We start from the raw sequence: 72089 nt of genomic DNA, 5'->3' as shown, positions 1-72089 counted from the left end.
GATGGGATGGGATGCAGGTGTTACCTAACGCTAGGGTGGTCATCATCTTACAGCCTGTCAGTGTATCAGATCAACACCTTGTACATCAAAGACTTACACCACGTTACATGTCAATTATATCTCAGTAAAGCTGAGGGAAAAAATGTCGATGTTATAAAAGACAAATAAAGACTAGGGAAATGTTCCAGATTGAAGAAAGTTAAAGGGACATGACGACCACATGTAATCCCTGCCACGACACTGGATCCTATACTAGAGGGGAATGTGCTCCAGGGGGCATCATTACATCAACTAATAAAACTGGAATATGAACGGTACATTAGGTCAAACATTGTATCGGAAACTTTGTGAGGTCGATAACTTCTCTGTGAGGTAAGAGACTACCCCTACTGCAGTATTTAGTAGACCTAGTATTGTAGTTTAGTATTGAGTATAATGCAGTGGTTAGGGCTCAAGGCCATGATGCATGTAACTTACCATAAATTATTGAGAAAAAATGCACATATGCATGCATATGTAATAGATATACATATATGTATATGCATATATAAATGTATGCACGTGCATACACATGTGTCCATACAAATTTCCACATATTTACAGAAAGAGGAAGAAAGATCCAGGAAAGAAATGATAGGGGCGCCTGGGTGGCACAGCGGTTAAGCGTCTGCCTTCGGCTCAGGGCGTGATCCCAGCGTCATGGGATCAAGCCCCACGTCAGGCTCCTCCGCTATGAGCCTGCTTCTTCCTCTCCCACTCCCCCTGCTTGTGTTCCCTCTCTCACTGGCTGTCTCTATCTCTGTCAAATGAATAAATATAGTCTTTTTAAAAAAAATGATAAACAGGAGCAAATGTCCTGATAGGTGAATCTGAGTAAAGGGTATATAGGTGCTACTTGTACTATTTTATATTGGCAACATTTTGTAAGTTTGAAATTATTTCCAAATAAAAATTAGGAGGAAGAGAAAGAAAGGAAGAGTAGCCCTGGCCCCCATTGCTGGATTCTGGAGGAGTTAATAGGGAAAATTCAAGTCTATCTTTGGCCCCCTAAGTCTCTCTTCTATACACATTCAAATAGATGATGCTTTAAGATTTTATTTATTTATTTATTTATTTGAGAGAGAGAGCACAGAGGGAGAGTGAGAGGGAGAAGCAGGGTCCCCACTGAGCGGGGAGCCCGATGCGGGGCTCGATCCCAAGACCCTGAGATCATGACCTGGGCCAAAGGCAGACACTTACCTGACTGAGCCACCCAGGCGCTCCGATAGCTGATGCTTTAACAGCACTCTGGTGCTTCTCAGACACTGCTTTACATGCCTTGTGTATATTAACTCACTTAATAATGGTTCACACGCTGTTATCCCATTTGATATCATAAGCCCAAGTTTATAAATGAGAAAAGAGTACGCATGAGTAAGCCAGTACCTCTTTATGAAGGGAGGTCACCTTGGGCAAGCGGTGGAGCCAGGACTCACGTCTGCCTCTTTCTGCTCCACGTTCGATCCTCTTTCCACCCTAACATGATTCCCAAGCCTGGCCGAGCACCTAACTCACCTCAAGAGGTTTTTAAGGTACGGACTCCCACGTCCTTCCTCAGATTCATTGGTCAGAACCACCAGAGAGGGGACGTAGAGACCTATTTCTGGGTTTTGTTTGGTTGTCTGCCACCCTCTTCTGCCCCCATTAAGCTCTTCCACTGCCCCTGCTCCTACATACCTAGTGTCCCACTGAACACACCCTCCCAGACCTGTACTCCTACTCATTTGGCCTCCCGCCTATGGCCTTCTCCATGGAAACATAAGCATCCAGAGTCCCTGGGTGCCTTAGAGGCCCTATCTCAATGTCAAAGCTGACATCTGGGGCCAGCGGATTCCAGCTGAGAGGTAAAAGGCACCAGAGGCCGTTCCAACCTTCTATTTGGCTCCTACGCGATACAGCATACAGTGGGCCCAGATGATTCTATGCTCAAATGCTCGTTATCACACCTCCTTCACTGTAAAAAGAGGCTTCTGGTATGAAAAGCTGTTACATGGGACCCCTCATCCCACAGTACACTCTGTGAACCCTTGATGATACTATCAGAAGCACAGAAAGGAAAACAGATATCTGAGAGGGTCAGTTCCATAAAGGATGGACCACTGTCCCCTGTAGGGTGATAAAGGCCTGATGGGGGGCACCTGGGTGGCTCAGTCGTTAAGTAGCTGCCTTCGGCTCAGGGAGTGATCCCGGCATTCTGGGATCGAGCCCCACGTCAGGCTCCTCCGCTGGAAGCCTGCTTCTTCCTCTCCCACTCCCCCTGCTTGTGTTCTCTCTCTCGCTGGCTATCTCTGTCTCTGTCAAATGAATAAATAAAATATTTTTAAAAAATAAAAAATAAAGGCCTGGTGGCATCAACTTGCCAGCAAATCTAGCTAGACTCCTTAAGAAGTGGTGCCATGTTGAGAGCTCATTTTCGGTCTCTGCCACCAACAGACTGGATATTCAGCAGTGACAGTAACTGGACCAGCTTCGGTCAGGGGCAATCCCTGCAGAGCCTCTATCCCTGCTATTATAGCCCCACCATCCAAGGACCCGTTGTGTGAGCACTGGGGTGACCAAGGGCAGAAGCTGACAGACATCTACCAGATGAGTCATCTTGTCTACCTGGTTGTAGAGTGACTCTTCCGCTGGGTATTGATGGTCAACATAAAGATTTACGTGCTTTGTGCCCACTCCTGTGGTTCAATCATATGCTTCTCCAGAATCCTGGTCGCGGATCTTCCACACCTGTTCCTTCCAGACTCCTAACCAAATTATTCACTGCTGCCTAGGAGTCCATGTAAACTACCTCAGGCCACCTCTCCCTCCACAGGGAAGGGACAAACAAGCGTACTGCTCACAGATCTGCCCACTGGAAGGATTTCCTTCACCACAGTCCCTAAGGCCACTCCTGAGTGGAGCGGCAGTGTGAGAGTAATCCATTTTCAACCCCTACCAACAGACTCAAGCTCTTCTCCCAGTGTCATAGAGAACTCCTCACCCCACCCCACCTCATGAAGCCATGATACGAGCTGGGGGAGGCATCAGTATGGCAGGGGCAGACGCCACGGGGATGGGGGCCACCTCTTCATGTAACACAGATTGCCAGGCTTCAACCCAAACTGATCTAAGCATAATCCCCAAGCAAAGGCTTTTAAAAAGAGAAAAAGAAAGAAAAAGTTGTTTGTGATGTACCACAAGGGTTGGGAACCATAGATATGCAGGTACCTAGCATCGAGACCCAACACAGCTACATGGTAAGGCTTCAGTGCATAAATAGGGTTTTGCCCTCCAGAAGCCTAAAGTCTGGTGGAGGGGGGTGGGGATCAGTGGATACAAACTTCTTTAATGAAGGTTTTAAAACTATCACTTTAAATCAATTGATAATTAGAAACTAGATTACAGTACTTATAAACAGAAATGGCCTATTGAAATGAGGCAATCAGAAATGGCTTCTCCCAATACTAATACGAGAGAATAAGTGGAATTTCACAAAAACAAACTCAAGATGGACTAAAGACCTAACTGTGAGACCTGAAACCATAAAACTCCTAGAAGGAAACATAGGTAGTAATTTCTTTACATCAGCCTCCACAACATTTTCCTAGATAGGTCTCCTCGGTCAAGAAAAACAAAAGCAAAAATAAACTATCGGGGCTCTTGCACAGCAAAGGAAACCATTGATAAAATGAAAAGGCAACCCACTGGATGAGAGAAGATATTTACAAATCACATACATGATGAAGGAATTAGTATCCAAAATACATACAGAACTTCACAACTCAATATAAAAAAAAAAAAAGAATCCAATTTAAAAATGGATAGAACATGTGAATAGCCATTTTCCAAAGACATCCAGATGGCCAACAGACACCTGAAAAGATGCTCAACATCACTAGGCATCAGGAAAATGCAAATCAAAACCACAATGAGATATCACCTCATAGCTGTCAGAATGACTAGTATCAAAAAGACAAGAAATAACAAGTGTTGGTGAGGATGTGGAGAAAAATGAACCGTTGTGCATTGTTGGTGGGGATGTAAATTGGTGCAGGCATTTTGGAAAATAGTATGGAGGTTCCTCAAAAAATTAAAAATGGAAATACCACACAATCTAGTAATTCTACTACTGGGTATTTAACCAAAAAAATCAAAAACACTATTTCAAAAAATATGCTCCCTTATGCTTTTGCAACATTATTTACAGTACCCCAGATATGGAAACAACCCGAGTGTCCATCAAGAGATGAATGGGTAAAGAAGATGTGGTGTATATACAATGGAATATCACTCAGCCATAAGGAAGCGCAAGATCTTGCCATTTGCAACAACATGGATGGACCTAGAGGGTATTATGCTAAGTGAAATAAGTCCAACAGAGAAAGAAAAATAGCATATGATTCCACTTGTATGTGGAATCTACAAAACAAAACAAATGAACAAACAAAGCAGAAATAGACCCATAAATTCAGAGAACAAACTGGTAGTTGCCAGAGAAGAGAGTGCTGGGGTGGATGGGCAAAGTGGGTAAAAGGGGGGGTGCGAGGTACAAGTTTCCAGTTATCTAATGACTAAGTCACAGGAATAAAAGGTACAGCATAAAGAATATAGTCGATGGTATTTTGATAATGTTTAATAATTTTAATAACGGTACTTTAATGAAACAGATGGTAGATACACTTGCATAAGTGTATAGAGTTGTCAAATCACTATGTTGTACACCTAAAACTAATGTAACATTGTGTGTCAACTATACTTCAATAAAAAAACTAATTACAAAGTATTCTTAAGGGCAGATTGTATATGTCTATATATTCCTTTGTGTTATTGATAAAAGCAGGGGGTGTGCAAAATAAATATTTACACTCAAAAAAATTTTTTTAAAGAGTAAGTACCACTTAGACATGCAGAACCCTCAGTCAGACCAACACTTGAGAGCAAGGGGAAATTGCACGCGGGGGGGGGGGGGGTAGTGCCAGAGGAAGGCTGGTGCCTTTACATTACCTTAGGCAGAGGAAAGCAGCTGCTCCAGACTTTAATCCTAAATGTTACCAATGCAAGGGAGAACCCAGGACTAACCTGACGGGAAGATCTAGAAAAGTGTGCAAGCTTGCATGCATACACACATGATGTGGCTTGCCAGCCATAACTCACAAAGGCCTCTGGTAGCTTTACAGTTTCACCCCATATGCTACTGATGACCAACTTCCCAAATCCTACACGACGCCTAATTTAAAAATTCTGCCTCCTGTCACAACAGATGTAGCATAATTTCCAGTTCCAGAAATGTGCTCGTAATACCTGCAGCCCGTTTCCCAATGCTGCCCAGTCCCTCCAGTACATACATACATACATATACATACAGACAGACAGACATACAGTGTTTATGTGGGTTTTTACAGCAGTCAAAACACAATGTGGGTTTCCGCCAGGAAAAGCAAGACCCGTAGAACATAGAAAAATGAGGAGCGCCCTCTTGTGGCTCTGACCTGACCTTGGCGCTTCCTAACCCTGAGAGCGGAGGCCAGTTGCTTCTCTTTAAGCCTCAGTCGTCGGTAAAACTCGGGTAAAACGCTCTCCCGTAGGGTGATTGTGAAGATTAAACGAGAAATTGGATGCAAAACGCCTAGCCGGTGTCTACGTCGAAGTACTCGAAACTGTAGCAGTTGGTATTATTTCGGTGAGGACTGGGCTAGGATTGCGACTGAGCAAACTCACCCGAGCAGGACATGGCGAGGCGAGCGCTCGCGGCGCCGACCCTGAGCCGTGTGGGGTGGTGGGCCAGGCGGCTGGAGACACGCGCAGGGGCGCCCCGTGACGCGCTTGGGCTCCTTTACTCTGCGCTTACGAGGCGGCCAGCTAACCAGGCGCAGGTGGTAAACATACACAGCTTGGCATCGCTTCAAACCCGGCGTTCCTAGGCCCAGTTTATTACCGGATCGGGAAGGAAAGACGCCTGCGGAGCCCAGCAGGGGTCCGCGGGGCGCAGGTGCTCCGGTCCTCCTGCAGGGGGCGCCACAGCCCGGGCGGAAGGAGAGCTACGTGCTCTCCCCTTTCCCGCTCCTCTCCACCGGCTATTACTTCTTGGTTCTGTCACAGAACCCACTGAGAAGCCCCATGAGGCTGAAAGAGCGATTGTTGGCAGGTGCGGGCGGGAACCCCTGCTCTCAGCGACTTCCTGGAAGAGCTGCAGTCCCCCCTTCCTAGTCAGGAGAATGCTTTGCAAATGACCCAGAGGGCCCATCCTGAGAACTCACACTCCCTTGGGCTCAAGCTCCTCCGAGGCCGAACCCATTCCACTCACCGGAGGACCCCGCAGCTGGCCAGGCCTCGCACATATGTATTTGCAGAATGAATGAATAAATAGATTAACATTGATGATGGGGTAAAAAACAGAGTGTATCCACCTTGTTATCCTTGTAATAAAGCTAGGTTTTTAACTCTAGCATCTCATGGGAGAATCACTCCCCTTCCACACTCATTCTCAGTCGGTGTGGCTCACACAGAGCGGACACAATCCTCTTTCCCAAGAGTGGGCACGTGATTGGTTCAAGAAAAGTCATAAACCCAGCTTGGACCATCAAATCTCTTCCCAGATTTTTCCCATTTCCACAGTCAGAAAAGAGAGACTGTTGCTTTAAGGACCAGGTAAGCCTGCTTGGACCATCAAATCTCTTCCCAGATTTTTCCCATTTCCACAGAAAAGAGAGACTGTTGCTTTAAGGACCAGGTAAGCCTGCCCAGTATACCTGAGGAAGAAACCAGCACAGAGAAAAGCAAACAAGAACGAGAAAGAGAGAGAGAGAGAGAGAGAGGAGGACTTTGAGCCTTGAGCCTCTGGATCTGGCCTTGCCTGATCTCCTTCTCAGACTTCTAGATACATAAACCAATAAATTGCTTTTTTGCTACTTGGAAAATGAGAGGATTTGTACTAATACATGTCTCCTTTTTCTTTTACTCCTGAGCAGAAATGTGATAAGGCTGAACCATAAGACGCCTTCCAGTGTAATCCCAATATCAACAATTTTTCCAAGACACTGAAAACAGACTGAAGTTCAGATCCCTGTTCTGCTTCTTATTTGTTATGTGATCTTGAAAATCTTTCAGGCCTTTGGACAATGAACACATAGTTCCTAGTCATAGATGACAGCCCATTTGTAGATTTAAAAATTGGATTCAAAACTTTCATCTTAAACATAACCATTCAAATTACTATGTTTTTATAGTTATTAATGTTTAAGCAGTAAACCTACAGTCTTGTATTTGCACATAAAAACCATTAGAAGGCATTCCTCGTTTAGAAGACAGCCACTAATTAGTCAGATCTAAGATGAATTAGTAGAATGTAAGGATATATTTACAAGTTGGACTGGTACCAATTTGGAGAAAGTAAGTTAATAAAATCAGCTTTGCTGAAGCAAAATGGCACACAATGAGGTCCTTGAGTCTCATTGCTTCCATTTGCTCAGATAAGGAAGGAGTAGGGTAAGGAGAGTTTTCTACCACAATCTTGTTAAATTTCAGAGTATGGTCCCCAGTCAACAATAGGGCATCCACTCTGGGAGGAAGGGCCCCGGCTGACCACTGAGATTGTAAACAAGGTGGGGACAGAGGTGTAAGCCTGGTCAGCAGTTACCCCAACACCCTCTCCTCACATCCTCCCATCATCCCATACAGGGATTGATGACCTCTCACCTTTTTAAAGAGACCCATGCCCAGGTGCACCACTTTCTCTCGTCTCCATCCTTGGCCTCAGGACTTCTTCATCCAGTCTGTTCTTCTCACTTCTTCGCTTTGCTTCAGGCCTCCCTCTGCCATTCGCAATACTCTGAAGGCCAGCAGGGCCCTTGGGCCAAAGAGATTGCCAACATTTTCCAAGTCCTAGAAGGTATCCCATAAATCTACCAAAAGGAAGATTTATAACTGCCTTTGCCTGAAAGCTGGATATTCATCAGCTGTGGAAAGATCCGCTAATCCCAGGTTTGGAATACCAATTTTTTTATGTCAAAAGTACTTTATGGTTTTATTCCATGAAAATCCCTGACTGAAGCGGTCTGAATAAAATCCCACTAGGGCAGATGGCTGCAACTCCACGGTTGGCAGGGGTTTGGAATCTAACCTGCTGACAGTGCCTCCCTTTCTGTCCAGAATCTTCTCTTCAGCTCTTCTCCCTCGCCATGATTGGCATTATCATCCATCACAGTCACCCAAGCCTGGGAGTCACCCCAGCCTCCATATCCCTCGTCCCTTGGGAGTCATGCCAAAGCTCTGGGCTATGTACCCTCTCCCTTTTATACTCACCCCTTTATTAAAAAGGAAACCTGGGAAAAGACAACCAGTTTCATTTAGAGTCGGCCAGTGAGGGAGGGGCACTTGCACCAGATCGAAAAGCAGAAAAGCAGAACCGTCCCCCCTCCGGCAGTAGCGGGCCTGTGTGTCTGTAGACATGAGGCTTGCAGAGATCTACAGGCAACCGCCTACTTCGATGGGTCAGACAGCTGAGAGCCACGGGGCAGTATTCCGTGCCATTTCTCAGCCTCCTGATCTCCCGAAATCCAACAGCAGTTTTCCATGATGTTCGTTTCCCCCATCTCTTCCTGCAGTTCTGTACATACCTACTTCCCAATGTTCCAGGAGTCAGCAAACTTTCTGTGAAGAGCCAAATAGTAAATATTTTAGGCTTTGAGGGCCACGTGCAGTCTCTGTCACAACTGCTCAGCTCTGCCATTGTACTGCAAAAGCAGCCCTAAGCAATACATGAACAGAGGCGGCTGACTGTGTTCCAATAAAACTTTATTTATAAAAACAAGCAGTGGCCTGAATTTGGCTCACAGATCCTACTTTGTGACCTCTGTAATCTTCAGTTTCTTTCTGCCTGAACTATTTATACAGTGGCTTCTATTTGCCTAATACAATTTCCTAAATATTCCTGAATTTTCCCTACCCTCCATCGTTAGTGCCTTAATTCAAGCCATCATCATCTCTTACTGAAGCTAGTTGGCCCTGGCTTTGGTCACTCCATCTGGAGCCTTCTCAATCCACACATCACTCACGCTGCTACAATTCCCTGTCATTCTTGTGTAAACTTCAATGTCTCTGCCTCCCATTGAGTTATCTTATGTCGGGGCGCCTGAGTGGCTCAGTCAGTTAACCGTCTGCCTTCGGCTCAGGTCATGATCCTGGGGTCCTGGGATTGAGCCCCGTGTCTGACTTCCTGCTCAGCAGGGAGTCTGCTTCTCCCTCTCCCTCTGCCCCTTTCCCCACTCATGTGCTCTCTCTCTTTCTCTCTCAAATAAGTAAAATCTTGAAAAAAAAAAAGTTACCTTGTGTCAGTCAGGGTCATAATAGGGAGCACATGATAAGGTCAAGTTAGGATCATTCAGGATAGGCTTATTTACACGGGCGGCCTGGATTGCGGGAGCCACAGGCACAGTACAGTCATTTGGGGTTTGTATGGTGGGGCTGTTTCCACCTTTAGGCCCATAGGGATGATGCAGGACTGGTCATCGGAACCCAAAAAGAGTCGTGCAGAAAGACCAGGTTTGGAGTTTTTGTTTTCATGTTGTTTGATTTTTTTTTAATCTAACTCTTCTCAGACTAGTACTTTGGTAAAATACAATCAAAATTTATTAGAAGAAAAAATGATATTTGAAAACATATAAAACACAAGTTCAATTTTTTATTATTAGATTCAACAGATATAAAGTATATCTGTCAAATTGCTATAAAAGTTTATAAACTCTTACTCTCAATTTCTGTTATTATCTCATCATGAGGCCAAGACATCCCTGCAGAGAGGGAGCCAGCTGCACCTGGAGCTCTCATCCCTCTGTTTCATCCCTACCAACAACCTCCCCTGGCCAAACCCAAGCAGAAACTAGACAGCAGGAGACGCTCCCCACACCGCCCATGCCGGTCAGTCTCCCAGGGCAGAGGACAGGGTGCAAAAGGTAAGGATGGAATGGGAGGAACCAAAAGCAACATAAATCCCAGCCCTTTCACAGAACTAGAACAAACATGCCTAAAATTTGTATGGAAACGCAAAAAGAACCCTGAATAACAAAAGCAATCTTGAGAAAAAAGAACAAAGCTGGAGGCATCACGCTCACTGATTTCAAACTGTGTTACAAAAAAGCGATAGTAATCCAGACAGGATGCCATTGGCATAAAATGAGACACAATGGAACAAAATAGCCCAGAAGTAAACCCATACATAGATGGTCAGTTAAATTACAACAAAGGAGCCAAGAATATACAACGGGGAAAGGCCAGTCTCTTCAATAAATGGTGTTGGGAAAACTGTACAACTATATGCAAAAGAACGAAACTAGACCACTATTATGCACCACGTAAAAAATGAACTCAAGACAGATGAAAGACTTTAGTGTTAAGACCTGAAACCATAAAACTAGAAGAAAACATAAGCAGTAAGCTCCTTGACATCAGTCCTGTGGTGATTTTTTGGATTTGACACTAAAACCAAAGGCAGCAAAAGCAAAACTAACAAGTGAGACCACAACAAACGAAAAAGCTTCCGCACGGCAAAGGGAACCATCCACAAAATGAAAAGGCCTCCTACTGAATGGGAGAAGGTGTTTGCAAATCATATATCTGATAAGGAGGTAATATCCAAGATACATAAAGAATGCATACAACTCGACAGCAACAAAAAGAGAAAAAAATCCAATTTAAAAATGGGGGGGTATGCACCTGCCTGGCTCAGTCAGGGGAGCATGCAGCTCTTGACCTTGGGTCTGTGAGTTTGAGTCCCACATGGGGTGTAGAGATTACTTAAATAAATAAAAGTCTTAAATAAACAAATAAATAAATAAAAACGGACAGAGGATCTGAATAAACATTCTTCTAAAGAAGACATACAAATATCCAACAGACACATGAAAAGATGCTCAACCTGACTAATCATTAGGGAAACACAAATTAAAACCACGGTGTGGTATTACCTCACGCTAGCCAGAATGTCTAGTATCAAAAGACAATAACAAGTGTCGGCGAGGATGTGGAGCAAGGGGAACCCTTGTGCACTGTTGGTGGGAATGTAATTTGGTACGGTCATTGTGGAAAACAGTATGGAGGTTCCTCAAAAAGTTGAAAATAGAAATACCACATGATCCAGCAATTCCACTAGGGAGAGGGAGTAGCATCCAGCAATTCAGTGTCTACCCCCAAGAAAAGAAAAACACTAATTCAAAAAATATATATGTACCCTTATGTGTATTGCAGCATTATTTACAATCTCCAACACATGGAAGCAGCCTAATTGTCCATTGATAGATGAATTAATAAAGATCACACACGCACGTGCATGCACACGCACACACACACACACATACACACACAGGATGGAATATTATTCAACCACAAAAAAGAAAAAAATATTGCCATTTGCGACAACACAGATAGACCTTCAGGGCATTATGCTAGGTGAAAATAGAAAAAGACAAATATCATATGATCTCACTTATATGTAGAATCTAAAATGAAAACAAACCAAAAATAAAAAACAAGCTCATAGATACAAAGAACAGATTGATGGTCACCAGAGGTAGAGGGTGAGAAGTGGGTGAAATGGGTAAAGGGGGTCAAAGGGTACAAACTTTCAGTTACGAAATAAGTAAGCGATGGGGATATAATGTACAACATGGTGACTATAGTTAATAACACTGTATTGTATAGTTGAAAGTTACTAAGAAAGTAAATCTTTAAAGTTCTCGTCTCAAGAAAACTATGTAACTACGTATGCTGACAAGATATTAACTACATTTATTGTGGTGATCATTTTGCAATATATACAAATATCAAATCATTATATTATATACCTGAATTAATACGATATTATATGTCAATTATACCTCAATTTCAGAAACTAGCCCACAAAAGGAAAAAGAAAAAGACAAAAAAGGTTCCAGCCCAAGCTCCTCCACTAGCCCGTTTTCTACCCTGTCTTCCTGTGGCCCAATACCAAATTATCTATAGCTCCCTCAGACCCCCACCTCCATCCCTTTACACATAGTACTCCCTATGCCTGGGAAGCTTCCACTCTTCTTCCGGGAAAGTCTTGCCCATGTTTCAGGACCATAGAGATTAATGGTTCTTCTTCCGGGAAAGTCTTGCCCATGTTTCTGGACCATAAAGATTAATGGTTTGGGGGTGCTCAGAATATTTTTCTACCAATTTCCTTTTGGTAGCAAACCCCACTCCCCTAGATGTGGAGTGAGCACAGGGTCAAAATTCAGCCGGTTAGTTCAGCTACTTAGCAAATATTTACTAAGAACTTACTTCGTGCTCTTCTAGATCCTTCTCTTGTAGGTACTAGTAATACGGCACTGAACGAAAGAAGATAAATCCCTGCAGTCATTCAGATCGGGGAAACACATTTGCTTATTAGATGATAATCGTAATCCTTCCTCAGAACTGGCTAATGGACATTTAAAAAGCAAAGTTCCTCTTTTCCCTCTAGGGAAGCCAAGCTGGGAGGACATGTATATAGCGCTCTTTCCTAGCCACACTGAGAAAGCTTGTCTGCCATAGAAGATGGACTCGGCGGGAAAAAGAATTAGGAGATGGAAAGAGAAATTACCTTGACCATATTATTTGACTCCTAGATCTAGCCAAGCCTGAAGTCTACCCTTGGATTTCCTAGCTATATGAGCCGTTAAGTTCCCCTTTTTTGCTTAGACCTATTTGGGCTGGATTTCTGTCACTTGCAACCAAATGAGTCTTCACTAATACAGGGACTCAGCCCAAACTTTACTTTCTTCTGGACATTCTCCCTGAATGACTAGTATAGTCAGTGGCATGTTCTGAATTCTATGAGCACATACAAATGGGACCTCACTCTTGGCACTTGACATAAGTAATTAAACAGAGCTCACTTAGGACAAAGACTTTCATCTCTGAATCCCCAGGGCCTTGTATATATTAGATACTTCCAAAATGTCTGTGGGAGTAATTAATAATGAATTCTTGAAGTTATTGAATCCCTGGAGAGAGGGATTGATTGAGATCAAGAGAGACTGAATACAAAGGGCCTTCTATGATCTAAACTAACTGGAATCAACACAACACAACTTAGGTCAGACCGGCTGCCCACAGGACCCCTCCTGGAAAGGAACCCATCTGTTTCTATGGGATAACTCATAACAAATCACTAGGAAACAGCCAGTCCACTTTTTTATTGACTTGAGGCAATTAACAACTTATATCGAGAGCCATGTTTATTATTTGGTGAGCACTGGTTAAGAGTCCTCACAATAACCCAGGAAGGTAAATACTACTACAATTCCCATTTTATAGGCAAGAAAACAGGGCCCAGAGAGTTTCCCCCAGATCCAGAGCCAGTGAGACCCTGGCTGGGTCCAGATCTGCGCTCTCAGCCACTACTGCACGTTGGCTAATCTCTGACACCGGGAACCTTCCAACCTGAAAGTCTGCCGAAAGGAGGCAGGGAGATGTAGTATCGAGTAACAGAATCCACCTGGCCTCCAGTTAGAACAAGGATGTTGAAGACCCGTGTCACGAGCCCGGTTCTCCCAGGCAGGTAGGAATTCCTAGTCGAAGGAGATGTATTTCTGAGTGCTTCATTCAACTACCAGAGTTAACGACAACATAATCTTCAGTCTCCGTGCCAAACTGCTGAAAGCTGTACCGTGATTCATGGAGTGCTTACCTCAACTCTACGAAGTAGGTGTTACCACCAGCTCGACAGGTGGCAAGGCAGTGGTTCAAAAGCTTGAGTTGAATGCTGAGACGCTAGTGAATGGAGAGCCCAGATTTGAGCCCAGGTCTGTGGTTCCAAGTCCTGTGTTCCGTCGGGCTGTCCTTCAAGGTCTGAAGCCAGCGGGTACCAGCACAGCAACCGGAGTTCCTGCCCTTCTGCAGCTTCTGCCCCCTTTTGGCCTAGATGGGGCCCCAAACCCTAAGTGACGGACGCAGTCGCAGTTCTGCTGCATGCAAATATGGAAAGCTATCACTGAATTTAGGGTTTTCCAAGTGTGCTCTACTCCAAGGAAGTTAATTTTAGAAATCAATATTGAGGGAGAAAACTGTCCAATATTTCACCATCCATCTTTCTCAACTGTCTTTTGTGATCTTTCTACCTATCTGTTGCAAAGTATTAACTTTGACTTTCTCCTGCATAGAGACAAGCATTCTCCTTAGCTACTTGGCAGTTAACCTAACTAGAAAGACCTGGTTTTCATTAATCCATTCAAAAAGCTTCAGCTTGGGATGCCTGGGAGGCTCAGTCGGTATAGCGCCTGCCTTCGGCTCCAGTCGTGATCTCGGGGTCCTGGGTTCGAGCCCCCCCCCCCCCATCAGGCTCCCTGCTCAGTAGGGAGTCTGCTTCTCCCTCTGCTCCTCCCCCCACCACTTACTCTCTCTGTCTCTCTCTCTCAAATAAATAAAATCTTTAAATTAATAACAAACAAAAAGCTTCAGCTTATCCAAAGCAATTCTCTTGTTCCTTCCTTCCCTGAGATGGTGACAATGTGTTCATCCTGACTGAAAGCTCCAAGAGTGGTCTTAGGCTTCAATGTGGAACTTTGTTTTAAAATCAGACTGGAGTTATCCAGTGCATTAAAACAATTAGAGAAGCTACTCTTAAATGTTGGGTTACAAAAGCTATCTTCCTCAAAAAGAAAAATAGTCCATGTCTTTGATAATTCTGTTTGTGGGATTGTTGTAGGGTTATGTGAGAAAAGTATCTAGGACTGACTATACCCCAATTCTCTACTAGGTACGGGACATACATTTGTTACATTAATTAATTAGCAATTCTCTCAGCCAACACAAAGGATCTGTGTTCCTCGTATAATTAATTACTCACCAATCTACTCCTCTCTCCAACCAACCTCTGGGTATGCAACACGTAAGAAGTATAAAACACAGACAGCACTTGCAATGTGATGCTTTTTGTTTTCAAAAAGTTTATATGTGATGATATTAGGTCGACAGAGAAAAAGACACCAAGACTTATTAGTTACTATAACTGGGGGATGGATTTGGAATAATTTTTATTTTTTATCTCTATTCTCTAAGTTTTCTACCAAAGTCAGACATAAGAGGGCGCCTGGGTGGCTCAGTTGGTTAAGCCTCTGCCTTCAGCTCAGGTCATGATCTCAGGATCCTGGGACTGAGCGCCCCGCAACTGGCTCCCTGCTCAGCGGGGAGTCTGCTTCTCCCTCTCCCTCTGTGCTTTCTCTCTGTCTCTCACTCTTGCTCCCACTCTCTCCCAAATAAATCAATTAAATCTTTTTTTTTAAGTTAGACATAAGCAAAAAACATTAAAACTGTTTTTAATAGCAAAAAAATCTAAATCTGAAACCATGTTCCCCCTGGTGACAAGTCTCACTTCCCTCCCTGTACCCCAGTGGTCCCTAAGCTGCCACCCTAGCCATAGCTCACCCAGGGCTAATGCCAAGGCAGGAATTTCAGTCCCCAGGAAGAAGCTCCAGGGACAAGGGGAGGGGACCAAGGAGAGATTTCTCAAGTCAATAGTTGTAGCCTGGTGTCACTTCTGTATTCTGAAGGCATCAGCCTCTGAGTCAGACAAAGCTCTCCACAGGGTGGGACCTGCAGCCTCACTCTGCCAGAGGCCCCACCGTTGGAGAAACCACCCACCCTCGTCTCTATCCTGGTGCCCGATCCCAATAACTAGAGGCCGTCCCAGGGAAGGTCCATCCCTTGGCCAACCCCACAGTTGTGGTTAAGGAGATAAGGTTTCAAAGGCCAAGCTTTTCTGGAATTCTGGCCAATACTGTTTACCGCTCCTTCCAGCCTTGGCAATAAATTGTGTCCAGCATAATGTGAATCCAAAAGCAATTCCCTGATGCTTGGAGGTTTATTCAGAAAACGTGATCATGAACAGTCCAGGAGGCTCCGCTCCACCCTGCGAGGGATTTCAAAGTGACTTGACTTAGAGCCTCCTCAGCCATTCCCAGAATCCCAGCCCATCCCTAAAAATGCAGAAACCAGCTTCACCAGCACTTCTGTCCACATCCAGGGAGAAAGTAATGGCTGGCTATTCCCAGGACCTCTTGGATCTTGCAGAGGGAGATCATGTGAGGTGAATAGCACCCAACTCTGCTCTCACAGGCCTGCTGGCATGGGCAGCCCACCAGGAGCCAGGCTGCAGCCATCTCAGGGAGGGACTCGGAGTTCACGGTGGAATAATCCCACCGCTGTCTGCTTCACAAGCACCGTGTGAATGCACATGAGGTGACGAGCACCTTTTGTGGCTCTGCTCTCCTGTTCTAGAACTGGGGTGGGGTGGGGGGCGGTGAGTGCACCCACAAGAGTGGTCAGTAAATTGTCCAAACAGGACATTCTGGAATGAAAGGGGCAACTATGAATAGCTATGCCAGGATAACAGGTGTTAAACAGGAATATTGCAGACAAGATATGTGGTTACCACAGAAAACATCTTCCTTCCGCTCCTGCTGCCAGGGGTCTGCTCCTGGAGTGGTGGGTGCGTTGTTCTCTCCCAGAACATGTGCCACCAAAGAAAGTCTCCTTTCCAAACCAATCAAGACCTCAACCAGCAAGCCCCCTGGCATCCCAGGAAAAGATGAAGAAACAATCAAACAAACCACAAAAGTATGAGCACAGCACTCTCCACCCAGTTCACACTAAATCTCCCCGGGGCCAGAAACGTACTTGGCAGGTAGCACGTGGTCAGTAAATATCTGTTGAATGAATGAATGAATGCCTGAGCGTTTCTCAAGTCATCCGCAGAACTCCAGGAAATCAGAAAGACTTGGCAGTCCTAGGTAACACTGTTGCCTAAACTAGGTAACGCTTAGCTTTGAACCCAGGACAGCTGTAAAATCTAAAGCATTACCTAGACTGCTATGCATTTCCTTTTGGTGGAGTTTATAAGTAAATATGAAATGTACAAAGGTTTACAATACCAGACTGAACTGAAACTGGAAGTTTCTACAAATAAACAGATTGGGAAAAAATGACTTTGAAGCCACTGCGGAGCTTCAGATAAATGAACGATTTCCTGCAATATTTCCAATGTGAACTCATTCAAAATGTTACTGGCCAAAATCGGGACCGCGTCAAACCAATGTTCACCACGCACTCAGAATTCCTCTACCCTCATCCTCCGTGTGCCTAAGTTCCCTGAAGAGGTGGGGCTCTGAGACAGTAAGATTTGCAAAACATTCAGCGGGGGAAATGTCTGCGAAGTCTCAAGGAGAAGGAACGGGAGGGGCAGGGAGGGCTTTCAGACCATGATGCAGGTGGGACGCCTGGGACAGGAAGAGGGGAAGGTAGGAGGGTCCGGGATAGAGAACCTCTGACGACACAGTTGTAAGACTGTTCCAGCCAGGTTGAGGGGGAATCCTGGAGCCAGCTGCCCGCGGAGTCCCACCTCCTACAGTGGTGGGCCAGCACCACGTCCGTCACTAGCCCGGGGGAGCTGTGGCCTCAGCACAAATGTGGTGGCAGAGCCACGGGGCAGCAGCCTCCATGCCCCCGCAGAGGCGTTCTAAGCATCACGTGTTCAGGGCGTCACACACGCCGTTTGAAATAATGCTTTCCCTAGAGTGACCTTCTGTGAATCCAAACAGGCTCTGGTGAAATCATGCCAGGAACACTTACAGGAGGCAACAGGTAAGCTCCCGCCACCAACTTCTGCTCCCAACTGCTGTAACTTCTCATTCCACTAGTCAAGATCAAACTGCCTCACAGAATCTCAATCAATGGCAAGCTTTTATTTAAAAAATAGAAATCTATTCTTTCATTTGAATATCTCCAAAGAATCGAACTCATCCTGGGCGACCACATGGTGGCGATCCAGAGGCACTGAAAAGGGAGGCATTTGGTCACCATGATCCAGCAGTAAACTCTTTGCACAGGGTTAGGTTTTAAGTTCTTCGCGCTGCCCTTGGTCAATCAGCGACTGTGATTTGGGTTCAGAAGCCATCCAAGGAGAGCAAGGGTTGAGCCCTCCTTAACTCATACCCAGATGGAACACCTTCCTCAGAAAAGCTGGTCCTCCCCAATAACCCCTGGAAGAAATGACGGGAGAAGATTATTTGCATCAGAAAAGCTGAGGGTGATTTCAGCAGCAGGAAGCTGAACGGGAAGCCAGGTTGCACACAGAGCCTGCTTCTCAGCACATAAAGCAACATTTGTCTAGTGAAGTAGAAAGATCCCATGACCCGGAGAGGACAACGTACTTTGGATCCTGGCTTTGACGCAGACTTGCTAGGGGAGCCTGGACATGGGGACTCAATTCAGCAAACAGGTGTGAAGCCTCCACTGCCTGCAAACCGCAATCCTCTCTACTCTCATTTGCTTGTGAATTAGGTATAGGTCAGGGTTTCTCAACCGTGGCCCTACTGACATTTTGGACCAGATATTTCTTTGTGGTGGGACTGTCTTGTGCATCTTAGAATGCTCAGCAACATCTCTGGCCTCTGCCCACTAGACGCTCCCAAGCATCCCCTCCAGTTGTGCCAATCAAATGTCTCCCTTATCGCCAACTGTCCCCTGGGGACAAAGCCACCCCTGCTTAAAAACCACTGCTGTACACATCCTGACTTAACTATCTCTTAAGGGTTTGGACAAGTGAAATGAGATGGCCATCCTTTGGACAAAGAAGAACTCTATTAAGAACTCTATTTTTATTTCTCTATTTACTTATTGAATGCCTACTATGTCGCTGTCTATGTGTCATCTCATTAATCCTCAACCCATGAGGTGGGCAATGTTCATTTCATTCTGCAGATAAGAAACTTAAACATAGGGACACCTGGGTGGCTCAGTTGGTTAAGCCTCTGCCTTCAGCTCAGGTCATGATCCCACAGTCCTGAGATCGAGTCCCGCATCGGGCTCCCTACTCAGCGGGGAGTCTGCTTCTCCCTCTCCTTCCCACTCACGATCTCCGTCGCTATCTCTGTCTCTTTCTCAAATAAATAAAATCTTCTTTTAAAAAAAGAAACTTAAAAAAAAGGAAAGAAACTTGAACATAGACTGTTTAAGCGACTTGCCCTAGGACACACAGCTAGTGAATGGCAGAGGCAGGAATCCGACACAAGTCTACTCCAAAGCTATGCTCTTAATCACTAGGTTTTATTTTTCCTGGAACACAATAAAAACAAAAGCTGGCAGATGAAAAAGTACTGGACACGTGAAAGTGATTTACTATTATTATTATTATTATTATTATTATTATTATTACTATTACTATTCATCCAGCAGCTAGAGAGAGCCAGGGCATGGAAGACAGAAGACTTGGTCACTGTCAATAATGAAGAAGAGAAGAGGTTGCTTCCCTGGGGCTGGCAGATGTGGGATGGCTCCCTTTCCTCGCCCAGAGCAGCCGCTCTCCCACCACGCACGGCTGAGGTCACAGATCCTAGGCTGCCATCACTCATCCACGAGAAACAGCGCAACAAAGCAGATCCCACCCGCCGGTTCTGCTGTGGGTCCTGATCTCTCCTGAAGCTTGAAGCCCTCCTTGAAACAACCACCTGCACAAGCCAGTGAGCGCGTCTCTACCCTGGGCCATGACCTTACCTCAGCATCATATTCCAGTACAGGAAAGGCATCAGGTCGGCCTTCATGATGTACATGGTAAGTCGCTCTCTGCTCTGGTCAAAGGGGAAGGTTTCCAGTGGCTGAGCATTGTAATCGAACTCCGCGAGAATCACACGGTTGTAGCCAGTCACCAGTGGACACGAGGTGTAGCCGTCATACTACATTTGCATGTGAGACGGAATTGGAAAGTGGCTTTTTTCATGGTATTATAGAAATACTTTAGAATGTATTATTTACTCTAAATAGTGGCAATATTCATTCTTTCTTGTATATTTTCATTTTTTATACAGTGAAACGTGGAAATTATCTAACAAAAATATATGCAAAAGGCAAACATTAGGGGCGCCTGGGTGGCACAGTGGTTAAGCGTCTGCCTTCGGCTCAGGGCGTGATCCTGGTGTTATGGGATCGAGCCCCACATCAGGCTCCTCCACTATGAGCCTGCTTCTTCCTCTCCCACTCCCCCTGCTTGTGTTCCCTCTCTCGCTGGCTGTCTCTATATCTGTCAAATAAATAAATAAAATCATTAAAAAAAAAAAGGCAAACATTAAAGAGCCCCTATGAAAGAAACCAATTAAGAAAGTGGCAGAATTGGGGAAAACACTGCTTTCACACAGAATAGGAGATGGTAATTGAGACGGGGCTTTGTACAAGGCATACAAACCTTTTTCACTGGTTTTTGATTCTTCATAATTAGAGAAATTGTTCTGTCAAGTATTCCCGACTGGGCAGCTATAAGAGAAATGGAAAAGTTAGAAAAATATAAGCATCTAGGTTTTCCAAGAAAACTAATTTGCAAATAAATGCAAACAAGTTAGGAAGCCTCTATTCCCCTATCCCTCTAGATTTTAACTAGAACATGACTCGCCTTACCACTCGAAGTTCTGGCTACCAGAAGGGGTTCTTTAATTCATCAAAGGCCCACACAGATGCCTCTATAAGTTCAAAACTCAAGAGCCAGTTCTCTCCAACAAGAGAACCCTAAGGATGGCCCTCCCCCAAACCCACTCCCCCTAATCCTAGAGGTCAAAGGTTGTCAACTTGGTCTGTGTGTCCAGAATCCCCTAGCCTATTCAGATGTCCCTTTGTCCTTGTTCAGACAGCCTCAGGTATATCCAATTAGGCCAAACAGTGAGTTGTCCCCTGTACTGGAATGCCCTGGCTGAGGCTGGTCTGGACCAGACAGAGACAGTCAGACACGTAGATGGATATTTTTGGGTTTTGATGGCAAGAGTGGGAGACTGCCTTTTTTATTTTGAAAATATTCAAACTCTATCATTCTTGTTTCATCTATCCCATCATACAGACCACTTTTTTTTTTTCTGGAGTATTTTCAGAGCAAACATCACAACAATTCACCCATAATTTTTTCTGCGTATATCTCTGAAAAATGAGAAACATCTTAAATACAAACCTAATCGCATTTTTCCACCTGAAATACTAGCAATAATTCCTTAATATCATCTAATTCCCAGACTGTGTTCAATTTTGAATAATCAAGACTGCCCTTTTAAAAATACAGGCAGTTTGTGTCTCTAGCAGTAGAAAACTAGATTTACTTCTGAGAAAAGATGGGTTATGTTTATACTGTAAAATGTTCAGTAAGGAAGTTATTTTGCGATCCCCAAAGTCAAGAGTCAACAAAATTTATCTGTAAAGGGAAATTCTACACTTGAAAAATATATATACAAATTTTTTTTTATTTTATATATATAAACTGGCTGTCCTCATTGTTTTAACATCTCTAAAGGTCCTATTTCCATTTTGGAAAACTCTGTTCCCTTTTGAAGGTCATAGAGAGCTTGGAATCTTTACTGAGAAGACCCGAGGAGGCCTCTGCAGCAGGGCATCAGGGCCAACAGATGAGGAGAAACAATGGCCAGCAGGTGCCACCAGCAGAAAGGCTGGGACCCAGGAAGCAGTCACACTGTCCAGGTTTAAGGTGTGTGTGTGTATGAAAGTGTATGTGAGTTGTGGGTTTTCCCCATATTATAATCTCTTTCTGTTATGCCCAGACCTTCAGTTAACTTGTTAAATGTCACATCCTGGTCTTGACTGTGGTGTGGGTAATGAAGGGAGCATCTTGGAGCACAGAAAGAGGCATGAGCCCCAGGAAAGCTGGAATCAATGTGGCAAGATGGGGGTCTCACTCACAGTAGCACAGTGGTCTGGAATGAGGTAAGACACCTGGTTGGGTGGCAAGTAACCCAAGAATGGGTTATGGAACAAGTGAAAACCTTGCTAGGGATACTCAGAACACCTGGGGAAGGGAATCTAATGAGAAATGTGCATCCACTTGGGGAACACTGGGACTACTGTTATTTCATCGCTAAAATGTGAAATGACACACACACATATATACGTGCATTTAACATGAATGCAATGAAAGCATTCACACTGTCTGAAATACAAACAGATTGGAAACAACATAAATATAATTTAACAGTAGACTCATTAAATAAATTCTGGAGCAACCATACAATAGAATATAGACGGGAAAAAAGCAGATGTAAAAACAATGGGGACACTCTCTACATGGTTAGGGGGATGCAGAAGCAGCAAATGCAAGACAGAGCTGGGAGCAAGATTTTTCACATATAACTTTTTGTGTAATCATATTTAATATTATCTCTTCAGAACAGTGAATGAAATGTGTTTGAAGTAGGCCACACACTGGGTAATCTGGGCTTCGCACGCATCCACAGGCATTTTCCACACATAAATTCAGCAGGTTACAGTAAGAGAAATGTAAATGTAAAGTACCATCATGCAGTCTGCCTATAAATCAGAAAGAGAAAAGATACCTGTACAGTGGAGAGAACCAACAGGCACCCAGCCTTGAAATCTAGCTTCACCAAGGATAAGACAAGCTAACATGGCGGGCTCCTAAGGTAAGGCAGCGGGAGGAACACAGCCTCACGTGTGGCGGGTCTTGCCAAAATGGATCACCTGAATCTAATTTTAAGAAAACCACCAGACAGTTCTAAATTATGGGATGTTCTACAAGACAACCAACTTGGATTCTTCAAAAACGCCAGTGTCATGAAAGTCAAAAAACAAATGTCAGAAGCCCTATTCTAGATTAAAGAAACCGAAGAGACATGACATCCAATGCAGTGTAGAACCCTTAACTGGCTCATGGATATCGGGGGGGGCGGGGGGTAATAAAGGCCATTTTTAAGAAAACTGGAGAAATCGGAACTGGCTTGTATATGAGATGATTATATATGAGATAATATAGTGTTCAATGTTCAATTCCTTGGACATGCTCATGGTCTTGTGGATATAGAGGAGAAAGTTCTCTTGAGAGACGCAGGTCAACGCACTGGAGGGCGAGGTATTACTATGTCAAAACTCACTTTCAAATGGCTCGGCAAAAAAAATGTACATAGAGAAATAAAGCCAGCGTTACAAAAGATGATAACTGGTTAATATCTGAAGGCTACATGGATATTCATTGTACTTTCCAATTTTTCACAGGTTTGAGATTTCTTAACTCAAGAGTTGGGGGAAAGGATTATTAATAATGAAAAAGACATTGAGTACGTTTCCTAGAAAGCCCTTCGTGGGTTGCAATAGTGAAAGCAACACAATCTGTTCTGCAGGCATGCAATTCACACAAAACACTTGTGTTCATAGCATCTGGAGAAGACAGTTCCTGTCTAGAGAGGACAGCATCTAAAAGGCAATTCTCCTCGTCACTGCTAGTGCAGAACATGGAGGTAAAGAATTTAGTTTTCCAGCCTAAGGCCTTAATCGTGTACCAATCAGGGCACGCTCCACTGTATTTGTCCTAACAGAACAATTTTCTGGTCTGCAAGCTTTCATTGACTTGCATGTATTTTCTGTGGAAACAAACACTTCCCCAACTTCACGGTGTTTCAAGCCGAAGAAAAATAGCCAACCTGCCTAGTGTCACAGGCAAAAAAGGCCAAGGAGCGGAGCGTGGCAGTATGAGAAGTAACAGAATTCCAGAGAGCTGGGAAAGTGGTACCCTCTCCCTAATGCCCCCTCCCCTGCAAACAGCTACTCGGACCTGAACAAAGGCAGATGAGGTCAGGCTACTCTTTCTTCTTCACACAATACTAAGCTCACAGACAACTTGCTTCTGTGTTAGGAAGCCTGAAGTCATTTTTAGGCCACAAAAGTTTCATTATTAATGCGATGCCATTTGTGCCAAGCTTTGGTTTTTGTTATGATGGTGCCTCAGGGTGACATCATTCTGAGAGAGGAGGAAACCAGCTCATTCTCTTACCTACTGCGGCAGCGGTCTTCGACGTGGGAAGGTTAGTGCAGTCCCCAATCCCGAACACATTCGGGTATTTCTTGTGTTGGAGAGTTTCTTTATCTACATCCACCCAGCCGGCAGCATCAGCCACCGGACTCGTCTTGAGGACATCTGGCGAGCTCATTGGTGGTGTCACATGAAGCATTTCATACTACAAAGAAGGAAAGCATCCACATTTGTGTTTTTTCCAGGATTTCTCCAGCCCCACAAGCTGTCCCCTGATCTCCCTTACCGTACTACGGCTGCTTGGCACACCATCTACTTCGTGGGGGCTCTGCTCCACACCCTCTCCAAGATCTTACACACCCCCAAGCAGCGTCGTGATAAAACGACTAACCATTCTCTTGCCTGATGTGTCTCCCCGTATAGGGTCAAAATGATCCTCCTGGGCAGGAGGCATGGGGGAATCAGAAACACTGGAACGGGAGTGCCTGGGTGGCGCAGTCGTTAAGCATCTGCCTTCGGCTCAGGGCGTGATCCCAGCGTTATGGGATCGAGCCCCACATGAGGCTCCTCTGCCGGAAGCCTGCTTTTTCCTCTCCCACTCCCCCTGCTTGTGTTCCCTCTCTTGCTGGCTGTCTCTCTGTCAAATAAATAAATAAATAAATCTTAAAAAAAAAAAAAAAAGAAACACTGGAACGGACCTCACTGACCTTCAGAAAGAACGCACTGACGTTTCTGTTATCCCTAAAACAAAGGACGTGGTGTTTCTCAGTGGCTCTCTCCCTGATCCTTAGCTGTCCGCGTGTGAAGTCTGGTACTTGGCTTTTATTCTGCAAAAAGGTGCTCGCAATCCCTGAAACCTATAGTCTGTGTTCAGAGCTGGTAAATGAGAACCATTCCCAAATAGGGGTGGCCTCTCAAAATCCATAAAGGAAACCATCAGAATGCCAATTTAAGGTGAAATAAGAGTAGTGAGACTATTAGCTAGCATGTTGGAGGAGAGAGGGATCTGATTCAGTAAAGAGTTTACTGAACAGTGTAACGGACAGGATGGATTTTTTCCCCCAAAAAAAACCCTATAGCAGCTGTACCCTTAGCAACACTGCACTGACCCACTCGGATCAATTAGGATGGCTCATTTAATTTTTTTTATTTATAAATAATAATAAAAAGACTAAAAAGGATAAACTACAAAAATATGATGTAAATGAAGTATTACATAAATAAAAAAACTCCATCTAGCAATTTCAAACTGATTTAAGAGTCCCAAAAACATTTCATTAAGGTGAAAACTTTAGCATCTTAAGACAATCCCAGCCTTGTGATAGTCAATAACTTCTGGTTTCCATAAGGCGGTCCATGCCCTGGTCAGTGCTCGGCAATCACAGGCGGTGGAAGGAGTTAGGGGGTGGCTTGTCTTCATTCCCGCTCTCAGACCATTATAAGTTTAATTAGCCCTAAGGTAGAACAGGGCTGTAAATGGCCAGTGCTCCTCTGCAAGGTCCCTGAGCCTGGCTCTGTTAATGAACGTGGAGCCTGAGCACGTGTCTGCAGGATAATGTATGAAATGGCCAACAACCATCATCCACCAAATTACTAAGGCTAGGTCTATTTTTTCTATAGTTAACCAGAACCACTTTTTTTTTAGCCGAGGGCAAAATCTTACCAGAGTCATCTCTATCTATTGGCATTAATCTGCTTAAATTTTACAAGTACACATGAATTCCATACATCTTTGCTGGAGGAAAGTTAAATATTTCCATATAATCATCATAAATGCATGAAGCTTTACTTGAGCTAACATCCTGCAAAAGACATGCCAAAATCTGCTTTATAGATTTATTGAAAATTAACATTGGCATTTAGCTGTAGCTTATCCTTTATACGTTATTTCTGCAAACCATGTATGATAAATAACTTGGATCTTCTTCATGAACATAAATAATCTATTCAGAATGCTGGTTTTGAAACTTTAATGTTTAGGAGCAGCAATTGGGAGACTTGTGGGAATGCAGGTTCCAGGGCCCCATCACCCCGAGATCCCAATCCAGCGGGTCTCGGAGAGACCCAGGACTCTGCACTTAAACAAAATCCCTAGGAGATTCTGACACATGAAACCTGGCTTGAAGGAACAGGTTCGTTTGCAATGGAAAACAGAATGTCATTTATATGGACAAGTCCCTTCCCTTCCCTTTCCTTATCTATAAAGAAATATCTTACGGTTGACTGTTGAACAAGGCAGGGGTTAGGCTATAGGATTTCTTTTCTTTTCTCTTTTTTTTTTTTTTTTAATTCTTTACAGTGGTGGTTCTCAATCCTGCCTGTATTTGAGAATTATCAGAGGAACTTTTGAAACTCCCAATCATCAGCCCCCCCAAACTAATTAATTAAAATCTGTGGGGGTTAGACTCAGATATCAGAACATTAAAAATCTCCCCAGGTGATTCCAGTGTGCAGTGAGGGCTGAAAGTCACTACTTCAACACCTTTTGGTAGATTTTTTGAAATTTGTATTTTAAGAGTGGGATTGGGTTTGGAAAGAAAATCTGACCTGAAATCCTATCACTCAAAGGGGACACAAATATCCTTCTTCTTTACAAACCGTTTAGAAGACCAATAACCATTTATTTATCCAAGTCCCCATCCACAACTTCAACTATCCACAGCACAGCCGAGAACCAAAGTAAAAAAGACCAAAAAACAAAATTAAGTTCATGCACTCAAGCGCATACACTTTGCTCATAAAGTATGTTGTGGGCCCTCCCTTGTAGCCCATTCCCTTTTACATTACATAGAACTGAACAAGTTTGGCTATCTCATTTTCCAGCCAATAAAGAATTAGCAGCAGCAGCTTAAAAGAGCTGAAGCTGGAGGGACCTGCTAAAGTCACTTACAACTGCCTGACAGCCAGGAAAGAAGAAAACCGGAGAGCTACAAAAGGACGCACACAAAATCAAATAACAGAGCAGTCTGAGACCCTTTATAAGGTGATAACTAGCCCTAGGAGGCCTTAGGAGCAGAACTATAGAAAAGCTATTCAAAATTATGACCCTGAGCTGCAGCAAGCAGACATTAGATAAGCCTGGGGATCCTGTGTCATCAGAAAGCAAGAAAATGCTCAAAAATATGATGGCGACAAGTCACAAGGGCATCGCCATCTTGAAAGGCTCCTACTGACCAAATCTGGGACAACGTGAGCATCAAAATAATTATGGACAGTAATGAATTATAAACCATTCGGGGTAAAAACAAAATTCATGAGTTCATACCAATAAATAATGAATTAAGAGAGAAGGGAGGGCTTTTGCACACAGAATCCTAACAGCCTACTGTTAAAGGTAGAGAGAAAGCTTGGTTGGAAAAATCATCATTTTGCAACCACCATGGTAAAGACTGGATTAGGCAAAAATCATCAGTGGGTGGCAAATCCAGTGGGAAACTTAATGAGGAGGGAGTATGGTGTTTGCTTGGTCTTAAAGTGTCTCCCCACAGACTTCTTATTGTTAGCAAGGGGGGGAAAGAATAATAATTAAACGGTGGAGAAATCGGGCCATCTCTTAACTGGTTGTCCAAATGAACATCATCAGTGGGGGCAGGGGACCAGTCTGTGCTCTCAAATGTGATGCCCTAGAAAGACATGACGTCACTCATGCAATACTTCAGTCTAAAATACACAGCCTAGGGGCGCCTGGGTGGCTCAGTCATTAAGCGTCTGCCTTCAGCTCAGGGTGTGATCCCAGCGTTATGGGATCGAGCCCCACATCAGCTTCCCTGCTCTGCGAGCCTGCTTCTTCCTCTCCCACTCCCCCTGCCTGTGTTCCCTCTCTCACCGGCTGCCTCTCTCTCTGTCAAATAAATAAATAAAATCTTTTTAAAAAAATAAAATAAAATACTCAGCCTAAAACTGATCACAAGAAAACATAAACAAACCCCACATGAGGAGCATTCTATTAAAAAATAAAGCGGTGGGAGGCAGGCTGTAGTATTCTAAAATATCAACCAAGAAAGGCCGTGGAAATGTTCCAGATCGAAGGATACTCAAGAGACATCACAATTACAGGCAATACCTGCCTGTTGACTGGGTTCTGCCCTGGAGGAAGAAAAGCACTATAAATGCTATTGGGTCAATCAACAAAATCAGAATACAAACGATAGATTAAAATATCGTACCCATGCTAAATTTCCTAAATTGGTAACTGTACTGTGGTCATGTAGAAGAACAGGGATCTCTTAAAGGATTTACAGTAAAGTATTTAGGTAAAGGGCCATGATGTATGAAGTAGATAAGTCACCTTTAGAGGCTTTGAGAATATATTCTATTATATTTTATATGTGGAGAGAGAGAGACAGAGAGAGGTCAAATGATAAAGCCAAAAGGGTAAAACTCTAAAATAAACAAATCTAGGTAAAGGCTACACAACGTACAGTTTTCTTTGTACTGGTTTTATGTTTGCAGTTTCTCTACATTTGAGATTATTCACAAATAAAAGTTTAAAATTATGACCTTGAGTCATCAGTAACATCTTAAATGAGAGTCAATACACACCACTTAAGAAAGGAAAGATGTGTGCAATACATTTTAGAAAAAGCGTGCACTAAAAAGCTTAAGATGCGAAGTTTTGATGCTTAAAAGATTTGTTGTTGGCTCACTTCAAAATTCCTTTTTTCATGGAAACCTTCGTTCCTCTAAAACTGCGGAATGAGTAAAATGTCACCGTGAGCCGTTCTCTCATTGCTAACAGCTCCTGCCAGAGTGCCATAAACAAGCGATTCTCCCATGGATGCTTCTCCAGATGCCTTGACATCTCGTTCTTAATCTCATACGCCTCTACATAAGGACGATTCCTGGCACACGGAACAAGGAACGCACGCGCAGAATCCAAGCCCACAATCTGTCCAAGTTAGGGTATGGCTCCCCAAGGTCTTTCAAGGATTCCGAAGCGCCTCCTTTTGTGCACAGGTCAAAGATGTTTAAAGACACCCCCCCACACGTCACTCGTGAACAACTCACAGGCAGGGCTGTTGTCCATAAATCAAGACAATCACCAAACAGCCCATTGAAGGAAGCCCTTCCTGAACTCTAGGCAAGACCTGAAGTCATCAAATATTTTGGGCTACTTCAAGTGACTCAGGGGAAGAAAAACAGAGATGCAAAATAGGATCGAAATTCACCTGATACCAGATCAACGCTCCTCAGCTCCCAGGGACACTGTCTCTCACCTCTTTCTCGTCCCCCACCCTCTCCCCTACCGCTGCCCTGATACCCTCAGTATAACCAGCCTCCCCCAGCACGCGATGGCAGCCAGGAGGTGGGAGCCACAGTGTCGCCGGCACCTACAGCCGTGTGTAACTGACCACTCACTGAAATCACTTGGGTCTCTCCAGGTTTGTCCAGATTCTCAAAAACAGCCTCTTGTCTATCAGCTCGGACTTCAATGAGGTTTTGCTTGTAGTTAACGGTGAGGTTCCTCTCCCGGATGATCTCCTGCAGGGCCGCCGCGTACTTCTTAACCCCAAAAATGGTTCCAAGGGAAGTGTTGAAAATGATATTGGCCTTGGATCGCTTCCCTGTCTGGGGAAAAAAGGAAAGGACAAAAACAACCAACATCAAAGCATTACTTCAGCCACTTTTTTTTTTTTAACCTAGACAAGAATTAAAACCCTCAGAAGAGAGCTCACCAGCTTTCTCCATCACTATATTCTGGCGGGGAGAGGTGTGAACCAATACACCGTCTCCTTCTTATTTTCTGTCAGTGACACAGAAACTAAGCGCACATTTGAGTCAGGGGTTAAAGAGGGTACCGTTCATGTGAAGGCCAGAGATGGAGGTCAAGTCCAGGAAAGACAAGCTGAATTGTATATTCATATACTCGTTTGTTCATCCACTCAGTATTTCATGAGGTCCTAGAGTTGGCCGGTATTGTTCTAGGTGCTGCAGGAACAGTGGTGAACAAAGTTCCCGTCCCAATGGCTCATATACATTCATACTGTTCATATGTTTCAGAGGCTGGTATTTTCCCAAATGCCTAAGATCTCATAGGGCCTGAAAGAGAAACTTCCTCTCAGCCATCTAAGACTAGATAGAAAAGAGTTTTGCGAAGAGAATTCCAGGTGGGAAGAAACAGCTAGTCTCCCCTTTCCTTTGTTCAGCTCCTTTTAGGATTTGCTCACCTGGATCACACTCTTTGTCTTGAGAGAGAGAAAGAGGGAGGTTGGGGGAGGCGCAGGGGAGAGGGAGAGAGAGAGAGAATCTCAATCAGACTCCATGCCATGCGCGGAGTCCGACATGAAGCTCGACCTTGGCTCGATCTCACGACCCTGAGATCACGACCCTGAGATCATGACCTGAACCAAAATCAAGAGTCAGATGATTCACTGACTAAGCCCCCAGGCGTCCCTGAATCACACTATTTGAAAGAAGTTAGGTGGGTAAAAACCTCAAAAGGCTGTGCCATCCAGTAATTCTCGTGGCCCAGAATGACATTTCTTAGAAACAGAAACAATGACTCGAACTGTTCCTTAGTTCCCCAGGGGGGTGGCATAGGTTTGCATAACTCCGGTGAAGGCTTCCCAGGGTGGGTTCCAAGCACACATTCAGGTGGCTCTTCGGTCCCACCTGCCCCTCCCCTTCTCTCACCTGTCCCTTTACAGAACTACCGGCTGCTTGAATCCTGCCACTGCCTCAGGTCAAACCACACTGTGAGAAACCAAATGTGACATCCCACACAAGGACAGAAGGGTGGAAGCAGCTTCCCCACAGCTTCGCACCGGGGGTGCTCGAGCTGCGGACACTGGCTCTGACACGCATGAGGAATGCAGAGTGTCCCCACCCAAATAGCTCTTTCCACCAAGGTCTGAACTTCTATGTCAACATTTTTTTTATTTTTGCCTTTAGAATTGGCATTTTGCCTGCTTAATAAACAAAGATGTTTATCAAGAGCCAGAAAATATTCATAATCTTGAACTTGAGTGGGAGCAATTGAGGATACTGTTATATGAAAGAACAATGTACAACCGATTGTCCAACTATACGGAAATATTTAAACAATCGCTAACATATCTTCCCACAAGATTTCTATGTACACATTAAAAGTATGTTACAAAGACTATTTAATAAAATGTAGTACAGCTAAATTTGTATGGTATGATTGTAACCATTAGAAAAAAAGAAATAGGGGAACCTGTGTCGCTCAGTCAGTTAGCGTCCAACTCCTCATTTCGGGTTAAGGTCATGATCTCGGGGTCATGAGGTCAAGCCCGGCACCAGGCTCCACTCTGGGTGTGGAGCCTGCTTAAGATTCTCTCTCTCCCTCTCCACCTGCCCCTCCCCACTGCATGCTCTCTCTAAAACAAAACAAAACACACATGTATAGGGAACAAAATAGGACAGGTCAAATTGATAACAGCAGCTATATTAAGGTAATTGGATTATAGTGACTTCATTTTTTCTATTTTATAAACTTCCAATTACATAATTTTGTACATATGTAATAAAAATTTATTAATAAAAAAGGTATTTTGACATGGATAAAATGGAATTCTGGCATCACTGGATTAACGCCATCTGCCCTCCTTGTCTCTATCCCTGGGAAGGAAGCATACCTTCCTGAAATAGGCTTCTGACAAATACATGATCTTCTGGGGGGCTCCAGCACACTTTACAGGGGTATTTGGGAAGGTAAAGATGGCATTGCCTTCCTTGAAGCCCTGCAGAGCTTTCCATGTCTTCTCCACCGTTTTCACTGAATAATTGGACCCTATTTTGGGATGGTCAAAACCTTCAGGTAAGCCTTTAATCTGCAAGAAAGCACACAAGGAAATTATTTTTAAACAAAAGTGCAAATTCATGAGTGTAAATTTTCTAAGAAAAGTGCAAAAACTCTTGTTTAGAGCTTCCGTTCTCTGCCATTTCTATAATCTCGCAAGTATCTCAGTCCAATCATCAGCCCCCAGGACTCACACACATTGGAGTAGGCAGGAGGGCGAGGGATCTGCTAAGATCAGGACTATGGTGCTTGGCGTCAACTACCAAACTGCAGAATGGACTCGGCCCATGGGAACCCCTTTGCCTCCCTGGCCTTGACACCATGATTTGAACATATCTCTTCCCACCATCAAGATGAGGACAAGAAGCCAGCCATGCTTCCGTTTTGGCGAATCAATTGCCTTACTGGGAAGAAGGACAGACAGAACCGAGAGCCGTACTGTCAATAATCACACACTTAAACTACCCTTTATCAGGTTGTGCCAAATCGAACTCTTGGTAAGGGCAGTAAAGGCAGGTAATTAAAAACATGGACTTGGGACCCCCACAGATCTGGCTCGAGTCCCAGCTTTTCCACTTACAAGTACTGTGACCCTGGGTCAATTACCCAATATTCCTAAGCCAGCACATCTCAAAGGGCAGTTCCTGGGAACTTGCTAGAAATGCAAATTATCAGGCCCCACCCACATCTACTGGTTCAGAAACTCAGGGGCAAGTCCAGCAATCTGCCTGGCTCTCTGGGTGGTTCTAACACACACCGAGTTTATGTTCATCATCTGTAAAATGGGGGTAAAAGTAACTGCTTCAGAGGGTTGTTGGCAGGAAGATATGAGACCATAAGGTGCTTAGAAAAATGGCACCCACACGGTAGTGCCCCACAAAGTGTCAGTGTATTCCTGCCAGTAAGATTAACTGGACACCTGTCTTTGGTATTAGAAGGTACGGAGACGGAGTTGAGACTCAAGCACCGGTTCTTCCATTAAGAGCAGAGAACCATCAAAACCCAGAAGACGGGCTGGTCCTTCGGAACCCTCGCAGGCTCTTCTCCAGACTGTAGGGCGACCACGTGATGCCCGCCCCTCAGCTGTCAAGGAAGCAGTGCCAGGAACTCGTCCACGACGCTCAGTGTGAAAAGCAACTATTCCCCCGATTACAGACCATTATCTCCTGCTACAGTTTAAGTAGTTGTAATATCAGCAGTTTCAACAGAATTATCATTATTATTATTATTATTATTATTATTATTATTATTATTATTGTTATTATTATTATAAAATCTCCTTGTATCTTACTGTTTCTAAAGTCTCAGCCCATGCTGACAGTGGATAATTCGCTGCGGGAAATCGTACTGACTCCTAGGCACAGATGAGGGAACTGAAGGACAGCAAGGTTGAGAGACCCACCTAGACTCTTACAGAACCAGATGCCGAGACTCCTGACCATGGCCTCGGGTTCTCCTCACACAACCTCCCTACTTCCTGGTTCCGAAAGCAAAACACACTAGCCAAGCGATAAGCAGCTGATCTCTTATTTCCTTCATTACTTTTCTCTAGTTTGAAGAGGTTGTTGTTAAGGAAAAAGGTGCCATAAAGTGGTAACCAAGTTCCTTTTAGGAAGACTGGTGACAAAGGGCAGTTTATGACCCCTCATCCAATTCAAGTTGCTTCCCTGGGAACTCTGGAGCAGAGGGAGGCAGGGAGAGTCAGAGAAAGAGAGGAGATCTGACTCGCCCTTTGGCTGACCAGCCAGGGAGCAGGACATCATGCTGCAAGGACGCCGTGGAACTGAGGGGAGAAAAGAGGCAACTCGGTCCTACACAGCAAGGTAGTTTTCTCGTGAGTCTGGAAAAGCCTGCTCTTTTGCAAGAACTGCCATTAGGGCATGGACACGCTAAATTTGGATTAAAGCGTAAAGCTAGAACATATCATCATTGTTGACATTGTTGACAAAATCTTAAAAGATTTTTTAAAAAACCATAAAAAGACTGCTGAGAAAAGAAAAACTGAAAGAGGATCCCTTAGAACTCTTTCATGCCAGAATGAATACAGGGCATGTGTGACTCCCAGGGCAACTAAAGGCAGCATCTGATCTTGGCATAAGTAGGCCAGCGTCACACAGAAGTGGTTTCACATGGTACCTTCTCATAGTCCAGCTGGATTCCGAGAGCAATAATAAGGTATTTGTAGGAGATCTGCAACACAAAACAATGGTATTTTAGACCAGGATCCCAGAAGTGACAGCCCAAGGGCTAACCAGCCCCAGCCCCCATGTGGCCACCCCCATGCCTCCATTTTCTACTGTGGACACCTTGAGGCTGTGGGTGATGGGCAGGGGACAGGGAGGGAGGCACGCTCCCGCCTGCCATCACGTCTGCCATTCCCGGTTTCTCAGGCCTCAGCGCCTCACAAGTATTGTATGACCTGCCGGGCCCCGAGGGCTTGAGAGTCCTGTGTTTTTACACAGTGGGAAGGGATACAAAGAAGCCACAACTATTTGTGTGGTGCTTCTATTAATACCTCCTCATGCTGAGGGGTGGGAGACGCACTTCCTAATCTTGAAAGACAATCAACTTTAAAATTTGTAGAGTCATGTGTGACTCCCAGGCAAATCTGACCTGCCATACGGATTGGATCGATACTCTAAGTGAGAAACTGCTCTTTTGAGGGTCATGGAAAAGGATGTGATATAATGTACATGACCTTACTTAATGATCTATTTAGAACTTAAAAGTCCCTTCTTTAAATATGGGTATTGTGGGGCATCTGGGTGGCTCAGTTAAGCGTCTGCCTTTGGCTCAGGTCATGATCCTGGGGTCTTGGGATCGAGCCCCATGTCAGGCTCTTTGCTCAGCAGGGCAATCTTCTTCTCCCTCTCCCTCTGCCTGCTGCTCCCCCTGCTTGTGTGCTCTCTCTCTCTCTCTCTGTCAAATAAATAAATAAAATCTCCAAAATAAATGGATGAATGAATGGTGATTACTCATGCCAAGGGCAAAAGTATCCATATTTATCATGATGGAAATGTGGGTTTAAGATCAGAAGGAAGAAAGCTGAGGCCAGAAAGTGTAAGCAAGAGGGACATAAAGAAACAGAACTTGACTAGAAAACTGGAGTTGGAGGGGCGCCTGGGTGGCACAGCGGTTAAGCATCTGCCTTCGGCTCAGGGCGTGATCCCGGCGTATGGGATCGAGCCCCACATCAGGCTCTTCTGCTATGAGCCTGCTTCTTCCTCTCCCACTCCCCCTGCTTGTGTTCCCTCTCTCGCTGGCTGTCTCTGTCGAATAAATAAATTAAAAAAAAAAAAAAAAAAGAAAGAAAACTGGAGTTGGAGAACGATCGTAATGAAAGTCAGGAGCCCAGCAAAGGAGTAATGGGTTATAATTAATCATCACGATCTTGTACTAAAAGGAGAAGCAGAGCAGCAAGAAGAGTAGGTCACAGCTGAAGAGAGGTTTTTATACAGATAAAGAAAATGAGACACAATTTGCTCACAAATATTTACTGAGCACCTCCTATGCGACATATTGTGCTAGGTCCTGGACATGCAACACTGAACCAGACTGCTCCCACCCCTCCAAGAACTCAGTCTAGTGTGTGAGATAGGTATTATCAGATAATCACACGAATAATTACTAAATCATAGAATGCTGTGATAGCGTGTTAAGGGGGAACCTGACCTAGTCTAGTAGGTCAGGGAAAGCTTTTCTGAAGGGGTAAATCTAAGGTAAAGATAAGTAGGAGTTAGCTAGGAAAAGAGGTAAGCTCAGCATGTGCAAATGTCCTGGGGAAGGAGGAGGCCAAGGCATGTGAGCAAATGAGAGGAAAATGTGCTGGAGCAGAAATGACGATAGAGAGGGAGAGAGAGAGAAAGAATGGAACCAGAACCAGGTTAAGTCTGGAGAAGGAAAAGGGCCAGTCCACACAGAACCTATGGGACACATTCCAGACAAACAGACCCCTGCCTCAGGGAAGAGTTCGAGACACATTGAGTCTGGATTTCAGCAATGCTTTCAACTCTGTCTTGAAGAAATACTAATGTATAAACTAAGCATGGAATAATTTTGGTAACTTTTTAGCAAAAAATATTCGCTAAACAATGTTGATTGATGCACGCTAGAAAAATCTCTCAAGGGACATGTTATCAAATTAAAACCTTGAACTTAAATGAAGCCATCGTGGATAATGGCTAGGGAAAAAAAATGGTAACTGGATGACAGAATCATAAATCCACAAGATCCAGGCAAGTTGGAAAGATGAACTAAAACCAACAAGATGATATTTCCCGTGAGTTGGTATATGCGGATTTCCGAGATCTGGCTATAACAGACTTTTGCTTAATAAAATCTTGGAAGAAAGTCCTGCCAGTTTACACCAACCTCTTCCCCAGCCCTAAAACAAGACACCGCAACTTTCCTAAGAGTCTGAGCCCTAGATGTCTAAGCAGGGCTCAGAAGTGAGAACACCTACCAGCGCCTCTCATTCTCAAGAGATGAGACAAGTTTATGATTCTTGAGATGTGCACAAACCCAACCACAGAGGGCTCTAGGCTATATGTGTAATATAAAGGGGTCTAATCAAGGAGGCAGGCACTGCTGTACCAAGGAGGTGATATATATTGTCAGAGACAGGTGTTCTGGCCCCAAGAACAGTGGACTGGCAAAGGAAATGAGCCCCAAAGCTCAATCTCGTGAACTGAGAACAATCTTCCGTTTAATAGTGTCTGCTCTCCTGGAGATGCTGGAGAGAATAAGTTCATCAACAGGGAGAAATAATTTTTAGGTGTTTTATAAATATGTATGTGTGTATATATATATGCATATATATCCTAATCTATTATATATATTCTAATCGAAAGCCTGACTTGACATTGGGTCATGTGAAAAAAAGACCTAGAAGTTTGAACTGACCTCAAGCCCAGCATGAATCAGCATTGTGGTAACGGTTGCTAAAAAGGCAAATGCTAACTTAGGCTATATCCAGTTGTGGGAGGGAATAGTGTCACTCTATTCTGGGCTGTTCTGTAAAGTTGCCTACTCTTCTGGGCAACCTCTTTCATGGGGACACTAACAGGACAGATGATGTCCACAGCAGGGCAGAGAGAACGACAAGGGCACTGGAGACCATGGAACAGGAGAAAGTGCTGAGGAAAGTGGAGACAGGGCACAAATCGACCTGAAGACTAGATTTACACAGATGATAAGAGCCATCTTCTCATAGTTGAAGGGTTCCTCCACAGAAATGGAAAGGTACTCTTGGCCATGCTACAGGACAAAACAAGGAACAAGAAAGGCATTAAGGCCAAAAACACCCTGGGGGCCCAAGGAAGACTATGAAACAGGCTACAGAAAGGTAGATTCTGACTCCATGATTTTGATGTAACCTGTCTGTCTAAAAAAATGGAGAGCGATCACTTGTTGTCAGAGAACTCCTTGACCTGGGAACGTGTAAATACCAACCCACTTTAAATTCAATCCCTCCCCGCACTGGCCCAATTTCAATTACTCTGCTCTATTTACTTTCATTGGTACTCGTCGCCTTCCAGCGCACTATATAATGTACTTATTATGTCTATTGGTTATTGTATGCCCTCCCCTGCTCGAGATAAAACCCAGGAAAGTAAGGATTTTTGTTTCTTTTTGTTCACTCATATATGCCTAAAACCATATCTAGTTTATAGAAGACACTTAATAGGGGCACCAAGCTGGCTCAGTCGGTAGAGCATTCAACTCTTGATCTCTGGGTCCTGGGTTTGACCCCATGCTGGGCATAGAGCTTACTTGTTTTTTAAATTTATTTATTTATTTATTCATTCATTCATTCATTCATTTTGACAGAGAGAGAGAGAGCACGTGTTGGTGAGGGGGCCAGCAGAGGGAGAGGGAGAGAGAATCTCAAGCAGGCTCCACACTCAGCTCAGAGCCCGACTTGGGGCTTGATCTCACAACCCTGAGATCATGACCTGAGCTGAAATCAAGACTAGGGGGCTCAACCAACTGAGCCACCCAGACATCCCTAGAGCTTACTTTAAAAAAGAAAGAAGGAGGCGTGCCTGGGTGGCTCAGTCTGTTAAGAGTCTACCTTTGGCTCAGGTCATGATCCCAGGGTCCTGGGATGGAGCCCCAAGTTGGGCTCCCTGCTCAGCAAGGGGGCCTGCTTCTCCCTCTCCCTCTGCCCCTGCTCGTGTGCTCTCTCTCTCTTGTTCACTCTGTCTCTCAAATAAATAAGATCTTTAAAAGGAACGAAGGAATGAAGGAAGGAACGAAGGAAGGGAGGAAGGGAGGGAGGGGGGAAGGGAAGGAGGGGAGAAAGGAGAGAAAGGGAGAAAGAGAAAGGAAGGAAGGGGGGGAATAGATGGATGGAAGGAAGGAAGGAAGGAAGGAAGGAAGGAAGGAAGGAAGGAAGGAAGGAAGGAAGGAAGGAAAGGAAGGAAGATGCTTAAATATTTGTGGGAAGAGGAAGGCAGACAGGCAGGCCAGCTAGAGAACCAAGGGTCATGAATGCTGTAAGGCAGGTACTCCTGGTCAAGGTTTAGGAAAAGGTTACAAAGAATCTCTAAATTGGGTGCCTCGTGGCTCAGCTGGTTAAGCACCTGCGTTCCGTTCAGGTCATGATCTCAGGGCCCTGGGATTGAGCCCCAGGTGGGGCTCCCTGCTCAGCAGGGAGTCTGCATCTCCCTCTCTCTGCCCCGCCCCTAATTGTGCTCTCTCTCAAATTTTTTTTTAAAAAGATTCTCTAAACTCAACAAAATTAAATGCAAAATTTAATCATCTCAGGGTCCTGAGATGGAGCCCCAAGTGGGCTCTGCAGTCAGCAGGGAGTCTGCTTAGGACTCTCTCCCTCTTCCTCTGCACCTTCCCCGTGTGTGTGCACACGTGCTCTCTCTCTCTCTCTCTCTCTAAAATAAAATCTTTTTTTAAAAAAATTGGTTTATGTATATGCATTTTCTAGATAAGGCTTTTATCAGGTGCTCAGAAAGATCCATGACCCAAGGAAGGGGTACAAATGCCTGTAGCCAATGAGTCCCTGCTTAGAGGAAGGGGTTGGACTTGAAAACCTTTCAGATCCCCACCAAGTCCCAGATTCTACAGCTCTGAGAAAATGCCTGCCGCACTGCTGGGCTCGGCGGCAGCCAAGAGGACAAGGCACTGCAGATGGCTTCTAAGCCTGGCATCTCACCATCCCGCTCTCACCCCGACAGGGGCTTTGCTCTCTGGGTGATAGGAGCAGACTTCTGAATGGTACTGAGCACTTAAGAGTCTCAAGCTTCAGGAACAGAAATTCTCCTTAGCCCACCCCCCGCCCCGGCCCCCCCGCACAATCAGGACTCACACCGTCCTTTACAACTCTGGCATAGCGCCCCCTAGTGTAACTAAGATGGATATTTTCCAACGTCTTCCTCTGGGCGGTCAACTGTCCCGGTGAGAAGCCCGCTGTTTCAAAGGTAAAAGGAGGGAGGTGCTGCTATTTTAACATGTAGTGGTAGTATTTGTGGGATAAACATTCAGATGCAAGATAGTACAAAGCAATTGAGCAACAGTGGGTGGGTTCAACAAATACATGTCTTAGTTGTTCAACATCACTCACTCCTTCCATCCATCCCATCCTCCATCCACCACACACCTTCCCACCTCGTGCAGGATCCACATACACACACACACACACACACACACACCCATGCACACACATGCACATACGTTGCTCTCTCTCCATGTAGCTGTGCAGTTTGATAATGGCTGTGCGTTAACACAAGCCCTGATTAACAAAAGCCAAAGGACCCCGATGCTTACCTCCTTGCCATTGTCTGTGTGGATGCAGTTCTTGTCTGGGTTCAGCTCGACCACTCTAGCTTTGATCCATTCTACACCAGATGGTATCACACTCGCAGTGGGACGGCCAGATGAGGCTAACTGCTTGGCACCAGCCCCCACCAGTGTCCAGATTGGCTGGTAGAAATGTCTCTGAGAAACGAAGTATTTGGAGACCCATTTCAATTTGAGACAGATCAAAAGGGTCACAGTTAAAGGTATATGAGCTAAACTCTCAGTTATCCCTCCCAACCCTTGAAGCATCACATAAAAAAGCCTTAGAAGGTTAGTCTCCCCCGCCCCACCTATTGGTGTCTCCCATTATGTTAGGCTCTGAAGGGCAGTCACCTAACACAAGAATTCTGCCAAGATCATCCCAAAAAAGCCATCAACTATCTTTCATGACCATTATATTATTTGTTGCTCAAAGTTGACTTGATGCTTAACATGTACATGGATATATATATACATGTATGTGTGTACACACACACACACACACACATTATGGATATATTTATGTGCACAGACATAAAGAAAAATTAAGCTTGGCAGCCTAAATATGGTTCCTTGGAACCATCTGGAGACTACATTAAGTCTGGAAAGTTTACAACCACTTCTGAAGAGTCTCAAAACTTCTTTAACTTCCAAATGTGTTTCCCAAGCCCATGGAGGACTGCAGACATTCCCTATCAGCCCTCGTACTCCCTCCTTTCCCTTCTCAGAGGTTTTATACCCGAAGCCAGTAGGCACCAGATCCTACCCCATGATGCCAAATTTCCACTGTTTTCGAGAATTCTCTTGCTTCAGATGGTCCTCTCTTGATCTAACTTAGTTTTGAAAGTTCTAGACTCATGGGCAAAGGGCAGATTGATCTAACAGCCTCTGAGAATCCCAATCCACTCATGGAGTGGCCTGGGGGATCGACAACTCTCAACACTGCCAAAATGCCTCAAACTGGCTGGACAGAATTGCCAGCCATAGAGATGTTAAAGAGGATATGAAAAATGGCTTTGCAATCTCTATTTAGCCAATAATGGAGGTGATCAAAGAGGAGGGAGGCAATGGTCTCCAGTGGTGAGAACTCATTGATTTCAAGTCCATCTTGAACAGAAAAAGGAATAAAAATACAAGCTCAGACTACAAGCATCAGCTCCTCCAATCACTAAACCAGACACAGGAGAGCAAGTCCAAATACCTGAGCCCCTCACAGCACCTTTGAAAGACTTCCATCCTGCACTTCCTCAAGGGGGAAGACAGCATGACTCTGGCCTCCCGAATGGTGCCCAGTGCCTCAGAAGAGCCCTTCTCATTACCAGGACTAGCCCCAGTGGGAGACCTGCCCATGGGTTAGCTACAACACACCATAGGTCCCTGATAGAGCTCTCAGACCAATGTCATTTAAAACACTGACCCTGAATTAGTCATTTTAAGAAGGAAAATGATGGAGAACACACCCCCTACTCTACTCTCAGATCACAGCATACCAGTCTGAGACCACAGCTAAGCCCCAGGCAGCCTCATGGGGGGCCGGGTAAACTTCTTGAAAAGGAATGTGCTTTTCTTGACCTGCCTTCCCCACCAAACAGGAACTAGATCCATTTTGCTTCCCTCCCAAGGACACAGATCCCAACTGGTACACACCTAGCTCCTCAGGAAACATTAGTCAAGCCACCAAAAATCTGCAATATTTTTTCTGAAAGCTACTGGATCATCTTAAAATGTTTTGCATGAAATAGTGCCTTACAAACCCTTCCCAGCTAACTCCCCAGTGTCTCTGCCTTTTTCTGCTTTACAATCTGTTTATAATCCCCTGTACTTCAATTTCTCAATCCCACTAACACCTTTCCTAGAGGCCTCCCTGCCCCTCAACTCATCACCCATTGTCCAGACTAGAACAGAGAAAGGAAAGTACAACGGCCATTGATCCTCCTCTGGACACTAGGTTGGAATTGGGAGGGCTTTTTGGGTCGAACTGTCTCTCCCCAAAAGATATGTTGAAGCCCTCATCCCAGTACCTGTGAATATGATCTTATTTGGAAATAGGGTCTTCACAGATATAATCAAGTTAAGATGAGGTCATGCTGGATTAGAGTGGGCCCTAAATCCAAGGACTGGTATCCTTATAAGAAGGTCATATGAAGACACCAGAGACACAGAGAAAGAAGGCCATGTGAAGACAGAGGCAGAGATTGGAATGATGCCAGCTATAAGCCAAGGAACACCAGAGATTGTCCACAACCACCAAAGCTAGGAGAGAGACATGGGACAGATTCCCTCTCCCCTCCACAGTCTTCAGAGGGAGCATGACCCTGCTAACACCTTGGCTTTGGACCTCTAGCTTCCAGAACTGTGAAAGAATAAATCTGTTTTTTTAAATCACACAGCCCTAAGAAACTAATACATAGAAGAACATGAAAGCCTAGATCTGTCCTCTCTCCCTCTCCCCACCTTCTCCCAATCCTTTTTGCACCCACAAGAAGAAGCACTAAGCTGGAAACATGACAGAAACAGGGCCTGACAGCCATCCACACCCTACCCCAACACACGTGCACCTGCACACAGACGCATGCACGCAAAATGGAGAGACTTACCTCACTGGGCTCAACAATGGCCACATTATCCGCACCCACTCTCCTCTTCATGCGGGCAGCCATGGTGATCCCACCGCTGCCCCCACCCAGCACCAGCACTTCATAGTGGTTCTTGGCGGCAAGGCTGGCCCCTGTGTGCAGCTGAAGGGGGCTAGCCTGCTGAGTGCCCAGCCTGAGGAAACAGGCAAAGAGCCTGGCTCGAGGGCCAGACATCACAGTGGCCAGTGGGGTCATCTTCAGGCTGGATAAGGCTAGAAAGGAATAGACAAGGCTATGAGTAAGTAGGGACCACTATGGGACCAAAGCATTTTCTTTCGGGGAGGAAGGGAAGGCTGGCGTCTGACCAGCTCTAGTTGGTTCCCACCATCTGCTCTCAAGATCATCTTCCCATCTGACTATGGTCAAAAGTCTCCTGAGAAGACCACTGATAGTTAACAATTGGTTAAGCTTTCCATTTCTCTCATCCTCCTTCAGGTCACCTGGGACTTTGTTTGAACTAAGTAGGCCTCACCTTTTAAGTTCTAATAATTTGCCTCTACTTATCCTTGTCCGTCCATAAATCTAGGGCATCCTGTGGTTTTCCAGCTGCCACCCATTCTCCTCTCATGCACCTCTCACCCCTGTAACTGTTTCTTAGATTTTTTAGTCCCTCAAAGATGTATGAGTCCACAGAGAGACACCTGTACAATTCCTTGCCATAAAGGGCACCTAAGACCTTGACCAAACAGAAACATTCCTAAAAAACCGACCTTCTGCAACTCAGAGCTCAGATCGAGGTAACTGGGGCCTTGGCCGCACTCAGAGGCCTCCTGGCTCTGCTTGCCCACGGACATGCAGTGTAATCAAATCACTGGCTACACGTAAGCAAAAGCCCTTCACACCCTTGGAAATTTCAACCAGTAGATAAAACAGCCATAAAAGGAGCCCTGCCTGGTATCATAAAGTTATGCTTTATGTAAAGAATCTGCACCTGCTGCTGGTGGTCTTTTATTATCTCCAATTCAGTAAACAAACTCCCCTTCACAGCTCCTCCCAGAGACACTTTACCTTTAGGAAACCGTGTTTCTGTGCTGAGCAGTTAGTGCTTTGCCAGTGAGAAAGTGAGGGCTTCTCAGAAACTGGCCCTGGCTTCACCCCACCCACAGGACGGGCCTCGCACCTTGCATACCATCTACTTGCATAACTCGGAGGGCCCAGACTCAAAATATCACCCTCTCTGGGTATTCCACTGCCCCAAATCAAGTTCAGTCCTTTGGGTTCAACAATGCCCCAGGAACCCTTTACTAAAATGCAGGTATCCAGCTGGAGGATAACACTTCTAGCTGCTAAGGTCACGAACGTCTTCAGAGGAACAATTTAATTATATTATTTTCCCCCCAACTAAAGAAGAGGAAGGCTACGTGAGGGGATTAAACAAAGCCAAGAGGGGGAAAGGATGGGAAAGGAAACAAGAAAGGCCCTGGGGGCGGGAGGAATGACCCAGTGGGAAGGAGGAGGAGCCGAGTGCTGACTTTGATCAGAATTAACTATTCCAGAGTTTTGGCACCCCCAACAATTCCTCAATATCTCAGCTCTGAGAAGCAAGGGGAGGTGGGGTGAGGGTGGGGGGATTTGGGTGCCTACAGTAAGTGGGGCAGGCTTAGAAATTGTAGCTACAGGTTTAAAATCAGTGCAACCCTTCTAGAAAATAACATTTCTCATCCGTTGACCCTGTGTTTCCATTTCTGGGATTCCTAGAGGCTAAGGAAATAACCACTAACCCTAAAGAAAAAGTCCTTTACAAAGATATTTCTCACATATTCATTCCTAATATGGTGAACCCTTAATTAACTGGTTTGTGGACTGGATCTGATTATATCCTGGTTACAGAAAAAAACCACAGGCTCCACACTGGCCAGGGAAGCCTCGGGTCCCAGACTGTTTTAACCAACACTAATTCATGACTGATTCAATTTAACATGGTGTGGAGGGGCAGGAATACGAGTCTGGATGTCAAACATCAGGGGGAAAGGTTAAGTATGGTTATACATGGTAACAGGTGATTTTGATTTCTTCTGCTTTTCTATGTTTTATAAAATGTCAGCTATATACATATATTAATGTTATGATAAAATCTTTATTTTGATAAGTAACATGTATTAAGTCCTTTACATAAGCATTCGGTTTATGAGTTGGATGCCATTATCATCCCCATTTTACAGATGATAAAATCGAGCCAGGGAGCAGGTAAGTGACTTCAAGATCATATAGCCCATACGTGGTGGGCTATGAATTGAATCCAGGCACTTTGGTGCCACAGCCTCTACTCTAAACCTCTGTACTCTACTATCTCTGTGATCTTTATCAACAACAACAAAACGTTGCCTATATGATACTGTTAAATGAAAAAAAAAAAAGCCAGATATATTTTCTACACTTCCCAGAAAAGGGACACTAATTTTTTTTATGGTACTGACACCTATTAATGTTTTGATATAACTATAATTGATTTTTCATCTTCTTGTGTGTGGTTTTCTCAAGTTTTCTTTAATGAACTCTAGATTTTACATTTTGAAAATCGTGCCATTTGATATTTTTTTAATGATTGAGGAGTGGAGAAAAATCAGCAAGTAGGATGTTGCTGTTTCGTGGAGAGAGATTTTTTTTTTTTTTAAGATTTATTTATTTACTTATTTTAGAGAGAGAGAGAGAGCATGTGAGTGCTGAGAGGGAGACAGAGAATCTCAAGCAGACTCCCCGCTGAGCACGGAGACCAATGTGGGGCTTTATCCCAAGACCATGAGATTGTGACCTGAGCTGAAATCAAGAGTTGGAAGTTTGGGGGCGCCTGGGCGGCACAGCGGTTGAGCGTCTGCCTTCGGCTCGGGGCGTGATCCCGGCATTATGGGATCGAGACCCACATCAGGCTCTTCTGCTAGGAGCCTGCTTCTTCCTCTCCCACTCCCCCTGCTTGTGTTCCCTCTCTCGCTGGCTGTCTCTATTTCCGTCAAATAAATAAATAAAATCTTAAAAAACAAAAAAAGAGTTGGAAGTTTGGGGCACCTTAGTGGCTCAGTTGGTTAGGCCGTTGCCTTCAGCTCAGGTCATGATCCTGGGGGTCCTGGGATCCAGTCCTGCATCTGGCTCCCTGCTCCGTAGGGAGTCTTCCTTCTCCCCCTCCCTCTGCCCTTCCCCCCACTCATGCGCGCACACATTTGGTCTCTCTCTCTCAAATAAATAAAGATTTTTTTTTAAAAAGAGTCGGAAGCTTAACCAACTGAGCCACCCTGGTGCCCCAAGAAAGAATATATTTTACTGTGAACTGATAGCGATCACATCCTGCCTTTTCATGTTATTCATAAAATGACAGAATCACCGCAAAACTCTTCGCTTCCCAGAAAAGGGAAACTATTTTTTTACAGTCTTGAGGCTACATCTTAACCGGGTTAAGCAATAATGATCTAGAAGGAGGCGTGGCTAAGTTTCTGGTTTCTAGCACTTCATCTAAGGTTATTTAACCTCCTAGTCCCCTTCCAGCCTAACACACCATAGTTTTTCTCTTGAAAGAGGAAGAGTTTACACAAATATTTCCTTCATTCCTCCAAGACGGCTAGTTCTGTTCTATTTCAGCAGCCACCCGTAGCCTGTTTCTGGATTCAGTATTTATAAACACAAAGTCCTCCCAACTTCATTAATAACAGCCATCAGCAGAATGTCCTGAGGATTGAATTCAGTAAAAAGCCCCGAGGGAGAAGCTGGGAGCTTCTGAGTGAGTGACCGGTGCTAGGAGGGTGTGGCTGTACGGAAGCTCTGTGCCACCCACCCCGGCCCCATCCCTACGCTCTCTTCAACGTGGCTGTTTCTGACTTGCAATACACTTTGTAACAAACTGGTAAGCATAAGTAAAGTGTTTTCCTGAGTTCTGTGAGTCATTCTAGTGAATTATCAAACCTAAAGGGGGGGATCATGGGAACCCCCAAATATGTAGTCAGCCAGGTAAAAGTGTGGGTGCCCTGGGACTGCATTTACAGAGGACATCTGAAGTGGGGGCAGTCTTGTGGGGCTGAGCCCTTAACCTGTGGGGTCTGAACTCTGGGAGTTAACGCCAGAATTGTTGGACACCCCCTTGGTGTCAGAGACTGGTTGATGGAAAAACCTACATTTGGTGTGAGAATGTTAGAAGTGGTGTCAGAAAATACTACTCAGGAGCCAATAAGAATTTCTGACATTGACCTAAACCAAGTCTATGGCAACAACCAAAAAAAAAAAAACCCCACAATGACAGGAAGCAGCTGTCACACAATCTTAACCAGAAGGCAAACAGAAAGAAAGGCCAAACTTGACCCTGAAGTCAGCAGAAAAGAAACAGAATATTTCTGTCAACGAAATAATTAGGAAGCATACATCTAATATGACTTCGTAGTCTCTCAAGAAGATAGCCTAAAACATATTTACTTGTTAGGTTAGGAAATAAGAATTAAGAACCAATGAGGGGCACCTGGGTGGCTCAGTTGGTTAAGCACCTGACTCTTGATTTCGGCTCAAGTCATGATCTCAGGGTTTTGAGATCAAGCCCTGTGATCTCCGTGCTAGGTGTGGAACCTGCTTATGGATGGATTTTCTCTCTCCATCTTTCTCTCTCTCCCTCTCCCTCTCTCTCTGCCCCTCCAACCTCTAGGGAAAGAAAGACTTAACTAGAAGAACGCAGCCACCTCACACTCTTGCAAGGTGAAACATACACACTCTTAAAAAGTAAGGCAAATTTAACTTTCATTTAAAAAGTGCATGTAATACATTTTATAATTAAATAATTTCATGATTCTAAGTTAAATAAAAATTCTTCAGTTAATCCTAAATCACTTGAGTGCCCCCTGCAAGGGATCAACATAAATGCTTTGTTCTATCTGCAGTCTAACTGGCCAGGTAAAATCCCTGCTGACTGAAAGATACGACTGTAACCTGGGCATCTCCTACTTACATTAGGGGCCACTGGCTCCGGGCCCTGGTCCAGACAAGTCTTTGGGACTCCACACTTTCCACCGCTGGCCCTTCGTGCAGTGGCGGTGCACAGCGCCTGGGTCAAAATCTCCCCAGTCTCATGCCACGTGACATGCCACTCATTGGGTGTTAGCTAGGACACCTGGCTGAGTTCAGACACAGCTGGCCTCTAAGTAAGGATTATTCAGAGCATTCTTTTTTTCTTTTTTTAAAGATTTTGAGAGAGAGAGAACACACAAACGGGGAGGAGGGGCAGAGGCAGAGGGAAAAGCAGACCCCACCCCCACCGTGAGCAGGGTACCTGATGTGGGTCCATCCCAGGACCCTGGGATCATGACCTGAGCTGAAGGCAGACGCTTAACTGCCCGAGCCCCCCAGGTGCCCCTATTCAGAGCATTCTTAATGAAAGATCCATCAGGCCAGCAAGACTTGTAGTTAACCTTTCAGCTACTTTTGCTCTTGCCCAAAAAGTGGGTCTTTGTATGGTTCACAATTGCTTTACCACAAGCCTACCACCGAGCAGGGCCCTCCTTTCTTCGGGTTTCAATAACCACAAAGCCAACTTTTAACTTGTCAGCTTAATACTTGCAAAATCTAAGCGAAAAATAGATAAGGAACAGCCTCCAGCTCTGGCCACCCAGTCTGCTCCTCCCACCCTGCCTTTCCGCCCCGGTTCCCTGGGCCAAGCTTACTCTGAGCTGCTTTGTCCTGATGCTCTGAATCCCTGTGGGTCGCAGTCTCTGAGACACGAGTGAGCCTTGTCCACACAGCACAGGTGGGGCTTTCACCTAGTGCCCAGGTGCTGAGGCTCCAGAAAGGCCCCTCCTCCTCCACATGCTCCTCCCCCTTGGGCTTCCTAGGCTTATTTACGTCTATGGGCCCTACAGCTATCCTCAGTTACATCTCACCCAAATTACTTCCAGAAGACAGGATTTGATAGGGAAAAGGGAGAAACTCATAATGATAATAGCTACTTTTACTAGGCGTTTACTAGTTGTACTTACTGTCTCTGAGACTCCTTACAATAGCTTTGGAAAGGGATTTTAGTATCCCCGTTTTACAGATGAGAAAACTGACATTTAGTATAAGGTTAGAGAACTTCCCTAAGGTAATATCACTAATTTAAGCAGTAGAGTTTAATTCAAATTGATTTCTCAATTGAATTCTCACAGCCTTAGACCTAAGAGATAATTGAAGGAGAATGCCTACCAGCTGAATTTTATTGACATTCGAATTTAAAGTAACTTCTGCCCCGTGGAGTGGAGTGGGAGGGAATCTACAAATTGAAAGAAAAAACAAAACATTACGTTTCCTGGGGAGGGTTGAGATACAATAGTAGCATTGATATAATTTTTGAAGAGCCCTTAACTTTTAGAAATATATACTGAGATTCTTAAAATTGAAATGATTTGGAATTTGCTTGAAAATACTACAGGGAGGTGGAGTAGGTAGGAGCTTAGAAGACACAAGACTGACCATGAGTTGGGGCGCCTGGGTGGCACAGCGGTTAAGCGTCTTCCTTTGGCTCAGGGCGTGATCCCGGCGTTATGGGATCGAGGCCCACATCAGGCTCTTCCTCTATGAGCCTGCTTCTTCCTCTCCCACTCCCCCTGTTTGTGTTCCCTCTCTCGCTGGCTGTCTCTCTCTCTGTCAAATAAATAAAATCTTTAAAAAAAAAAAAAAGACTGACCATGAGTTGATAATAATTTGAAGCCAACTATGGATATATAAGGACATTCGCCATGGCAGTGTATTTTTGTATAAACTGAAAAGTTCCACAATAAAAAAAATGACTGAAACAGCAAAAAACAAAAATCAAAAACCAGTGTCTCAGAGTGGGCGGTGGCTCTACTTTTTAGTCACTGAAATGGTAAGTTGTGGGCATATTATAGCAAGATAATAGAGATATGAGAACCAGCAACACAATTATAATCGTACTTCCCTCCCGGCTACTCACAGGGCCCACACCTGAGCCCCCACTGGAAGTAGTGATACTACTTTACAAATGGGCAAACTGAGGCTCAGAGAGGCAAGATGATCTTCCAAATATCACACAATGAGTCAGCAGCAGGGCTGGAGCCACCGTGAGTCCTTGATGGGAACAGCAGTCTTTCTGAGTGCCCCTGGAGCAGAAGCTAGCAAGTCAGAGGAGGACTTCACGCAGCTCCAGATCTGGAGACAGCCTCTCTGCTGGCAGGGCCTGGCCAGGCACAAGAGGCCTACAACCCCAAGTGGCCCCATGCACCATCTCCCAGAGAGGCAGGACGCTAGGCAAGGGCAGATCCAGGTTTTATGGTCATTAAGCCTATACAATTTAGGGACCGAAATGACAAATACAAAATTAGATGGGACAGTTAATATTAACTTTGAATGAGAGAAGAAATCACAGTAACTGTCTGGATTCTTAGTGATTCAGGACTCTTTCTTCTGATATCTCCCTGAGGCAATTTATCAGAAATACAAGCATAGAAATACTTCCTGGTTGCAACCTGGCTGCCCCTCCCCTCCTGAAACTCCCTGCACCCACAAGGACCTGGTCAAGAGATTGGCCCTGATGCTTAAACTTCATGTGCTTCTGGAGAAATCCACCTCTAATGCTCACAGCACTCCTTTAGGGCACTCTGCCCACCCACCCCTCTGGGACTCACAACGCTCTCCTTCTACCAGTCCTGAGTTTTGCCAGTCCCCCTCTCGCTTATGGCTTCTTTGGACAAGCAGAAGCTAGATCCTGTAAAGCTGGTTCATCACTATCCTACGGCAGATTTCTATGTGCCGGACACTGCGCTGGGCACTGGAGGCGGTCACGGTATCTTCATTTTACAACCGAAAAAAGTAAGGCTGCAGGAGACTGGTTATATTTCTCAAGGGTACACAGCCAATAAAAAAAGGGAATAAAATTAAATAATAATAAATAAAATAAAATAAAATAAAATAAAATAAAATAAAATAAAAACAGGATTCAACCAGAGGAGCTAGAAAAGAGTGAGAGAGAGAAGGAAAGCAAACATCATCACTTTCCCTGGTACATGGAGAATTCTCCTGGGAATTGGCTCACACAGTTATGGAGGCCGACAAATGCCGAGATCTGTGGTCAGCAAGCTGGAGACCTAGGAGAGCCAATGGTGTGGTTTTCGTCCAAAAGTCAGCAGGCTCGAGACCCGGGAAGAGCTCATGTTGTGGTTGGAGTGTTAGGCAGGAGAAAACCACTGTCCCAGCTCAAGGCAGTCAGGCAGGAAGGATTCTCTCCTAGCAGGAGGCTCAGCCTTTTTGTTCTCTTCAGACCCTCAACTGATTGGATGAGGCGACCCACGTTGGAAGGGCAATCTGCTTCACCCATTCCTCCAGAGACACCTCCACAGACCCACCCCAAATACTGTTGGACCAACTGTCTGGGCATCCTGTGCCCCAGTCAAGTGGACACATAAAATTAACTATCATACCCTGACATAACCTATAAAATGGCAAGTCCAAATACGGAAAAATCTCAGGAAGGAAATTGTTACTATGACTGGATGAGTATCATTTTTGGATCTCAAGAAAATGCCAAACGTTGTCTCGTAAATACTATGGTTCCTTAATACGGTCTCATCTTACCCTGAAATATGCACGAATGAAGGAGACAGCCATGTTTGCAGTACTTATCAATGGCACAGGATTCGACACTTTATGAAGACTTCCTGGAGGTGTTTTGAGTCCAACTATATTAATAATGTTTTTAATTGTATTTTATGATTGTTTGACATTTGGGAGCCTCGCTAATCCTAGTGAGACTGCCCTTCCAGTGCTAGTTAACCCCTAGAGAGAGTAAATAACTTGTCTGGGAGCACACCTCTGTTATGTAAACCAAATCATCCAGAGCCCACACGTTGCACCACTTCCTCCATCTGGCTTTCACACTCCAGAAGGCAATATTCCGACGCCCTAATTATCCCAGCGCCAGACATCAGACAACTGGGGTTGCCCCTATGCCCCAAAGCCCACTAAAACTTATTCAAATTAGCCAACCCCAAACCTGGTCAGCCCCTTCCCCCTGCCTCACAATAACTACAATATAGGCTTTGCCCATGTCTTCCCCTCAATTTTCCTGCCGGGTGCTTCGCCACGTGGCCCAACGTGGTGTATCGTGCTTCTGTTCCTAGTAGTCATCTCCTGACATGTTGGAAGATTTTATATATTCAACCAATTTTTTTCTCTGCTCCTTCTCTTTACATATCCACTCAACTGTCAGGTGGCGGGCATTTAAAAAGCAATCTAATTACATATGACTGTGGAATGTTATAATTATGTGGGTGATTGGGCCAAAGCTTTACAACTAAACAACACAGATACAGTGTGATTTTTTTAATGCAATAATTACTCTGAAGACTAGAGCAGTGGACTTTCCTTTCCTTTGTCATACTCTTATGACCTGCTCTACCTAAATGAGCTATCTTCTCCACCAAGGTAAGGTTTTTCACCTCCTTTTTATCCATTGAACCTTGGTAAATAGGAAGGGTCATCAGCCAGAGGTGCTCAGAAGGGTGTTTAAGGAATGAGTTTTCTACAGGATATAAATGTATGTGCATATTCATACCTATGCTAAACTTGTCTCAGTCATACAGTGGCTAAATTTGCAGAACCCAAAATCAGGAAACATAATCTAAGCTACTTTATTTATACGTTTATTTCCTGCACAAAAGATCTGCAAATTAAATTATATTTAGCTATGCTAAATGTGTCAGTATATCTTTATGGAAAGAATAGCATTCCATGAAATCTACATGCTGATGAGACTATTTCTACCAGTATTCAGAGTGTCTGCTGCACACAAGGACCTGTGCTGATGGACAGAAATTTCCCCATCCCATTCCTGCTCCCATTCCCAGTCTATCAGTTTTAGGTGCAAAGGGAAGAAGAGCAGACTTGCCAATGAATGCTAATGTAGACCAAGAATAAGGTAAGTCAAATTTCAGGGGAAAGTCTTTTTTAAATATTATAAGGTCTAATATGAATATTGGAATGTTTAAAATAAGCCATAAAAAAGCTAGAAGAAATTTTAAGTGGACATTTACATCATCGGTGAGTAAGATTTAAAAAAAAAAAAAAAACCTTTCTTAGCATAACACCTTAGCATAACAAAAATCAGGTCAATGGTTTGAATACTTAAACAGTTTTCGAACCTTTTTTTAAAGATTTTTTATTTATTTGAAAGAGAGAGAGAGCATGAGCAGAGGGGAGGGGGGAGTAGAGGAAAGGCAAAGGGAGGGGTACAGGGAAGGGGAAGGGAGGGGTAGAGGGGAAGGGAGGGGAGGAGCAAAGTGAGAGGGAGAAGCAGACTCCAGCTGAGCAGGGAGTCTGACACGGGGCTCAATCCCAGGACCCCCATGACCTGAGCTGAAGGCAGATGCTTAACCAACTGAGCCACCCAGGCGCCCCTTTTTTGAAACTTTTGTTCTAGTCTTTATCCCCCCCCAACCTGCTCCATCTACTCCACACCCACTTCTGCCCAGCTCAGGCCCTGAACTGCTGACAACATCACCAGGACTCCCTTGCCCTCTGCTTTCTGGTTGGTTTAGTCAGTGGTAAGCATTAGCCGAGAGAGCAGAAAGAGTAGTTGGGGTATTTCCTCCCCATTTTCTCTCTACTTTGGGCCATGCCTGAGTTGGACAATGGATGGAGGCTGAAAGGATGTTGAAGAGCATAATAGAAAAGTCTAGATTGTCTTGAACGCTCTGTAAAAGTATGACGATTATCAACAACCAGGTTGGGGAAGGTTCAGGAGGAAGTGAGGAGCACAATGGGGAAAAAAATAAATCACCTTAGAGAACACCACGAACAGACGATGAATAGACGTACAAACAGTAAAGGCTCTGCTGGTGAGGGTTTAAAATGAAATGAGGAACACGTTACTGAACACTAGAGAAAAGGGACCCTTGTGACAGAGGAGCAGAAGCTTAAGATAATTGTGTCCTACAGTTACGTGGAAAGTAGAATTATGTAGAAAAGTAGAAATTGAACATTTAGCTGAGGATATGTCCAAGCCAAGTGTTGATGGTGCAGCCAGATTTCTTCTTGCTGCTTTTAGGAAAATGTGAAAGAAAAGAGATAAAAAAAGAGAAGAAGTGTTCAACCAAAATGAACTAGGACTACCAAGTGGCAAACACTCGCCACATTTCATGACAAGCAAGGATGGCCCAGAGGCTGGAGCGCAGAGCCGTAGAGGATTATTCCCAGGCTTTGAAACCTAATGGAATTTGTCCAACTCGATTTTAAAATTCCTTGGGACCAGTGACTCCTTTCTTTCCTTACATTTTTTCCTTTTTTGAACCAGATCCTATGTAACTTTTATCCTCTGCCTATGCTACCGCTGTATTTTAGGAGGAGATAACGTGTTTCTTTGGTTTCACAGACCCACAAATCAACAGGAATTGTGCCCTAGGATGCCTCATACCTGCAGCCTCACTCATACATAATTTAGATTATTCAGAAGATGAAACTGAGACTTTGGACCTAATGAGACTCATAGTCGATTTTGTATCTTAGTTAATACTCTGATCGGGGATCTCTTTGGGGACCGTGGAGTGAATATATTTTGTATATGGGATAAGCATGAATCTTTGGGGGCCAGAGTATGAACGGTGTGGCAGGCAGAATAATCCCCCCTCCCGAAGATGTCCTAACCCCTGGAACCTATGCATATGTTACGTTGCAAGCTAAAGGGACTTTGCTGATGTGATTAAGTTAAAGACCCTGAGAGGGGAAAAGCAGCCTGCATGATGCAGGTGGGCCCAGGTACAGATGGGATGGATCCTCAAAAGCCAAGAACCTTTCCCAGCTGTGGCCAGAGGGAAGGCGTGACTCTGCAAGAAAGGTCAGAGAGATACGAAGCTGCTGGCTATGATAATGGAGGCAGAGGTTCACGAATCAAAGATGCGGGCAGCACCTAGAAGCTGGAAAAGAAAAGGGAAAAAACGAAAACAAAACCAGATTCTCTCTTGGAAATTCCGAAAAGAACGTGGCTCTGCTGGCGCTTTGACTTTCTAGTGAGACCCATGCTGGACTTCTGAGCTACCATACTGTAGGAACGGAAGTTTGTGTTGTTTAAGTCACCAAGTCCATGGTAATCCGTCAGAGCAGCAGTCGGAAACCGACTCATCATCTTACTCAAGCTTCACAACAATCCCATGAAGTAGGTATTGTTATTCCCATTTACCATTGCTGAAACTGAGGTTCAGAGAAGTGACATTCTAGTTAAATCTAAGAGCTTGGATATAAACCCAGATTTTTGAACATCAACCCTAACACTCCTTCCACTAACCCAGAGATGATGGAGGTGTAGAAGATAAAGGTGGCCCATATTTTTAGCAACTGTTCCCAGGGAGGTGGCCAGAGAGTTCGATGCTACACTCTTGGTCGACTACAGAGGTTTTCTGCCTGCTACCACCATCTTGACCATCCCAGGGATGACAGGAACAGTCCAGTGGGGATAGACACAGCCGGAATCTAGAACCAGAGTCCAAAACCACCAAGAGGTTTCAATCTCTCTGGGAAAAGAGATGCATCAAAATGCCAACAAATAACTGAGTGATCACAAGAAAGTTCCAAGAAGGGCAAGGAAGGTAACACAATTTATAGAATCGGCTTGAGCTGGAGGGAATAGAGCAAGTGCGACCTAGACTGGACGTCGGGCCATGGCTGAGTTCAGGGTATTTCAGGACGGTATAGTCATGGGGGGACAAGGGAGCACCATGTAGTCCATTCTCCCTGGAAAGTAAGTTCTGTCAGTGCGAGGATCCCATGTGACATGCTCACCGTGTTAGTCTCAGCACCTAGCACAGTGCCTGCCACAACGAAGGATCTCAGTAATTGTCTTAGTCCGTCCATGCTACTATAAAATGCCACAGATATAAATAGAAACTTACTTCTCACAGTTCTGGAGGCTGGAAAGTCCAAGGTCAAGGCACCAGCATGGTCAGCTGAGGGCCTCTTTCCTGTGTCCTCCCCTGTTAGAATTGGCTCTGGATCTCTCTGGACCCTCTTTTGTAAGGCAATAATCCCATTCACGAAGGCTCACGACTTCATCACCTCCCAAAGACTCCACCAACTAATACCATTACCTTGGGGGGGTAGGAGTTCAACAGATGAATATTGGAGGGAGTACGAACATTCAGACCACAGCAGTCCTATTTGCTTTAAAACATGAATTAAAGGATGAACAGATTTATGGGACTTAATTCATTCCAAAAAAAATGTACAGAGTGTGGAGGAAAACACAAAGTTCTAGGATGTGCCCCTTCTCGAGCTACTGAGAGAATGATGCGCATACTTCTAACTTTCCCCGTTAGCAACAGAGTAAAGTGCAACGTAATCAATACGAGCCAAACACCTGAGGTGTTCTCATGAGAGAAAGAGTAATCAGTGAAAGGTTGGCGAAACAGAAGCCGAGCAGGAGACTGGCAGCTGTTGACAAGCGGAGATGCACCAAGAGAAAGGAAGAGAACAAGTGGATGAATCAGAGATGGTGACTGCCCCATGCATCTCACCGCAGCTTTCTCTGCCCTGCTCTGAGCCCTGAGAGCTGACCTGGGGGGTCGGCATCAACTCCCCTGCTCATCTGAAAGCCTTAACTCTTATGGGGTGGCCCTCAGCTACAACTCTTTCTTCAGGGATTTTTTAAGATTTTATTTATTTGAGGGAGTGAGGGAGGGACAGAGCATGAGCATCAGGGAGAGGGAGCAGCAGACTCCCTACGGAGCAGGGAGCCCGCTGACTCGGGGCTCGATCCCAGGACCCCGAGATCATGGCCTGAGCCAAAGGCAGATGCTTAACCGACTGCGGCAGCCGGGCGCTCCTCTCAGGGTTCTGGTAATCATGCCCTGTTTGCTTTTGCAGGCCTCCCATCGATACAATCGGTTCACCACTCTCGTTGGTTTCTCTTAACCTTGCCCACACCTTTGTAAATAGTTATTGTATTAAACCCTTCTTAATAACATGTTTGAATGTGCCGACTGCTTCCCAGAGACCCTGGCTGATAAGGTGGAAAGGCCCAGAACGTGTTTGGGCAATGGAAGGCCAACCAGATTTGGCCCCTGTTCAGAGGAGTAGAAGAGTAGACAAGAAAGAAATACTACAGCCCAATTCCGAAGGGCCATACTAGGGAACGGAGGCTTTCTACTGAAAATCAGCTTTGCGAAGTGACAGACAGAGGGAATAGTTTTGAGAAAATGAAATTGGTATCAGGGAGCAATTTTTTAAAAAGATTTATTTCTCTCTTTATGTATCTATGTATCTATCTGGGAGAGAGCGCAAGCAGGAGGAGGAGCAGAGGGACAGGGACAAGCAGACTCCGTGCTCAGGGCAGAGCCTGACCCAGGGCTCAGTCCCACAAGCCTGAGATCACGACCTGAGCCGAAATCAAGACTCGGACGCTCAACTGACGAACCACCCAGGCGCCCCTCAGGGAGCACCTTAGATAGGAGAGTCAAACCAGTTCTGGAAGTCAAGTTTGGAGACCAGCACAGTGGTCTGGGTGTGAGTGATAAGGTCCAGATCAGGTGCTGGCATTAGAAATGCAAATAAAGATTCAGATAAGAATGAGAAGAGGAAAGAGAATGATTGACGGAGAGGTGGGAAGGGCACCCTGGGATAAAAGTCAAAGTTGACATCTAGGCAGCAGAAGAGAGAGGAAGTATGTGAAACAGGCAACAGGACAGGCAAGGTAAGGGCCTGTGTGGGTTAGTTTTGGGGAGTTAGGTTTGAGGTTTGGGAAGCAGAATCACCTACAGTGAGCATCACGTAACTGTGGGCAAGGAGGAGGGCAACCCACAGCAGACGAGTGTCCCCTGGGAAGGGAGAAATGATCGGAGAAGCTTATGGAGCTGAAGCTTGGGCTGGGAGCTTAACCCCAGACAACTGCCGTTCTATCTAAGGGTCACAGGTCACAGGGCAGCAATCCGCAGGCCAAACGCAGACCAGAGCTGTGTTCTGGCTCATAGTTTTCTTACATTTTTCATTAGCACCAACATTAAAAATTTTGGCTATCTAACCCAAAAAAATTCCAAATTCTTGGCCGGATAATACGAGGCCCACGTTCTCCTGTATCAGCCCTCAGCTGGAGCTGAGCAGTCACGGGTTCCAGTTCACCCCAGCCCCACCCAGTCTACATTACTCATTTGTGCCACCTGCCCTGCCCGGGCGTGCATTTGAACTCACGGTCCCTGCTAATGGCAGTGAGTCCCTGGAAGTTCCCGATGCCTGAGAAGATCCCCTGCGGGAAGTACAGAGGATGAATTGGAGCAATTTAGTTGAGTTCAGCATTTCCGAGTGTTTGCTCTGCACCAAGCATCATGTCAGATGCTGTGGGGACCACAGTGAAAAAGAACAGTCCGTCTGTTTTACCAGGAAACCAGGGATACAAGCCCCCACTAAGTGGCTGTTTCAGAAACTCAGGCAGCAGTGAGGGCTTGGAATAGACAAGGTGAACAGAGATGAAGGTGTAAATACAAAACACGTGCCGAATGGAAATTTGCGTGACACATTAGCGACAGGGGACAAAGAAGGAAGAATGTGAACGAGGACCTTGCTCAGGTGGATATAATGAAGACAGGGTGTAAGTAACAGTGTCGGATTACTCAGGGTACAGTCAAGGTCCAAAGCAGGGTGGGAGAGAAGGAAACCACCCCCCCTAAAAGCCCAGCGAGTGGTGTTCTGCGAGGACAAATGTTGGTGGCGCCCTGCCTCTTGGCACACCTCCTCTTGAGTAATGGTAGCGCTGTCACCACCTGTGTGTTCGGGAACTGGATTACTATATTGTTAGCAAATAAACAAAATTGAGCAATCTTCGTTTAGGGCTGCAGGGCCATGGTAGAACTCTACAGAGCTGTTATAAAAATTAAATATTTTAATATTTTAACATTAAGTATTAAGCCATGGAGCCAAAGCCCTGGTGGTGGACCGAGAGAAAATCATTCAGGAAACAAATATCATGTAATGCTCCCTGATGATTCAGGGGTTAGAGCACATTGGGGTTCGTTAGTTCCCTCTTTAGGAACAAAGCATAAGAAATATCTTTGAAGAGTTACTGATAGTGTTATCAGTGAGAACTTGGCAATGAAACAGCGGTCCCCTTTGCTGCTAAGAAAGTTCCTACCAGGTTTCCTAGCCTACACTCATTTTACAATCGAGAACGCCTTATAATGAGGGAGGGACTGACAATTTCATCAAGCCATACATTAGCTAAGCGGAAAACAAAAATTCTACTTACCGAAGGAAAATGCTTGCACTCCGACTTTGGAAAAGGAAGAAATAAGTCAGTCAATTGGATTATTTCAACTGAAAGTTAGTGGTTTTGATTGAGTAATATGGGCGGGGGGGGGGGGGCGCCTTGCTTTTCTGCTTGCGTTAGCCAATGAGAGTGTGACCACCCATGTTCCGGTGTGTGAATAATCAACAGCTTAGCTCTCCTTCAAGTCCATCATTCACAGTTGGCCTCTAGTCAAGTATACTGCAGGCTTCCTTTCAACGTCTGCATATGCCTATGTGTGCCCAACCCCAGACCGCAGAACAGGACACACTGGAGAGGGAGGCCTGATGAGGAATTAATTTGTTCCCAGTCACACAGAGGGGGTTGGCTTAGGCTCAATCTGTTAAATGATCACAATAAAATTACTCATCAGGCTCAGGAGTGCTGGGCTTCCTGCTCAGTCTCCCATACAAGAAGGCTCTGAAGGGTAGAATTTCATTATAAACAAGGACTGGCCAATTAATCAGGCATATTATCCCCTGGAATCTAGTGTGTGAGGTCTTAACACAATGAGAAAAGACTCTAATTACAAGTTATATATCTGTTGTTTAAACATGATTGAAGAGATGCCAAACTCAATCCTTTAATGGGAGGGGTAGGCTAGGTAGCAGGCGTGCCAGGTCGCCTAAGCTCATGTCTGTCCTATGTCTAACCAAATGACGCAGTTCCCCTTCCTGGTGAAGCTTTGTCTGAGGGTGTGTCAGGAGTCAGGGAGTCAGAAGCCTCGGTCCACATTCCAGGCAGTGCCAGGCAGTGCTCATCCTTAACCATTCTGGGCCATGCTGTCTTCAGCAATGGATAAAGGACTGGACTGGGAGTCTTCAAAGGTCCCTTCCTTTTCTAAAACACTGTGATCTTCTAAATGAGGGGGAAAGGGAAATGCAGGTTCACACGCAGGTACTCAAATGGGAATACTTGTTCTCCTAACTCCTTAGATTGATCTGAGCTGTGAATTATTGCAGCACAGAATGACAAAGGTATAACCAGGCCTGCCCCTGCTGTCTCTTCCTCTTCTAAGAACATCAGTCATATTGGATTAGGCCCCACCCTATGATCTCATTTAATCTTAATTACCTTTTTAAGGGCCCTATTTCCAAATATAGTCACATTCCAAGGCACTGGGGATTAGGGCCTCAACATATGAATTTTGAGGGGACACAATTCAATCCATAACACCATTAGCCCCAGTGTGTTCTAAATTTCCTACTCCTTTCAAAGTTCTCTTCCCATCTTGCTGCCCCCAATTTAGCACTTTTACAAAATAAACCTCAGGGCTGGCGGGCTGGACCTGCTTTTCATCTTCCTGTTACCATCCACATTTGTTGGATTACACAGACTTTTAAGGCTGGGAATTAAGCAGCAACTAGTTAGGGAGCACATGGGTGGCTCAGTCGGTTAAGCGTCTGACTTTGGCTCAGGTCATGATCTTCAGGTCCTAGGATAGAGCGCCCCACCTCAGGCTTCCCTGAGTGGGGAATCTGCTTGTCCCTCTCCCTCTGCCCCTCCCCTGCTCATGGGCAGGCTCTCTCTCCCCCACCCTCCCTTAAGTAAATAAATAAAATCTTAAAAAAAAAAAAAAGAACTAGTTGGCTTCAAGCCTAGTCTGGGCAGCTTCTAGCAACTTCCCCCCACTGCTGCTATGTACCAAGTCTTCAGGGTCAGAGAGGAGTTACATAGTGGGTGGTGGGGCAGGGAAAGGTAAGAAGAAAAGAGGAAAAAGAAATGTGCATCTATGCCCAAAAATGCCTCATCATGAGTCTGTCTCCATTCCCTATTAGACATTTCCTGTGTTACAACATATCAGATTAACAAGCCTAGACACAGGAAAGATGGAAGAGAAACCGTTCTGCAGAGGAATCCTGGTTTCCCAACAACATCCAATTTCATTTTCTCTGGCAGAACACCAGCCACACAGACCCACTCACACAACCTATCAGCCCTGACATCTCAAACACTCCAACTCCAGATGTGTTAATATATTTGTTTAGCCCGTTAAAAAAAAAAAAAAACGCCCAAATTTTAAATAGTCATATCTCAAATCACCAGCTGTCTCCTTAATGAATTTCGGGTTTTTTAGATGTAATCATAAGCAACCCTCTCCAACCCACTTATTCATTCAATAAAGATTTATTGAGCACCTTCCATATACCAGGACTGGGGATACCAACGATGATGGCCATAAGCTTGAGGGAGGGAGACAGGTTCTAATAAATGGTATTTATTTCACACCTCGGTGCCAGGTATGGTGCTAGGTACTTAAATAGATGGGAAGACACAATTATCTCCACTGTGCAATGAAAAAGCTAAGGTGGAAAGAAGTTCAAAAGCCAAGATCATGCTGCTAGTCAGTGGAAGTGTCAAGACCACAGCCATGTCACCTGACCTCTGGGAGTGCCCTTTCCACTCTGCAGGATCTTAACCTGAGGCCTGTGAACTTGAATGGAAAAAAAAAAATCACATCTTTATTTTCACTAATCTCTAACTGAAATTTAACATTTTCTTCAATTATACATATAGGCAAAAATCACAGCCGTATTAGTAGTACCTATGATTGCCACCAATAGAAATCACAGGCGGTGGGGCACCTGGGTGGCTCAGTCAGTTAGGCATCTGCCTTTGGCTCAGGTCACCATTCTGGGCCTCCAGCCCTGCCTCCGGCTCCCTTCTCAGTGGGAAGTCTGCTTCTCCCTCTGCCCCTCCACCCTGCTTCTGCTCTCTCTCTCTCTCTCCTGTTCTCCGTCTCTCTCTCAAATAAATAAAATCTTTTTAAAAACAGCACAGCTGTGTTCTTGTATCACAGGTGTTGCCTATATCTTGAAATACTGTTTACCTGCATTACTACTTCAAAATTATGGTAGCTATTAGATCAGCTGCTGATCTTTAAAGCATTAGGCTTTCTTTAAAGCACATACACTACATTATAAATTCTTTTAATATTTTGATATGTGCTTTGGAATAGTTTCCTTTATAATATTCAGCCTTCTATTTTATAGCTTTAAAAGTATTGTTCTGAGAAGGCATCCTCAGTCTCCCCAGAACGGCCTGCCGAAGGGGTACGTGGCACAGAAACGGGTCAGAACCCTACATTATACAACGAGAAGCCCAGCTCTCCTCACTATGTCTTTGAGCACGAAGCGAGGTGGGGATTTTCATAATTAAGAGAGAAGAGCAAACGATAAGAGCCCCAATTCCACCAGAGAATTCTTTCTCTCCTTTCCACCAATTCCCGTTCAGCACGTGCCCTAAATGCTTTCCTCTGCTTGCTCCAGCCGAAGCTGATTCCTCGAGTGTCCCCCTCTGTCCGACGCGCGGCGTCAGTGCATAACTGGGTCCCCACTGCGGGCAGATGGGCTGGTGTCAACCTCCGATCCCTGAGACCGAGCACTTAACTCGCGTCCCGGGACGGCGCTAAGTGACATATTCAACAAGTGGAACGCGTCAGAAATTCCCACACACCAAGACCACGGATACTTCGGTTTTCAACCGCTCCTCTCAGGTTGGCCTCTCCGCGCCCCCGAAACCCGACACTCCGGGAAGGAAGCACGAGCCCCCACGGCCAAGCTCCAGACTAGGGCAGCAAGAGCTGCGGGTGTCGCGCGTGAGCAAGGAGGGTGAAGCGCGATGGTACGCGCACAGTCCCAGCTGCGTGGGCAGAGTGGCCCAACAACCAGCCTCTGGCGTGACCTCTGTCCCCGCCCGGTCCCCCTCCCCTGGCCGAGGGCCCGAGATCGGCCGCCGGAGGCCTCTTACCCAGGGGCGAGCGGAGCTTCCGGCCACAGTGTTGGCGCAGCAAAAGCTGCTGCTCCCTGCCCCGCTCGCCGCCTCGGCTGGGGCCCCGCCCGCCCGCCTGCCCGGCCCCCGGGCGGATGCTAGAGGCGGGGACAGTGGGGCTCCCCCCAGGAAAGGTCCGGAAAGGTTGTGCCGCTGCCCCGCCTGGCGCCCCAGCCCGACCCCGAGGCCAAGTGCAGACGGCACCCGGGCTTGGAGTGCGCCCGGAGGACAGAGCCAGGGACGCGGGTCCGGCCGGCCCGGGGCGCTGCCCGCCGCGGCACCCTGGCCCCTACGCCTAGCGCTCTCCGGAGGGCGGCGGCGTCCTCGCGCGTGTCAGCGGAGGGCAAGGGGGCCACCTGTTACGCCCGCCCCCCTTCCCCCACGCCCTCCTGCCCCACCCCCTCCGGGCGGTGCCGCGTAACTGGGAGGGGCAAAGCGGAGGCCGGGCACTGGATAAAGGCCGGGCAGTTTGGGTTGGGTCCTCCCGGCGTGCTTCTGCCGGGTTCCCAGCACGTCCCAGGAAAACAGTTACTCACACTTAACAGATGAGGCCACCGCGGCCCGGAGTAGCCCAACGACTGGCTTCGGTAAACGCTGGAGCCGCTCTCTTAGCTCAGGGAGCAGGCTGGGGTCAGCGGGCTTCAGCCTCTGGCCTTCACACCGTCTGCCATCCTACTTTCACGACTGGACGTTTTCAGTTGGGTGCTCTTTCAACGGAGTTGCAAAGGGTGCATGGGCGGTTCTCCGCAAAACAGATCAAGCAGCACCTTAGTGTAATAAATATAGGGTGTCCCAAAAGTCTTACTACAATTTTAAGCTGTTTAAGACATTGAAAACTGTAAGATACTGATGAAAGAAATTAAGAAGACACAAATGTAAAGATAGTTCATGCTCGTGAGTTGAATTAATGTCGTTAAAATGTCCATACTACTCAAAGCAATCTATAGGTCCGATGCAATCTTTATAAAAATTTCAATGACGTTATTTTTCCAAAAAAATAAATCATCCTAAAATTTGTATGGAACCACAAGACCCAGAATATCTACGGCAATCTTGAGAAAAAAGAACAAGGCTGGAGGCATCCTGTCTCACCTAAGACCCCTCCTTCTCCTTCCAAGAAGAGCAGTGACTGTAACATCAGACATCCAGGAAGGGGGCTAAGAGTTTACTCACTCACTCATGCAATCCCTCTTTCAACCGCCACTCCCCAGTCCCTGCCTACTATGTGTCACGGAAGTCCTGTGCCTGCTCCCTGGCCCTACACTGTTGACAAAACCTGACTTGTGGGGCTTGCAAAGTAGTAAAAGTGCACTTGCAGAGATGGGAATCTAGGAAAAGCATCACTAAAGGGGGGGGGGGGGAGGAAGGACTCGCACTGAAAAGAACACAACCCAATCCAAGAATATTTAAGAGAAGGAAAAGCAAACTGACAGTGCTCTGGGAAGACGTGCCGACTCCTGAGCAGGCAGAGAGAGCCAGCACAGGAATGGGCAGGAATAGGGAATGGAACAGAGAAAGAGACCTCTGGCGAAAGAGAAAGGGACGGTGGGAAGGAAGGGCACGTAGAGAGGCTGTTCCTGCAAACGGGCAGCTTTAAATAGCAGTCTCTCCTTGGCTCCTCGGCAAGCCCGCACCCTCGTCCCTGCCCGTTCTTCCCTGGGTGGATGGGCAGCTAGCGAAAAAGCTCAGTCTCCAGCCCCAGCACACCCACCCTAGCTGAGAGCGCTGCAGGGGGCAGGTGACGTCCGCTTTGGAGACCCTGCAGTGACCTCTAGGGGGGCTGGGGATGGAACGGTTCCTCCCGCGTCTGCACAGTGCTCATCCAGCCAGACCTCCGGGCGGTGTCAGAACCGCAGCAGGGTGGGCAGACAGGGCATAATGATTGTGTACTACGCCCATTTTTTAAAAGGCAGCCCCAACATCTCCCAAATGTGCTGCATATCAAATAATAACCAAAATTGCTATCGGGCTCCAGGCTAGCTAGTTTCCCCATCTGTTACACAGAAGATGAAGTTGTTTTTCAGACCAGAAGCACTGATGTGTATGGACGTTCTTCACCAACTCCAGAGGGTTCTATCTCAATCAGCGCTCTTGGTCCCAAGCAGGAAACAAGCTCTGGATACCCTACATAGAAAAGGGCTCTTAAAGGCTCTCGGGGCTTCACGGAACCATCAAAATGAAGAAGTGATGATGGCAGGAATCAAGATGGCTCTGCAGAATCAAAACCCAGAAAGCACAATACCGTCCGGCGGCACCAAGAATGCTCCCACTGCCCTGACAAATGACACAAATATAAAGGAAATGAGAATTCGAGTCCTCGGTGGGAGTGTCCACTGACCAAATCTATGTCAAAGGCCAGCACCGTAGCAACTGAAGCAGAGGGAGAGCACATTCGGTCCCTCTTCCACCGGTGTTCTTTTTAATTCACATTTGATAAGCACTGGGAGGGCTCGTAATTCAAGGAAAAACTCAGAATTTGGGGAGAGTATGGTGATCTAAGGCCTTTGTGAACCCTGAAGCGGGTAGCAATTCTCATACTCGCCATTTACCACTTTTCTACACATTCTGAACACCACAGGGAGCTCTAGGGGGCTATGAAGTTGCAACAAGCATTGCCCTGGTGGGCCTGGGGACTCCCACGGTTCCAGATGCAGCATGAAGAATGGAGGGAACTGGCGCCTGGTTTGTGGTAAGTCTATTAAATTTAGTTGGGCATTTGACACAACCCTGAAAAGGTTGCTGCGTGCCTGAAGAGAGCAGTGAGTGGGTGAAAGCAAGCAGCCTTTTTTCCAAAAGCCAAGGGCATTAGCCCTGGGGCCACCAACATCCAAGATCCAAAGGGGGCCCTGCCCAGGGTCTTTCTCCAGGAAATACCACTTCTAGGCTTGTTTTCCCTCTCGCCTATGCTCTACTTTTGTCCTTTCTTATGTGCATTCTCTCTCCTGACACTGATTTCTCGCTTTTCTATCCGGAGTCTCTTTCTCCCCCAGGAGTTTTAACCTCTACTACCACCTCATGCCCAAAATACAGCCTTGTCAAACAGGAGAGAAGTCATGATTAAAATGGAATAAAAAGGCTTAGCCGCTATAGACCCTGTATTGCCCATTTGCAAGCAGGTCATTTTGTGGGTAAGCGGTATCATCCAGCTGGGACCCAGGAGACAGAGGGCCTAAATTGTTCCTATTGTTGGGAAGAAAACCCTCAAAGTCATGTTGAAGGGTTTGTTACGTACATATGTGATAGGATAGCAGGATTAAGGGGCTGTGTTAGTCTAGGCATTGTGAGAAGCAGATGCCAGTACAGAATTAAACATGCAAGGATGTTATTGGGAAACTCTTGCGAGAGAAAAGGAGGGAAATGGAGAAAGTTGGGATAACCATCAGAGTACGATGCAAGTCTGACCCTAAAAAAGGAGAGGGAAGAACGGTTGAATGGAAGCTTTCTAGACAGTTGTGTAGTCTAAAGAAGGTTCAGCAAAGCCATCAGGCCAAAGTCAGCTATTAGGGGAGACCTATAATCCCCCAGGCAGAGCCAGCTTAATGAGATTGCAACCTGTACAGGGCCCATACCTGGTTTAATGCTCTGCTGTTGCCATCTTGAAATTCTTAATAAAATTTGAACAAGGGGCCCTGGGCTTGCCTTAGTCTCCCTGCTGAGCTCAGGCATTGGCTAGGAGCAGCCCATAGGAAGCACACTTTGGCAAAAATGTGGTGGTGGAATTCAGAGTGAAGCAGCTGAGGCCTTTGTTCGGTTGTGTTCCTGTTGTTGGGAGAGCTGTGAGGCATGGTCTCCTGGCCCCCACAGTCCACCTCCGGTGCACATAGATCTCCTTCTGCACAGAGGTGCAGAAAGCAGCTCCTCCGTGGGCCTCCTGGCCTCCCTCCTGAGGAGCAACTGAGAAGAGGGAATTTACTGGAGGAACAACAGTCCCCCAAGATCATCACAGTTGATCCCAAGGCCACAGTGAATACTCACCTTCTCCCTTCTCCAACATCCATTCCAAACTCCTTTCAGCCTCTGCTCTCACCTTGGCAGGTCTTGGGACGTACCCAGTGGTGTGACCCAACCTTTATTCCTGATTTGAACACTTGATAGTCATTGCCTCCCTTCTCAGGCTGGGTGGCTGCATGTGTTCTAGTCACAGTTATAACGGGACAAGGGAGTAGCGGAGGTGCCCACATGAATCACCGGAGTTCCACACATACTCCTCCTGGCCCCCACGGTGTAAAAGCAGCCCCCCACCCCGCTCCTGGTGATCAGGTTCAGTTACTCCCGCTAGTGTGGCAACTCCCCTCTTGCCTGCCTGTCCCTGACACAAATCTCCAAAGTGCCCTGTCAGCAGCCATAACTTCTCATTCAATGGGTCCTTCGCTGTGCCTCTGGCGAGGGCGTTCCCTTTGGGGACCAGGCCCCTCAACCATGCAGAGCCCAGGGTTGCAAGGGAAGGAAGCACAAATCCCCTGGGGGTCATTAAGAATGACGGTAAGTTAGGCCATTCCTGCTTCCAGCCCTTGGTTTCCAGAGCCTTGTATCCTTCTTACTGAGAACACAGCACTGTATAGAGGGCTCTGACTTAATAAACACACACGCCATGTCCTGAAGGGCAGGCTCCACCGTTTCAGGGTGCTCTCTCAGAGCTGGAGCGCCTGTGTGAGTGCAGAAGGCCATTCCAGCGGTCTGCCAGACCAGCTACCTCTGCGTGGTGCGGTATAAGACGGAACCAGAGGATCTCATGGTTGTGATCCGCTCCTACCCCTCCTCCACTTGAAGGACAGCCCCTGGTTGGACACTCTGCTAAATGGGATTCCATACCTGTGGATGAGACGCTTGTGCCTCCAGAGCGAAGTGTTGGCTGAAACTGTGGGCGGGGAAAACAGACATTCAATTGACAGTTTGCTTCAGGGTTGACTCTCCAATCTCCTGTCGTAATACGGTCTGAGAGATCTGGGGCTCTCGGATATCCAAGAGAATGTTACGCTGACCCATTTCACTGATGACATCCAGTGACTGGAGAGGAGGAGCAGAGGGGCTAGAGTGCTGCAGGCCTCGATAAAATGCATGCACTTCAGAGGATGGGAGAAAACTCTATGAAGAGTCAGGAATAGGCCATTTCTGTGACTTTTTTAGAGTTCTAGCGGTCAGGGGGTATTCCGGGATATCCCCATCCGAAACAACAGACAAACTGCTGCATCGTACCGTCCTGTCACAAAGAAGGAAGCGCCTTGCAGACCTCTTTGTGTTCTAAAGGCAACATATCCCACCCTGGGGATATTTTCTGGCCCATCGGGTGACACAGAAGGCTGCCAGCTTCGAGCAGAGCTGAAGCAGGAAAGGGTGTTGCAAAAGGTTCAAGCCAGTGCCGTCAGCCCTGCCGGCTGGCCCCCCATGGTGCTCGATGGGTCAGTGGCAGGAAAAGATGCAGTATGGCCACTGGACAGAGCTGTGGCTCCAGCAGACCCGTCGTAAACTGGACTTTATGCACAACCTCCTTTTTCACCTTGTCCTCATAGGCCCCCCTTCCAAGGAGGCCATGATGCTCCTTTGGGTCTCTCTGGAACAGTGTCAACTCAGAACCTTCTGTCCAACAGTCCTAGTGTACAGTCACCCAAGTAAGTGGCCATCGGGTCCTTTGAGGAAGGACGGGGGGATTACTGCAGTCTGTACGTGCCAGAGTGTTGCAGGGCCCTTCCTCCAGCCGCTTCTTGTCAGTGGGATCCAGGTCTCAAAACTGACTCAGTCAGGGAACTGGCAGAGATCATGACTTGAAGTGAAGTGACTGCCCTCAGCTTCTTGCTCTTCCAATTCTGCTTTTTTTTTTTTTAATACATAAGGGATCCGTAAACAGCCCATGAACCAAATCAAACCAACCACCAGTTTGCGTAAAGGAAGCGTTTTTGAAACACAGCTACACGCATTTGTTGACAGAGCGTCTATGGCTGCTTTTGTGCTACGACACCTAACATTTACTACCTAGTCCTTTACCAAAAACCTTTGCTGACTCCTGTCACAGATGCTAAGCAGCATGCTTGCTGACTGCCTATTTTGCCCCCAGATGCAAAACCGACACCACGCTCCATTACCCATCACTACAACGCGCTGCGGGCAAAGCCCACTGACTGCCCCCCAACCTGGCCTTCTGGTGAGTGAGGTAATTCTGGCCTTGGGGCTTCCAACAGTTAGGTGCCACTCCTGGCCTCGATCAGTCTTCACATATGCTAACATGCTTAGTTTATAATCACATCTCAGAATTTCCACCATCCATGGCCTGCGAAACTTCTTAGTGACATTGGTGCCCCTCTTGGCAGTGTGTCCTGTGCATTCTCATGGGACATATTCTCTGTGGGTCTTCTGGCCTTACATAAAATACCCTTCCCACATGCCCACTTCCATCAACTGACCTCTTTATTCCTTCTTGTACTGTCTGCCGGGACGAAGAAGAAAAGGAAGTAAGTCTGGGGGGGGAAGCATCCTAAACTGCTGAGCAGAGCTTCAGTGATGCCAACCGGGAGTCCTTTAGCCAAAGCTGACCATCAGGGGAAGGCCCATCTCTCCCAGGAGCAGACCACTGGCTAGGAGCAGCTGTGGGAAGCCTGCCTCCGTGCAAACGCAGAGAGGCCTCCGAGCATGGCAGCTGGGGCCCTAGGTCGGGTCCCCGTAGGTAGAGGTGTGTGAGGCATAGTCTCATGGCCACGACGGGAACAGGGTGGAGGGGACACAGCCTGCTTTAAATGCCAGCCTGCATCCTTAATATCAGGTCTGACTCGTAAGGTGGCCCGAGCTGCTGCTCAGTCTGTCAGCTCTCTCGGGGAGTGAAGGGTTGGGTCAGTGAGTAAGAGGACTCCAGGAGGGACTGCAGAGATGGAAGTGACTCGTGTGCCTCACCTCCTCCCCTTACCATTACACTTTTAACCCAGACGGGAAAGGGGCATCTGCCCTCATTCAGAACAGTCTCTTCTCTGCTCCCCTGTTCTCAGACGGTACGTTGTGGACCTCAAGGTTTGTCTGCGGCCCAGACCATGAGGCAGTCAACAGCCAGGAACATCTCATCGAGACAAATTCATTTGCCTGGATGTGGCCACTGCACTGAACAGAGAGGCTGGTGCCACTATGAAGTGAAAACAACAGTCCAGAAGCCAATGCTCCTTGACGGCCACAGAACATGAGGTGTCTTATGCTCGGTCAGTCATGCTGGAAAAGTGTCAGGGTGCACCTCAGGTCTGCATGCTTACTCCCAAGGGAAACTCAATTACTTAGGGTCCTGCAGTGAGCAAACCTGGCCTCCAGCTCTGGCTGTGCTCTTCCCCCAGAGCTATTGCAGTACAGAAGAGATAGAGCTGAGAGGCAGGCTGAAGATCCAGAAATGCAGGCTCAGCACGGCAACATCAAAGGTAGCTTTCCTGGGGTGGTGGTGGTGGTGGAATGTCTCAGAACAGCCGTACTGGGAATGCCCTGGCCACTCCGGAGTTTCTCCTAGTGGCTTGGCTTGGCTTCCGTCAACTCCAGCATCGTTACCATCTCAAGCAAGGCTCCTGAGCCACGTCTCACCCAGTTCCAGTCTCTCTGTTGCTTGTTTCTATCAGAGAGGTGTGGAGCTTCGCGTTGGTCTAGAATTAAAACAGCCTCGCAGGAAAATCAAAGAATTCTGTGCAGTCTTTCCACTCGCCTCTCTCCTAATGGAGAAACTCAGGCCTCCTCCACTTCCATTCTTCCAATATTATCAGAACGGATTAAGAGAACTAGCAGATGAAATGGTATATCCGTGTAACTCCCTATCATTGGTATAGTTTCATCAAAAGAGTTAAGGTAGGGGCGCCTGGGTGGCTCAGTCGTTAAGCGTCTGCCTTCGGCTCAGGGTGTAATCCCGGAGTTCTGGGATCGAGCCCCACGTCAGTCTCTTCTGCTGGGAGCCTGCTTCTTTCTCTCCCACTCCCCCTGCTTGTGTTCCCTCTCTCGCTGGCTGTCTCTCTCTCTGTCAAATAAATAAAATAAAATCTTAAAAAAAAAAAGTTAAGGTAAAGCTCTTAAGTTCTATTATTTATTTTTTTAAAGATTTTATTTATTTGAGACAGAGCGAGAGAAGACGAGCAGGCAGTTGGGGCAGAGGGAGAAGAAGAAGCAGGCTCCCCACTGACCAGAGAGCCCGATGCAGGACTCGATCCCATGACTCAGGGATGGTGATCTGAGCCGAAGGCAGACGCTTAACTGAGTGAGCTTCCCAGACGCCCTTACCTTCTATTATTTAATCTGTTTCTAGGGTCTCCAGCCGAAGAAAATTCCCCTGCAATGCAGTAGCTTCGGGTTTTTCCCTGAACCAAATCCAGCTCCACCACTCCTCCCCATCTGTAAAACGGCAGTAAGAATCCAGTGTTCCGGGGATGACCTCCCGCCACGCTGTTACAGGTAACAAGTGTAAAGCAGCACCTGGCACACGACAGATGCTCTGCAGAACTGGGCCTCTGAATGTTAGGCCTGAGAATAAGCTGCAAGTATACTGGGATTAGAAATCCAGCCAGGGATGAAAATACTCTAAGAAATGGAACAAAACAAGAGAAAAAACCAAGAAGCAATGAGAACAGATGTGTGGCTGACAGCAGGCCTGCGCCTGGGTGCCGGTCATTGTCTTCTTCCTTGAATTCCTGGGTGAGCAGGCGTGGAGATCATACACTCCTAAGTAGCACCCTCATTATTAAATTAGATCGTGCATATTAAAACACTCTGAGGGGCGCCTGGGGGACTCGGTCGGTTAAGCATCCAACCCTGGATATTGGCTCGGGTCATGATCTCAGGGTTGCGAGATCAAGCCCTGGGTCGTTGGCGGGGGGGGGGGGGGGTGTCCATGCTCAGTGGGGAGTCTGCTTCTCCCTCTCTTTCTCCCTTTGCTCCTCTCTCTCTCTCTCTCAAATAAATGAATAAATAAAATTTAAAAAAAAACAACTTTGAAAAACATAACATGCTACAGCCACCTGAAAGATGATGACGATGTTAGGTGCTTCTAGTTGCAATGAATAGAGATTTGTTGAGGTTACTTCAGAAATGGGAAAGGTAGGAGATGGGAGGGGGTACTGTAAGATATCTGTGGAAAATAGTAAACTTAGCTCAGCACTCAAATCCCACAGCAACCTAAGAGCCTTCTACAGGAAAATTGCTTAGGATCCATGGCATTTTGAGGGGTCTGATGACCTTGTCCCCTTTTAGAAGTGGAAGCTCATGGTTCCCTACTCCTCACTTAACACTCAGCTATTCTCTGTCTGCTTCCGGGCCTTCTTATTTCTCCTTCAATGACTAAGGGGCTGATTCTGAGTGAGTATTCTAATACATATTCCCAGGACAGTAATTAACGAAGCCAGTGAGATTCTCTGTAGTTCTCATTTAGGCAGAGTTTTTCCTACCAGGCTAATTTTTCAGCAACTGGACTATGGGTTGGCTGCCTTTGGGTCAGGTGGCCACCCCAGACCAGCTGAGGCCCAATGTGGAGGTTCAGGGGAATAAAAACACAGAACTTGCCCACAGCGAGATCTTTGGCCTGGAATGTTTTTCTTAGAGCAGGTTGCTGAGTGCGGGTGATTACATGATTGGAAAAGGAGAGGAAAAAAAAAAAAAAGCCCTCAAGCCCAATATCAAACTAAGATTCAGGGTCCCTGGCTGGCTCAGTTGGTAGAGCATATGGCTCTTGATCTTGGGGTCATGAGTTTGAGACCTATGTCGAGAGGTAGACTGTACTTAAAATAATAATAATTTTTAAAATAATATTTTAAAAAAATCAGACTCGAAAAGTTAGAAAAGTGTAGTTGTAAACTTTATCAGACGTGTCACACCGATTACTTTCAAACACCTCACTGTTTAAACAAAAGTTCAGACCATACAGAAAATCATGACATACTTGAAACTATAGTTGAAAACACTAAGGCCAAATCAGACAGAGACAGCACTAGAAGCCGTAGGACGAGGGGAGCGAAGAGAACCACACGATGGCAGCATTACCCCATCTGAGTTCTATCGGGTTACAACTCAGAATGTGTTTGTCTGGTGAGCCCACTTCCTTCCCTGAAGCTGGGTTTTTTTGTTTTTTGTTTTTTTTTTAAGATT

General features: G+C 45.8%; 1 protein-coding gene across 8 annotated transcripts; it reads right to left on the bottom strand.

Annotated features, from left to right (window-relative positions):
• Positions 1–17735: 17735 nt before the first annotated feature.
• Positions 17736–71599, bottom strand: SQOR (sulfide quinone oxidoreductase). 8 transcript variants are annotated; one of them, XM_048218954.2, is made up of 13 exons: positions 68402–69967; positions 66816–66861; positions 65573–65897; positions 62540–62770; positions 41975–42225; positions 39366–39536; positions 33720–33773; positions 31420–31614; positions 29180–29389; positions 23843–24026; positions 20252–20319; positions 19567–19745; positions 17736–18053 (listed from the first exon to the last, which is right to left on the bottom strand). In XM_048218954.2, the coding sequence occupies exons 5-13, from the start codon at positions 42206–42208 to the stop codon at positions 17996–17998; spliced, it is 1353 nt and encodes a 450-aa protein (XP_048074911.1). In that variant the 5' UTR covers positions 42209–42225; positions 62540–62770; positions 65573–65897; positions 66816–66861; positions 68402–69967; the 3' UTR covers positions 17736–17995. The 8 variants fall into 8 exon arrangements, with proteins under 8 accessions (XP_048074911.1, XP_048074903.1, XP_048074904.1 ...); XM_048218946.2 differs by having other exon boundaries at positions 66816–71599; XM_048218947.2 differs by lacking the exon at positions 65573–65897 and having other exon boundaries at positions 68402–69938.
• Between the last annotated feature and the right edge of the window lie 490 nt (positions 71600–72089).

Source organism: Ursus arctos, unplaced genomic scaffold, assembly GCF_023065955.2.
Source record: "Ursus arctos isolate Adak ecotype North America unplaced genomic scaffold, UrsArc2.0 scaffold_36, whole genome shotgun sequence".
Taxonomy (NCBI): domain Eukaryota; kingdom Metazoa; phylum Chordata; class Mammalia; order Carnivora; family Ursidae; genus Ursus; species Ursus arctos.
This window is presented reverse-complemented; position numbering and strand designations above follow the sequence as displayed.

Bases quoted from the DNA above. Each gene is read 5' to 3' on its own strand.
- SQOR (XM_048218946.2), bottom strand. From the start codon at position 42,208: ATGACCCCACTGGCCACTGTGATGTCTGGCCCTCGAGCCAGGCTCTTT. The intron at 39,537-41,974 runs GTAAGTCTCTCC...TTCGTTTCTCAG, and splicing joins CCATTGTTGAGCCCAGTGAG to AGACATTTCTACCAGCCAAT. The intron at 33,774-39,365 runs GTAAGCATCGGG...TTTGTGTTGCAG, and splicing joins ACACAGACAATGGCAAGGAG to ATCTCCTACAAATACCTTAT.